Source organism: Microtus pennsylvanicus, chromosome 12 (assembly GCF_037038515.1).
Source record: "Microtus pennsylvanicus isolate mMicPen1 chromosome 12, mMicPen1.hap1, whole genome shotgun sequence".
Lineage (NCBI taxonomy): Eukaryota > Metazoa > Chordata > Mammalia > Rodentia > Cricetidae > Microtus > Microtus pennsylvanicus.
The window spans coordinates 22,712,957-22,785,045 of record NC_134590.1 but is presented as its reverse complement, the minus strand read 5'-3'; positions in this window follow the sequence as shown (position 1 = coordinate 22,785,045).

Below are 72,089 nucleotides of genomic sequence, written 5' to 3'. Positions count from 1 at the left end.
AATTAAATATATTCATTTATTTTACATCCCATCTACAGTTTCTCCTCTCCTATCCTTCCAGCCCATTCCTCATCTCCCTCTCAAATCCCCAAACCATTACACCTGTTTTTGTTCAGAAAGGTCAGGTCTCCTATGCGTGTCAACAAAGAATCCTATATCAAATTGAGGTAGGACTTGTGTTAAGGTTGAACAAGATAATTCCGTATTTGGAACAGGTTCCTGGAAGCCAGTCAAAGAGTTAGGGATAATACTGCTTCCAACACTAGGAGTCCCACATGTAGATCAAGCTACACAACTGTCACGCATGAGTAAAAGCCCAGATCTGTCCCAGGCAGGCTCCCTAGCTGTCAGTCCAGAGTCTGTTGTCTCCTATGAGCCCAGGTGACACGTTTCTGAGAGTTCCTTTTGGATGACCTTGACTCACCCTCCCCCTGCTTGTACAGCCCTTCCTCCCTTCATTCAACAGGATTCCTGGAGCTTGACCCAGTGCTTGGGTGTGAATATCTGCATTCGATTTCACCTGTCTCTGGATGAAGGCTTTCTAATGACAACTGGAGTAGTTACCAATCTGATTATAGGAGATGGAAAGTTCAGGCTACCTATCTACTGTTGCTAAGAGTCTTAGCTGCGGTGATCCTCATAGTAGGTTCATGTGAGTTTCCCATGCACCAGGTTTCTACCTAATCCCAAAATGTGCCTCAATTGAGACATTGCTTTTATTACCCTTTCTCTCCATTCACCACTACCCCAGCCCTATTCCCTTATGTTCCCATACTTACTGGCCCCAAGTCTACCCAGGAGATCTCTTCTATTTCCCCTTCCCAGGAAAATCCATGTGTCACTTTGGGCTCTCATTACTACCTAGATTTCTGGAGCTGTGGATTGTAGCATGGTTACCCTTTACTTTACAGCTAATATCCACTTTGAGTAAGTAAATACTATGTTTGTCTTAGCTTATTCAAGATATTTCTGATTCCATATATGTGCCTTCAAATTTTGTTTCTAACAGTTGGGTAATACTCCAATACACACACACACACACACACACACACACACACACACACACACACACACACACACACATGTATATACACATTTTCTTTATCTATTTTTCAGTTGAAGGGCATATACACTTTTTGCACATTCTGGACAAAAGGAATAAAGCTGCTATAAACATAGCTGAACAAATGTTTACCTTGTGGTGTGATTGAGCATCCTTTTGGCATATGCCCAAGAATCGTATAGCTATTTCTTGAGGTAGATTGATTCCTAATATTCTGAGAAACCTTGATATTGATTCCAATGTGACTGTACCAGCAGTGAATAGGTGTTCTCCTTGTTCCACATCCACTTCAGAATAAGCTGTCATTGGTGTTTTGATCTTATCGATTTTGACATGTGTAAGATGGTATCTCAGGGTCATTTTGATTTGCATCTTCCTAACTATGAATGTTGAACTATTCCTTAAGGGTTTCTAGGCCATTGGAGATTCTTCCGTTGAGAATTCTTTTTTGGTCTGTGATGTGAGATTCTCCTCTGTATGCTTTGAATATATTTTATTACCATTGGTTAATAAAGAAGCTTCTTTGTCCTGTGGAATAACAGAGTAGAGCTAGGCAGGAAAACAAAACTGAACGCTGGGAGAAAGAAGGTAGAGTCAGAAAGAAGCCATGTGGCTGCTTCAGAAGAGAGACGCCAGACACTGGATGCTGGATGGAACCTTACCAGTAGGCAGATTAACACAAATGGGTTAATTTAAGATATCAGAGCTAGCCAATAAGAAGCATGAGCTAAAAGGCCAAGCAGCACTGTAATAATACAGTTTCTATATAATTATTTTTGATCTGGATGGCTGGAAAAAGAACAAGAAGCCTTGGACTATTGGTCTGTACCCCATTGTTAATGGAATTATTTGGTTGTTTGATGTCTAGTTTCTTGAGTTCTTTATATATTTTGGAGATTAGCTCTCTGGCAGATGTAAATTGTTGAAAATCTTTTCCCATTCTGTAGGCTGGTTTGTCTTATTGATAGTGTCCTTTACCTTACAGAGCTTTTTCATTTTCATGAGGTCCCATTTACTAATTGTTTATCTCAGTGTCTGGGCTACTGGTTTTCTATTCAGGAAGTTTTCTTCTGTGCCAGTGTGTTCAAGGTGCTTTCCTACTTTTTGTGACATGCTCTTACAGCATGGTTCATGTTGGCTTTAAATTGGAGCTTCTACTGCATTCATCTCCCTCAAACTGGCTAGATAGGTTTAATTTTCTTTCTGTTAATTTTTAGTGATACTTTTGTTATCTACAATCCTATGTTCCTCCAAATTAACAAAATTGCAGAACTTGTGACAGGTAAAATTCCTTCCACTAGCAATCTGTTGAGTGGGTCAATTTTCATTTGTGACTCTACACAGTCATCTCCTGTGCAGCAAACTGAAAGCTCTTTGAATCTTCACATCTTCTCCACTGTTGACTAATCAACACCTACTAGAGCATAGACTGGATATTGGATATATTTGAGAATAACTCCACATTTTTTAAACCCTTATAGAAATAAGTTATAATTTCCTACTTGCCGCTGTTTAGTATCTCTTCGAGATTTTTAAGTGACTATTCATAGGTTTCTCAAAGCAAAATTTCCAAATGTGACAATATTTTCTTTCTTTCTCCCTTCCTTCTTTTCTTTATGTCTTTTTTCTATTTTTTTGTCTGTTTGAGACAGGATTTTTCTTTGTGTAGTTCTGTTTTCCTAGAACTCACTGTGTAGACCTGACTGGCCTCGAACTCACAAAAATCCACCTGCCACTGTCTAATGAGTGTTAGGATTAAAGATGTGTACCACTGCCTGAAGTGACAACTCTTTCTAATCATTTATTAATGAACAGACTGGATGCCATTGATATCAGCTATACCCACCCTTCTCCATCACTGTTTTATTCAATGTATGCCGTAGATTCTCCCTGAGACTCTTGGCATTGTATCTCTTCTGCTAGTCCTCTTGCCATTCCTCAAGAACTCATCCATTATCAAATGAATGAAAATATATAAAGTCCAAATTCTACTAAATTCCATTTTTTTACCAGAGTGATCATTCTAGAATTTATGTTTTATTGGTTTTCAATATTTTTATATACTTTAATATTACTATAATTTTTTGTAGGATAAATGTTATATATTTCTTTAAATTAGTCCTTCAATTATTTTTTACATGTAGACATATGATTTTACACAGAACTCATAGTCCCCAAAGAGTTTATAAAAACTACTAAATTTTCCAATAAAATTTGAAACACTTTCACATAAATACATCATGTTTTCTGGTAATATGAAATGAAAACATTTCTTTCATGATTTTCCTGTCTTAAAATATTCTCCTTGTAATCATTTACAAAAATAATAGGGGCTGGACCAGTAACTCAGATGACAGAGTACTTTCTTATAAATTTAGTGACCTAAACTTGACCCTAGAACCTGTGCTGAAAATATATAAAATGTAACAGCTATTAATGAGGAAAGAGAGCAAAGGGAGTGTATATGAGAAGGTTTGTAAGGAAAGAGGGAAAGGAATAAGTAGTGTATCTACATTATAATCTATAAAATGAAAGAAATAATTTTTAAAAGAGTCACCCTTTTGGGTGAGTGGTTGCTTCACCAGTGCTGTGAAGGGAGATACAAGTGGACACATGGAGATTACTGCCTAGCCACCTTAGACTGCTCATCACATACCAAGCCAATGAAAAATCCTGTCTCAAAAACACTTTTATAAAAGTGTGTATGGAGTGGGAAGAATGACAGTTGGGAATTTCAAATGTATACCGGCATATGCAGGATCATGTGCGTACGTGCATACAGTAGGAAATTTCACATGAATACCTGCACATACAGTTATATTCGAAAATATAGCTACATTCATCAAGAACAATCTTCACCATTCTCACTCCCAGTTTTTCTCCTCCCTACCACTCCTACCTAATTTTGAATCTGCAGTCATCCAGTTCTTGGAAAAAAATGCTGTGATATGTCCGCATGCCATACTATGCTACTAAGATGCATACATTGCTAAAGAATGGTTATTAATAATCTTCATTGTACTTTTCAAAAATTGCCATCTCTTTTCGTTCCTTAACTTTGAAAACATGCTCTTATGTCTCATTAGTTATTAGAGCCTCAGGGTAGTCAGTCACAGTATAACATGTCTCCTTCAGTTTCTCAGTTGTGTCCCCTATGGGACACCAATCTGTCATTTCTCTATGATGAATTCACCATGTACATTCTCTGTCTTAAACATTAAATAAATAAGAATAGTCATCTGATAACCATACTGTCAAAGAAGGGGACAAACTTACCTCCACAGCCACTTTGATTTCAGAATATCACAGTTATACTAAGCCTTCTTGCTTGAATCAAAGTATGGAATGTCCTATTGCTCTGTTCTCACATATCCAGATCATAAATTAGCTTAATATTCCGATACTACCAAGAATAGGTTTATTTTTCTTCATATGCTAAAATATTGCCAAAATATTTTCCTTGTTTTTTCCTATTAAATTTATTACCAAAATGTATCTAATGATGTTCAATTTAAGCTGAAATCCATTACATTTATTAAATTTCTTTCCATTTTAGTACTATGAACACTAATTATTTATTAATTAATGTATTAAAACATCCCTTCAAGTGCCTTATTTTCAATAGACCTAAAAGCTATATTTCTTTTGAACTTTTCTAGCATCACATTTTGCCCATTATGTACTTCTGCTCTACAGACTAAAACAGAGGAAAAGTCAACTATAATGACACAACTACAGACAATGCCCTTCATATCAAAGTTCTATTTAAAGCATGAATTATTAAGTCTAGACGAACCTATCAGAGCACAGGAAGATCCATAAAGTAAGCCAATCAGTACCAACTGAGGATCTCTAGACCAGCCCCCTGCTCCTTGCAGAACACAAGGCAGTGATTGTCATCAGAGCTCCTTCTGCATTCAAATCTCCCTGAGAAGGGAATAAGCCAAGCTTATACAGAGCAGGAATCACCCCGACTCTTGATCCTACAATTATGAGCATATAAAATAATTGTGGTTATAAGTTTTAGACAACCTTATTAAATAGCACTCAAAGATCAGTATTGTAGAAAATGATTTCTTCTCTTATGATGGACAGATAGAGAAGACAAGGGTGCTACAAACTATTATTCCGTGCCATAAAAATAATTTTTTTAATTAATAAAGTAGAGGCTGCATGATCTCTTTTATGTCCCATAATTTCACTAGCCCTGGGTACTTAGCTAGATTTCTAGTACCAAGCATGGTAATTGGCCTTATGTTTAATTAGTCAGCTGTTAAGTTTCTGTATATGGAATATTTCGTAGTTTATTCTTATGGTTGCTGTTTGATAATTTCAGGTCTATAGTGAAAAACTATTATTCTGTTAGTAATTGATCACTCCACATTTTTTTATTTGTCAATCTTGCTAACATTTTACCAATTTAATTTACTTTTCAGAGAAATGGCTTCACCATATTTATCAATGTTGCCTTGTAGCTTTGTTGAATTCTATTTTAAACTCTATCTCCTTTTCTATTTTCCTGTTTTTATTTTATTCTATGCTTTTATTTAGTATTGTTTCTCTTTGTGAAGAAAATGTTAGTGCTATAAAATTTCATTTTCATGCTAATTCACCAATGTCCTACAAAAAGTTGATATATTTTTATTGGATTAGTTCGACATATTGCATTATTCCCTTAATAGCTATTTGTTTATATCTGTAGGTCACGTAGAAGAATGTTGCTTTGTTTCACAGACTTGAAGATTTTCTTGGTATCTCTCTATCCTTTAAGTAAATTCCAATTGCTCAATGAATACACTCTTGAATTTTATTTTTGGCAATTTGTTCTCAGTTCCTTTATGTCTAAGGAATTGTCAGTATCAGTGATTATTCCACAGACATTCAAAAACAATGTATAACACTATAGTTGGGTGAACAGTAGTGATTTTCAATATAACTCAGTTATTTTATGCCAAGTTGTTCTCCTCTTTAGTAAGAAACGTAAAATTTCCAACTCCAGTTGTAGTTTTTTCTATTTGCTCTTTCAGTTGCCTTAGTTTTGATTCAGGTATTTTTTTAATTTCTTGACTCATTTTGATATATATATATATATATATATATATATATCACTATATTTGATATATGTATATCACTATATTTGATATATATGTTCTATTTGTTGAAATTTTGATCATTTAGTTAATTTGGTACTGTGTATATCATTTTGCTGCTCAGATATTACTTTGATATTGGACACTGATCTTTTTCATAGAGAAAAGTTTTGTATTGTACGCCTTTTCTTCCTTAAATCTTCTGACAAACTGCATCAGGATATTTTAAGTGAATTCATGAAGAAAGAATAGAAAGGCCTTATTAAATTCAATCTCCTAATCACTGTCTTTTATTCATGTATTTAGATTCTTTACATTTAATATAACTAATTTATATTATTTGACTTGTTCATATGTCAAAAGAGAACATTATTGGAAATACTGTAACTGAACTCATAGGTGACTGTGAACTGCCATATGAGTTCTGATTACTGAACCTGTGTCCTCTGTTAATGACAGTAGAACTCTTAATTTTTCCAGGCCTAGATTTTTATCATTAATTAATAAGATTAATTTTTAAGACCATTAAATACCATGAGGTGTTGCATTGAGTTTTCCAAACAAAAGAATCCAAATGTCTTCTGTGTGGTTCATTTAACAACTCAGTTATCAACTCTATTGTAGATATAAGGTGAACTTTTATACACATTAGTTCCAGGCAAAGTCTTGGTCTTATAGCTCTTCTTTCTTCAGTAAATGATTGACTTACATCATTGGTTACACTGTTTAAGCCTTGTTTTAGTTCTAGTTAGAGGACTATTAAACAGTAAATATTTAAGTATGTACTTATATCTCTATTCATGAGGATCTGTTTTGTTTTCTCTTGTTTCTTCCCCATGCCCATATTTATAATGTTATGAATTGGCCTACTTTAAACCAGATGATAGTATTAAGAAACAGGATATATACACAGGTGATAGTAGCATGCACCTTTAATCCCAGTAGTTGGGAGAAAGAAAGAAGTGGATCTTTGTGAGTTTAATGCCAGCCTGGTCTACAAAACAAGTTTCAGGACAACCAGAGCTGTTCTACAGAAAAACCCTGTATCAAAAAAAAAAAGGATGAAGTTAGTGGTAATGAAAGAAAATTGTTGTGTTTATTTGGACCTGTCCCAAGAGGAAAAGAGAGCAGTTTTGAGTTCACCTCTAACATGATAGATTTCTCCTTCTGCAAGGACTGCACTGAACAGTAAACCTAGAACAGGCCATGAAAGGAACTAGACAAACAGTGAAGCTGCCCAATGCTTGAATGTGTGTTTGCCTGTTTGGTGGCATACATAGTTCAGTGAAAGAGAACTCCACACAAGTATAAATTGTGCTCCTCCTGCGTGTTCTAAGATGTACTAATCATTCTAATTTACAAACTGCTTCCTGATGTGCTACTTCTAAAGAACTTTGCCACTTTCTTTATCATCTAGGTTTTGTGCTTGCTAGCATCTGTTCTGTACAGAACTTTGAACAAGACAAGCATATTAATAATATGTCTGCCTCTCAGACACAGTCCGATGCAGCTTTGAACTTCTCTTCTCATCCTTTTTCTAAAAACAATACTAATTTGAAACTCTTATGCAAGCCCACTCGTGCCTGTGCCTATGGAAATTAACTAAGACTGAAGTAGAATGTATTATTTATATTGTTCCTAGAATTTAAACCCTCTGGCTCCTTTGAGCATTGTAATTTATAAAATTATACTCTCCCGATATCATATGACAAATAGGTCACCACTATTCTTCTCCTAAATTTATTAATGTGAAAAATGAAGCATGACAATAAGAAACCCTAGCACATATGAAAAGCTCACTGTGATAAAAAACGTGAAAGTCTTTTGCTTGAAAAGTTGCTGTCTTTCAGGTTCCAGTTCTTTTCGTGTTGTTACTGTTGTTTATCAGATTAAAAACTGTGAAACATAAGAAAAAAGGAGTGCAATGACAGCAATTAACAACAGCATTTTCTTTGTTAAATAGTAGCTGTCTAAGACATATTGGAATATTTGCACATTATTATGGCAGTTCATATCTACAATAGGGACATGCAATATTTATTATAAATAATTATTACTGTAAATAAAAATCAATATGTAAAATATGCTAAGTGTAAATTTCATGGTTGAATAAATGGGAGCACTGAAGTGCAGGTTAAGGAGCAACACTCCTCTTTGTTGAAATCTGGTCAGTATCTTCTCAGTACTTCTCACTACATTAGCAAGGTGAAGGATGTTTTCAGACAGGATTTTGCAAAGAAATAATGTCATTCTTCATAATGCCATATCCTCTAGTAAGTCTGTTTACAACAGAATCCTTCTAGAAAGATCTAAAGCAATTGGATCTAGGTTGCCATTGCTATGAATTGTTCTTTCCTCAAATTTAATATACTGAAGCCTTAACCCCCATCGTAATAGTATTTAGAAATGAGTCTTGTAATGGTTAGATAGAGGACTCTTTGCCATTTAAAATCTCATGGAAAGAGAGTTTCAATTAGGCATTGTTTAGGTAAGGTTGGCTTGTTGGCCTGTCTCTGAGGATTATCTTGATTACATGAATAGAGGTGAGGGGGAAAAACACTCACAGAGAGTGGCATCATTCTCTAAGCAGGAAATTCTAAACTTTTCAAAAGCAGAGAGGAAAACTTTAGCACAGGTACATATGCATTGATTTGTTCCGTTTTGCTTCTGGACTATGCGTACAATATTTCCAACTATCTCAAGTTTCTGTCATTGTGATTTCCCTGTATTTATCATTTATAACTTGGAAATGAACTAAATCAACCCTTCCTCCTTAAGTTGCTACTATAATGACATTTTGTCACAGCAACACAGCAACATTTGAGAATTAATTAAGATCAGATAATGTTATAAGGGTGAGACCAATACAATTGGATTAGAACCCTTAAAAACAAAGAGGGATTTTACTTCACAAGCATACAAAGAAGAGATGTGAACAAACAGGAAGAAGGTATCTGAAGAAAAGGAGTCTTTGGAATCAATGGTAGCTTTTCTAACAACTAGCTCTTTAACTCCTAGCCTCAAAAATTGTAAGAAATACATTTCTTGATTAATCCGCCAAATTTATAGTACTTTGTTATAGAAACTTGAGCAGATTAATATACAGGGGTTTTAATTCATTGTGCTCTAACGGAATACAAAGGAAGTACTTAGGAAACCTACTCTCTAAGGAAAATAACACAGTTAGCCTGTTCTTTATGCTATCTCTTTCAGATACCAGATGTTTGCTAAGTGATTTTGGCAAGTGCCTAGTGACATATGACTCAAAGTTCAGTTTTATATTTCTATAAAAATTTCTCCTGTAAAGTAGTTGAAAGAGCAATACCTCACAGTTTTATGTCTATTTAAATCCCACAAACAACATTTGTTAAATATCATCTTATCTACTCTTACCAAAGTCCTGGGTCACAACATTTAAGACTTTTCCAAAAAAAAAAAAAAATCAAAGTTTTTAGAAAAACTGTGTTACCATGAGCTAGTTAACTTACTAGTTTTTTACTATACATTTGCAGTCTCCTTGTGGTTTTCATTCCAAGAATTGAACCTGAAGTGACATTGGCTAATGATGAAAGATAGAGATGCTGTCTAGGCTTTGTGCCCAAACCTCTCTTTTCTAATCCAGAAGATATAGCATCTACTCTGTAGGTTTAGTAAAATCCTCAGCTCTAGGGCAATCGAAATCCCTTATATAGAGATGAGGAAAAGCACCAAGTAACATTTACTAAAAGTTTGTTTTCTTTTTTTACCCACAGTATGGGAAATGTATTTTTAATTGACAAACAACAGCTTGTTTCCCATCTAAACTCTTCACATCATTGGGGTATAATCCAGACTTTTATTTGGAAGTCTGCTTTGACCAACACCCAACTATTCAAATCATGAGGATGTTACTTTCTTCACTCATAATTCAGTTCCTTCAATTATATACAACCATCATTAATATTACCTTTCTCAGAATATTTTGTCAGTACCACACTAAACATAAATTTAAAGCAAACTATGAGGTGCACAATAAACATTCATTAAAATTAACTACTTATCATTAAAGAGAAACAGCCATTGCCATAGCAATAACTATTCTTCTTACCATACATTGTAACTTAATTTTCTCCACTTCACATAAATATCTACCCCAAATCTTTTCTACCCAGATGGCTAAACATTTAATCTTATCTCTTACTTTGATGTCAGATAATGTTAATGTCCTGGAACCAAGATAAGAGGCTATGGACCAAAGATTCTCTATCAACATCAGCTTTGTCGTCTATACACTACAGTTAGGAATCATGGCCATCACTGTCACAAGGTCTCCCATTTGAAATGACTCTGCCATTGTCACTTGCAAGAGCCTCTGTCTCTATTCTAGTAATCATATGTGCCATAGACATACTCATATGCTTTTCCACTATCCTGTAGAATCTATTCTATAGCAAGAAAGATAATCCCCATTATATTACTATTTTTTCAAGATTTTATAATTATATTATTGCTCCCTTCCCTTTACTCCTCCAAAGCACTCCCGTAATCCTTCCTTGTTTTTGTGTCAAATCCATGGCCTTTTTTACACTTACTATTCTCACTATTGATGTTAAATGCAATATATATATAGTCCTAGATATAACCTGCTCTGTCTATATAATGTTACTTACATGTATGTTTTCAGGGCTGATTATTTGGTTGTGGATAACCCGTTGGTATGCTCTCTTCTAAAGAGGACAATTTCTCCCATTTCTTTCACTCTCTCACTCCTTATTAGTATGCAGTGATTTGGGCTGGGTTGAGGCTTCATGGGATCTCTCTCATCCACTTTGTCATGTCTTTTGTTGCAGTGCTTCTTCATTTCTCATATGAACAGTCATGTTGCTGAGATTTGATGGGTATAGCTTCTAACATTACCAGGGGAGACAGTCTCATAGAAAAAAAATCCTGATCCTCTGGCCTCTAGACAAATTCTATCCTCTATTCCACAATGTTTCCTGAACCTTAGCTGCTACAGATGTTTGGTAGATGAATCCTAAAGACTGGCCTACAGAACTCTGCATTTTTATTGTAATATACTCTCTCTATTGCAGAGAGAAGTTTCCATAATGAAGGGTGAGAACTAAACTAATTTATGGATATTAGGACTAATATTTAGACTGTAGTTAGGGATTATGCTGGTTTAGTTAAATAGTGATACGTTTTCCTCTAAGATCTATGATTTTACTAGCACCAGTTGATTAGGTTTCTGGTACCAGGGTAAATTTAGCTCTTGATGAGTGGGTTTTATAGCTAATAGAGAACTATTCGTTACCAGCAAGGCATGGGTGTCACTACTAGATCTGTAGGGTTATCATACCACTTAGGTCCTTGTGGTTCATAGGCATCGTACATGGGTAGGAAAGTTGCTTGTTCTCTCCTTTAGAATCTTGTATGGTACCTTCTGATTAGTTTTAGTCCTCTTTATGGGGACTTGTTAAAACTAAAAATATCATAGAAGTTACTGGAATTTCCTCTTCCTCAAGGCCCAGATTTCAAATAAATTGAAAGTGATAAAACAGTTAACACTTTTATCCAATGTTAACACTTAATTCCTTCATCCACCCCTTTTCTCTCTCTTTCTCCTTTCCTCACTTCTTCCTTTCCTCCCTTCCTCCCTCTACCTTCCTCTCTCTCTCCCCCTTTGTACTAATTTCTGCTCATTTTCTGCCTGTATTTAGAAGAAATAGTCCTCCATCTGTCTAGGATATGAATACACGCCCCCTTGCCTCTGAAACGTTTAACTAATTGTCAGAATCCTCTGTAGGAGTTTGAAGTCTGACTATGAACAATTACCTTAGTAGGCCAACCATCCTCCTTACACCAGGCTTGGGCCACAAGGTTTCTGGCGGCAGTTACTAGTGACTGCACTAAAGCTAAATTAAAGTTTGACAGTGTCCTGGACATGTATTTAAAGGACATTTATAATCAGAGTAAAATACATAAGTTTGTTAAAGAGAATCTCAGATGAAATAGTGTATAATATTTTTAATAATCTTACCAGGTTTTGACTGAAATGAAAGAAAGTGTGGTAAATTCTATCTAAAATGTGTATAACAACAATTATAATATGATAAAAATTGAAGATAAAGTAATTTCCATGAAAATATGATATTAATGAATACATCTCAAAAACTTAATGTAATACGTCCAAAAAAATCTCAGTATATTCATTTTCCAGTGTTGGGAGCAGTGAGACCCAAGATCCTGAATTTCTTGTAAACAACTTGTTTCCCCTGATCTGAGTGCCTACAGCTGCTCTGAGCACGAGACCTTCAGGAGTTCCTGATGGCAGGAGAGTGGTTTCTGGTGGGTTTGGCTGGGGTGTGGCTATCTCTATATAGTCTGCCCCTGAACACAATAAAGGGGCATTCTTGGAGAATTCAAGGATGACCTGTGTTGCTGTCTCTCAGTTTGTGTGTGTGTGTGTATTTAACCTCCAGCCCCCTTGCCTGAAGCTTGGGAACTGGGTGCCAGTGCACATTGCTCAGACACCAGGGCGCGGGGCACGGTACTCCAGTTCCTGAAAAAAATGAATTTTCTACAACTACCAGCACTATCTTATTTGCTTTTCTTCTCATTTTTAACTCTCTAACATGTTTATTATGAAATTCTTATATTTGCTCATCAAATTTAAGTTCAGCTTTGCTTTCCAAGTCTTCCTCGCAATTCTATAGTCAATGTCATATTAAATCTCTGTGTGTAAATCTACAGTGTTTCTTCAGTGAGCTAAGGTTAAGTACACTGTGATGTAGTCTATCCCTATGAAGAGTTGCATCTATGAGGGTATGAAGAGTGATGCTACCACACAATCAAATTAATTCAGTAATATTTGTTTACAAAGTGCTTCTGCAAACAGAATTCTCATATGTTCAGTGGTAGATGCCTGGAGAAATAAGAATATCCATGAAAATATTTACATGTGTCTGTGAAGATCTCAAGGCATTAGTTGATTTTATTATGATCCTATAGTTAATTTATTTACAAAACAATTACAGTATTAGGCAAATATTTTACAGTAAATATTTAAAATTGACTGCTACATTTTATTGGAATTAGAAAGAGTGTACTTTAAGACTATTGGGAAATTGAGAGTCATTAGAGGATTGAAGGAACAGACATGGAATGTGAACATTGGTACAAACCAGAGAACTGAAGCACAATTAATAAAAACTCAGAAAGAACAATTGGGGTTCAACCTGAAGACCCTAAAAGCAAAGCAGCCAGCCATTGGCTCTTACATAGACCTCAGTCTAAAATGGTGATCTTGTTTCCAAGAAAGTCAGAAAGAGACTGTGTCTGAGAGCTGTCTACCCCCATTTTATAATCTTCTCTAGTTCTGGGATTAAAGGCATGCACCACTACTGCCTGGTTTCTAGGGCAGGCAAGCGTGGCTACTGGAATTAAGGGTTTGTGTTATTGCTACCTGGTCTAAAAGGCTGGCCAGTCTGACTGTTTTACTTTTTTGTTCCACAGGCAAGTTTTATTTATTAAAATACATGTGATATGCCACTAGAGAGAACAAATTGGCTTCATATGCTTCTATCACAACCATGCTGCCTGGACTGAAACCCAACTTTTACTACTTAGCAGTTGACTAAATTGTGGAAAATTACTGAAATAACCACACAGAAACTGTATTAATTAAATCACTTTTAGGGTCGAATCAGAAGAGCTGGTGGACATTGTGAGTCAAATAGAAGACTTTTGGTAATGGGTGACAGCCAGTGAACAATGATTCAGGTATAATCAATGATTTAACTAGAAACCATTAACCAATTCAGGTTATATATTACTCTTGCCCAGTCTTGTCTCTTTATTACAAAATTCTTAGTCAAGCAAAAAGTTGGACATAAATGGATCTTAACAACATTATTTTTTTTCTCCATTTATCCCTGCTCCCAGTTCACAAATAAGTGTGCTCTCAACAGTCTCTTAATCCTTACCTTACTTTAATGATGTCATTTGTGTTTGATCATATCTGGGACCCATCATTCGGGAATCACTGTTTTCATCAGTTTATAGTACCCCCAAAAGACTTCTTTCCTCTAAAATACATTTGTGTGTTTTTAATGAAGCACCAATAATAATAATAGCATTCCTTTCAGATTTAGTTTAGAATATAAGTATAGGTTTAAAAAAGTCTAAACCATTTAACAAAAATTGGAAATAAACTCCCAAGCACATGTTTTGCAGCATAACTTTCTTCATGAAAGTATTTATTTGTTTGTTTGTTTATTGCATTAATATGATATATGGGAATTGTGCTTATGAAGAAGTGTCAAGTGTGTGAGAGAGCTCAGAGGGCACCTTTTAAGGTGCTTATTTTCTTCTTCTACCTTCTGTTAATTCTGGAGATTGAGCTTAGATCATCCATCTTAAAAGGTGCTTAACTGCTGAACCATCTCAGTATCTCTGTATAACTTTGTAAAAACCAATTTTATTTGATTAGTCCTTATTTAATGTTTATAATATTTATAATGTTCAAAATTAATCTATTACATTCACATATATAGACTCTGAAACTACTCTCTATATAAACCGTGTAAACATGTCTAATTAATTCTTTCAGTCCTAGTTAATGGTTTCTAGTTAAATTATAGTAAATATTTAACAACAAGAACAAAATTTACTCTTTGGAAATAGAGAAAAGTAAATGGAATAGAAGGAACAAATGATGTAGCTCAATAGTGTGTAAGCAGCTGTTTACCCCCAGAATCTCATCCCTCTTGGCTAGGTTTCGTTTTAGGAACATCTAAGGAGAAGATCTATTTCCTTGGAACTCTCGAAAAGCTTCAATTAAATTGTGTACATTCACAGAAGCTGAACCAAAGGTTACCTACCAAAGCAAGCAGTGAAAAAACCATGTAATTGTAAAACATTCAATAAATGTGCTCGAACAACTGCAGAATAGGCCAGGGTAACTTCCAAAGTTTGCAGTAAAGAGCTCATGCAGATTGTTAACTCAAATTTGTTTTTCTTCCTTCAGTCTTTTTCTAATACCATCTGCACTGTTTTTAATCATTAAGACATTCCTAAGATTGTTTAATTTATTTCTTTATGTTCCAATGAATTATGTCCATTAGCCTCATCCACATAAGCACATTAATGAAGACATCATTATTTTAATTGACTTTGAACTCCCGAAGCAAAAATGCTAAACTGATGAAATGGATCTTTAAGTACTGGGTGTTCTGTGCTGTATTCGTTCAGTAAAATACAATACAGTTTCAGAATAAAACAAAGCCCCATTTGAACAAGTTTAAACAGTCAAACTAAATGGATAGATAAAAAGCCAAACATCACCCACATCTTCAGAGCCATTGTTTCCATAATATTTGGAAGAGCAGTGAGCTGTCCCTTTTTCTAACTTTATTGCTGTATTTTCTATAACCCAGCCTATTTGGTCTACTTTATTTGCTGGCGAAGTATTTGTTTTTGCAAGGCCACAGCAATAAAAGCCAAATAAAATGTAACTTCAATGCATCACATGGCAGGCACTCTGCTTCATCATCTCACGAGTGTAACAGCAGAAACGGAGCTCACAGCTCAGGAAGCTAGATGGCTGGGGTGTGAAGCACAGATAATTTTATAAGCAGCTATTGTATCCTTCTCGCTGAACACTGGCAAGAAAAACTGTAAGAGGCAAGGTTTTGTAGAACACAGAAATTAAGCGCAGTTTTAAAAATAAAACTCATAGCCTAAATATATGCAAATATAGAATTACATTTTTAAAGCTGTCTTCAATTTTGAATGTGTTTCTTGAAGATTGTTAAAAACTTGCATAGCCTCCATTAGGAAGGAATAGGAGAGAGTACAAAATAATTATGGGATGCATTGCTTCCTTTCTTTTATGAACTAACTTGGGGGAAAATGAAGAAACAGATGTGCATTTGAACTCCATCCTTGCATTGAATGCACAAAGAAAGAAGGTCAGTGAAGTCTACTCAGATAAGGAGAGTAAGCAATGCAAGGTAGAGCTAGAAAACATGGTTACTAGTTATTTTTGCCTTTCTACAAAACAGCCCACAGCATATCATGCAGGATTGTTTCACCAGAGCAATAAGCAGCTGCAATGGTCTACATATCAATAAAGTTCATGGAGAGAATAAAAAAGAATTGAGAAAAAACACAGCATAATCCTTTCTTCCATGGCTCCCTGGTCACACTCCCAGACAAATAAACACTGGCTATCTAAAGCTATGTCTTTCCAATGGTTTATAATGGTACTTTGACCTGAGGAATTTCTTGGTATTCTGTGGATGTGAAAGCCACAAGCCTGGCACTCACAATGGTTGACTTCTCTCTAAACTCCTTGAGGCCAATATAGCCTCGTATGAGTGCTTTCCTTCACACAATCCAGACAGTATAAGTAATAGTTTTCTGTAGAGGAGCATGACATCACATGTAGAATTATGCATATGAGGCACTTGACTTAAACTTCAAGTAAATTCTTAGCAACCTATTGCTCAAATCAGAATTCTAGAGCAACACAAACATTTTAAGACAACGATACAAGAATAGTAGAGCATCTCTATCATTCAAGCCCTTGAAAAACAGTGTAAGAAGCTTTTAGTTTAGTTCAAGTTTAGGCTAAGCCTACATAGTGAGACCTTACCCGCCCTTCCAACACACACACTGGCTTGTAGTCCAGTGGTAGACTTTTTAAAACATGTACATGGTTCTTAGTTAAGTTCGCTAGACAAGAATAAAAAATTCCTTTTATACTACAAAATGAGGTGATCAGTGCAAATTAAATCACAGAAATGAGATGATACACTCTCAGCCCTTGCTTTCGTAGTAATGTGGAAATCTGCTGCTGAACAAATTAGTGAGGTCAGATCAGAAGCACACATTGCCCCAAAGGGAGCAGAAGGTGATAGAAGGGACACAGAGAAAAATATCTCAGAATCATACAAAAAGATCCAAAGAGGCAAAAAGAATAAAAAATATGAAATATGAAGACTCTCAACTTCAATAAATGGCAGAAAAAAGGAATAAGATGAAATATAAAATAACAAAAGACAAAAGAAAAATCCATATGCCTAGAAAACCAACAGGTACCTTCAAAAGCTTAAATATCAAATGAAAGCAGATGTCACTACATGTAGAGATGCACACGTCATAAAAAATGAATAAAACAATGTCAACTCTAAATTTAAATATCTATCTTAACAATAATTCAATTAAATAGCATAATAATAACAGCAAAAATCCCAGGTATCAAAGAACATGCAGTTCACATACTGACTTAGAAATATTTTTAGACAGAAAGTGAGGCTAAGGCTCAATCTGTATGGTGCCTGCTGCATAAACACAAGGACTTCAATTTAGATCTCCATTATCCTCATGGAAATCCAGCAGCTTCTTGTATCTTTAATCTCAGAGTGCATGTGGTAGAGACCGGAAGAACCCAGTGGCTTTCTTTTCAGCTGGTCTAGCTAATTTGGACAATTCCAGACTCAAAGACCCTCTTTCTGAAAATTAAACTCAAACACCATAGATAATGACACCTAATGTTGACCCCTGACCTTCAAACACACACACACACACACACACACACACACACACACACACACACATATGCACTTATGCACATGTACATAACACTCAGAAATACTTTTAGGAAGACTAAGAGAATAAAGGAATTCATAATTGAATCTTACTTTGCATTTTATGAAGTCTTACTCTTTCCACATCAAAATATTTTGCCTAAAATTAACATAAATACATGTTTTGATGGATTTTGAATTTATGTAAAACTGAAGCAGAAGCTCTATAATATTTTAAAATCCTTACTAAGTCTTTGTATGTATGTAACATACATGGCCTGAATGATGGGAACTTAATGGTATTTATAGGATAGCAATTAAAAAAAGTAAGATGAATTCAGAATAAACTTCTTAAGACTTTTTTCATTTTTTAGACCTTATTGTTTTATTTATTCACCAATGAATATATGCCCAAATACAGTCTCTCCTCACGCCTCCTTTGGCATCATCCTTTTCTCACTTACAAACTTCTTACCCTTTTCCACCATTTGTTTTTCTCTTTGTCCCTTCCTTGTATCTTTGCAATATCAGCGAGAATCATCATGTTAAGACTCCAGTCAAATAACAGCAATTTCAGTCTCTGTCCTCTCCTGCGGCTTTCAATGCATTCAAATAACTGTATGCTATGTTCATTAAAACTAACTCTCTGGTTCTTGAAGCATTAGTAAAGGCATTAAATATAAGCACATTTTTAAAATGGAAATTTAAAAAAAGAGAGTTCCAACTATGTATCCAGTAGGTGGCAGTCAACTTTGGAGTCTTTCTGCTTCCACAGTATTCAAACACTGAGGGATGAATCTGTGCTCTTCCAAGGTCTGCCTTCCAAGGAAACCTTATGCCTTCTTAGACTCACATCTTTAACCTGAAGCTTGGATGCACAACTGTGGAGCTAGCTCTAGCCATGCATTTAATTTACAGACAGCAAATACAAATAAGAATTGTACTTGGGAAGCTGAAGGCGAAATTTCTTACATGATTTAGAGGACATCTCCTTTCTCATTTCACTCTTAATTTCACAAGAAGAATGAAAGTAGATGTTTGAGCAGAACTGTTGAGATGTGTGTGATGGTGGAACCTTAGTCTCTGTATTAGACCTGTGCTTTTTACCTCCAGAATTTGTTGTTGTTGTATCATTTGTAGAACTGATGCCAAATGGTCAAACTAACTCTAAATGAAAAGTGTTCCAGTAGAAAGGTTGACTGTTTAGTTAAATGAAGGAGTTAAAAATTAATTCTGTTCATTTTTAGATTTGAGTTAAATGTAGAACTTGGAGATTGAAATGCATATTCACACTTCTCGAACACTGGAAGGGATAAATAGAAGTATGCATGTTTTCACCATCCCATTTCTTAGATAACTATGTCATAAATTCATGGGTGCGTAAGATATGGGATTAAAAATGATTGTACTATGTTCCACGGATCTGTTATAGTTTATAGCCCTGTTATACATTTATAGTTTTAAAGATAATAACTATAAAACACATTTGAAATGCCTACCATCTATTGAGTACTGTTGAACATCACTGAAAAAACTGACTAGTTTGTTCTTAGCACCATAGCAAAGTTTGTAACAATTTTATCTCCTTTTGATGGGCAGGAAATGGAAGCTTGGAGAGAAAAATAAACAAAGACAATCAAAACACTGTGAGCTGAACCCTTGAAGCTAGCATGGCATTCTAGGTGTGATAACTTGAACATTTATCTGTGATGTCTCTGGACAGAGTGTGTATAGCCCTGTTTTATCATGATTCCCTGTTTAGCATTTTTTTTTGCATTAGTTTGTGGTAATCATTAAGACAGGAAGCAATCCATATGCTCCTTTAACTCTATGGCCAGTGAAATGCCTTGTCTTCAAAATTCTCTAAGTAGAGTATTGCTTGAATTTTATCCCAATTCACATTAAAAAAATACACAAACCCCCTTCCTTTTAACACATTTAATAATACATTTCAAATATTAACATTATATTTTTTAAATTAAAGTAAATCGATTCTTTGCCATCAGTTAGTGATCTATCAAGAAACTTACATAGTATCTAATTTAACACAGTAAAAATGCATAGCAGGAAAGTCTGACTTCAGTTAAAATGGGCACAAAAGGAAAAAGTTTGCTTAGGATAACACTGTCAATAATGCTTCTCTGACATGTGTTACTTTAAAAATATGATAGCGACATGGTAGGTTCTGCGTTCGGCTTTTGTCTTGTAAAATTATGTGGTTCTGGCATTATTCCTCTCATGAATCTGTTTTTGTTCTGCTTCAGAGAGAGGCCCGTTACTGTAATTCAGCCAATATCGAGAGATGGTTGGATTTTTTTTTTCTCATTGTAACCCATTTTCTCAGCTTTCTAAGGACTTCCATGCTTACAGATATAGAGTCACACAGCTAGATTTTTGGAAATGTCGGTAAATTACCCAGTCCCACTCTGATAAACAAGAAACCACATACCACTCATTCTCCCCTCTCTGCTTCTGTCCATACAGTTGTCTATGTGGAAGCAGAGACAAGCAGTCTTTGTCAAAAAGTCAATTGCTTTCCAGCAGTTCCCCTGGCTCCATGCCTGCCTTTCAGCAGATGTATGAACGTTTTTCCAAACCTAAATTCAAATCAGAACCTGTATACTGCAAAACAGAGCCAGCAAATCCCAGAACCAAATTCCCGAAATTGAAGAGAGACTCATGCAATTGAATTACATCAAGGTATGATTCCCAGTGAACAGATCTAACCCCTTCCAAGGTTCACCTGATTCAATCCAGGTACCGACCTCACTAACAAGTGCCAGAAGCTGAACAAAACCCCCACAGAAAGAGAATGAGAGGGCCTCCCACGACATGTTCAGAAACCCCTAACAAAATCCTCATGGCTTCCATTTGTCAAAACAAGAGCCTGATGAATGAATGCGAGGCGTTTTCTACTGCTAGACTAAAATAGTTTCCAAGTACGAACACTGAGGACAAAATAGAAGCAAGGACTGCGTGGTAAGATTTCTACATATTCACTTCTTTAAAAAGTTATGAAGACCCTTAGATCTAAAGAGGAGAGATGATTTATTTCATTTAGTATTGCACAGTTTCAATCTGAACTGTGAATATACATCGGCAGCCCTAGAGTTGAACATCTCATGCACCCAACGAGATGCCTCTGGAAAGTTTTCTAGACAGAGCCGCACTTGTTCTGTAACAGCAACACTGCTGTTAACACCAGCTCTTTCCTGCTTCCATTATTCAGATGCATTACTCACCACAGTCCTGCGTTTCTTGCCAACATCAGAAAGATCAAAGGCCTGAAATACAGATGAAGTGATTCTGAGCCACTGGAAGTGAGTGCAGGTGACCTCTTGCAAAAGCAAGAACAAAGAAAGAGTCCTTACTAAGCACTTATAAGACATAAGCTCATTTCATGTGTGTGGGGTGTGCTTGGGGTGGATATGGATGTAGGGCTGTGTTTATTGTAGTATTTGTGCAGCCAGTGCATGCGGTGGTCATACGTCAACCTGTCTATCTTACTTTTGGACGTGAAAGCCTTTCCTTGGCTTGTTAGTCACTGAGTAGGCTAGCCTGGTTAGCCATCAACTCTCAAAGATTATCTGGTCTCCACCTCTCCAGTACCAAACTTAGAAGTACACGCCATCACATCTGCCTTTTTGAAGTGGGTGCTGGAGATTGAATTCATGTCTTCATATTTAAGTGTCAACCATTTTACTATACTTAGTTATCCCCCAGCACACACCAGCATATTTCTAAGATATTTATATGCATTAAGTATTTTGATTACAGTCTCAGTGTTATAAATACATTTTTCTTGTTCCATTATTTATTTACGTGTATAGGTATTTTGTCTAAATGTACATCTGTGCACCACAAGGATTCTTGGTGCTCACAGAAGCCATAAGAAGGTATAAGATTCCCTAGAAATAGAAATAGATGGTTGTGAGCCAGTATATGAGTGCTAGCAATCCAACCCCTGGTCCTCTGCGAGAACAACACTGAGCCCTCTCTCAAGCCATGTTCTTGATAATTTTGTTGAAATTTGGGGACATATATAAATATAGTAATGCCACCTAATCAGTCCGTCTCTTGTTGCTTGTATGTAACTTTCAGGGCTGACCACTTGGTATTAAATAACTACTTGGGCTCATCATTAAGGAATATTCACCACCACCGCAGCATCTTTGACAAGTAGTAGGTTCTCTGACAAGTAATAGGTTTCTCTGGGATTTCCCCCTTCCATGCCAGCAAGTCTATTGATGCTGTACTCCTTTGTGCCATTTAGGTTACACTCACCCTATTTGGTGATTTCTCGTAGAATACCCAGTATAATAGTTCAGTGCAAGGAGGAAGCACTTGGAATCACCTGGAACTTTCATCTCAGTGAAGTGTAATTCATGTTCACTGCATTTTTCTACTCAAACTATTCAAAGCTTGTTTGAATAATTGGTTTCAGAACTGTGATTCAAATATAACTGAAGCAAGAAAATGAATATGTAAAAGAAATCTATGTATAGCATGGGTGGAGCAAATATTTATTTTAAGAAAAAGATATTCACAAAGTCAAGTGTCGTAATCTGTTGGCAGAACATAGAATATTAGTAATATCCTGTTGAACATAGAATATTAGCAATCCTACTGAACAAAGAATACCAGAAACGTGAAAGGGCCTCTTGTTATACATGAGGATAAGGGAAAGGAGAGAAAGATGTAATTTCTGTATACAGTAATGCCATGGTAATGCGGAGGTTTGCAGCAGTATAGCAGACTGGGGGAAGCTGCAAAGGGTATCTAATAGAGAAAAGAACAAGGACATGAATTCTACATGGGACTTCTGTATTTTATCTCAGAGCAAATAAATGTTATTCAAGCAATAGGACAATTGACTTGGACACATCAGAAGATGATGAATTACTTGTAATTTTGTGTTATTAATGAAATTTTCTTTTCAGTTATGAAAACTGGATTTCTGAATTTCACAGAAGCTATTGGACACTTTTCATCAGGAATATACCTGTGTATCTTTATAGAAAAGAGCACATACTCTCAGTATTCAAAAAAAAAATTCTTCTCTTCTATGGACATACAGCATTTTGGAAATAAACAATTAAGTTTTAGTTGTGATATCAAAAATTTGTAACTGCCGGTAAGAATGCTGCATACTTTGTTTGTTGCTGTTAATCTCAAAATGACATTTTGACAAAAAAAAAAAGTTCTGGTAGCATGTTAGAAAGTTAAGCACACACTTACTTTATACCACAGCATTTCCACACTTAGGATTTACTCAAAAAATTGAAAATATGTATATTTACCCCAAGAATCATTCAAGGTGTTCATCTTAGCTTTTCTTTCTATTTTACTTTTTTTTCTTTTCTACATAAGGAGGAACTATAAAGATACAATACATAGGACATTTAAATTGAAACAACTGGTTGTCCCAACAAAAAAAATAAATCACAATTAGCAGAGCTTTTTTCAAATATGTGTGTGTGTGTTAGCTTAACATGATATATTTATATCATGTTTACCCAACAGAAATGAAATTGTAGACATTACATGCAACCAATGAAACAGTACGATTTAATTCATATGAAATTCTTGGTCACACAATGGTAACGCAAGGTGGAAAAATCGAAAAGGTGCTTTGTGGGGTGAGATAAGAGAATATCTTGTCAAAATTTGCCTCCGTTCTCTGTTCATAACAAAACCCAACTGACTGATTTTCAGTCATCCCCATCACCCACAATACCAGAGGAAGATGCTGGATTAACACTCTTTTTTTTTTTTTTTTCAAGACAGGGTTTCTCTGTAGCTTTGGAGCCTGTCCTGGCACTAGCTCTTGTAGACCAGGCTGGCCTCGAACTCACAGAGATCCACCTGCCTCTGCCTCCCGAGTGCTGGGATTAAAGGCGTGCGCCACCACCGCCCGGCTGGATTAACACTCTTATAGGACCAAACACACTCAGAGTAGAACACAAAGCACCTGTTTTCTCTCTTGCTATTCCACTGTTCATGAAAAATTTAGCAAAGTTATTTCTAGTAACCATTTTAAACATATAGTGGAGAGCAACTTTAAATTCCAATCCATAGTTAGTGTGAAAGAACGGAGAATTAAAATGATTGTACATCTCTTCTTGACCTCAGGTTCACTCTAGAAGTTTCTCTTCTCTGTGCAGTCAGAGTAGGAACCCTGCTGGCAACCAATGATGTGCCTCTGTTCTGCGTTTGAGATTCCTCTTCCAATTTTTCATAAAAGAGTTTCGACAATTTGGTTTGGAAGTTTCATGCTGCCCTTCACAGGATTTCCTTGAGTTCAAGGAACTCTTCATACCCTGAAGCTTTAGAGTACCGCCTGCCCCAGCCATGTCTAGACAGGAATAGCAGGAAGTCAATGTCTTAAGATCAAAACCAGCTTCTCTTGCAATTTTCCCTGTCCATGTAGATGGCATCTCTATACATCCAAGGGGTGCCTGTCAAAATTTTTGGAAACATCTTTGATTCTGACTTTTTCTTAGAATTCATAAACATTCATCTGACATCAAAATATTTTCCCTATTATTTTTGCATAGATTATTTTTCCTATCCTTATAAAGCATGAAACAATAACAATTCATAATTTTGTTTTTACAAACTACATTTAAATGCATTGAGAAAAATGTTAAATGTGTGTTTATATTCATATGTATTCTCAGAGAGAGATTTATATACATGTGCAGACAGTAATAGTTGTCAAATCTAATTAAAGGGGATGAATATGGTTATTTGCTAGTATTTAGGGACTCAGTAGGTTTAAAATAGTACAAGTTTGGGGAAAAATGCCAATTCTAAAACAGTTGCATTATTTCTCAGAATCTAGTCTCTTCCTAAGGTCTGCACTCAAGCCTACCCGCTTATAATAAAGCTTCTTATCTCTTTGTTCTTTGGCCTGAGTTGTTGGAAACACTTCAGAACTTTTCTCTGGACTCTGGTTCTGCTCATGTCCCTCTATAGTCAATCCATAATATCAACACAGTCCTCTTCAAACTCCATCCCCCTATTCCTACACTTCAAAGCTTTCCCCCGATTTCGGGTTCCACTTAGATAAAATCCAAAATTCTGACCATTATTAATTGTGTCTGAGGATTATCCCAGGTCATCTCTGATGTACCTGTTTGCAAGTTTTTCGTTTTCTCTTACTTTTGTTGGACAATTCTTTACTATTGAAACAAACAAAAACAGCCACATTCCTTCTCAGGAGAATTGTCATTTTATTTGCTACAGATTTCTTCCTCAAGTAGTCAGTAATAGGAAGTTTCCAATAACTGTGTTCTAAGTAATATATTCCAATCTGTTGGTCAATTGATTGTGGTTTCCTATAGGAGTAGGTTTTAAAGGATTGTGAATATACTTTGAAATGAAAATTAAATTTTCTGTGCTAGAAACACAAATTCTGTTCTAACTGTGAAAAGAAGTGTGTGCTATAGCCCTGGATAAGTAATCAAGATCTCTGTTCTATGAAGAGCACTGATGAATAGGTACTGAATGCCTGAAAGGATATGATGGAGCAGCTATGTAATCTTGCTGGTAATTCTTGAGATGTTTTGTCCATTCGTTCATTTAATTTTCTTTGGCTTTTTATTTTTCAGTCATTCTTTCGGCAAATGATGTTTGAGGAACTATTGTGCCTAATGGAAATGCAAAGGTAACCAAACAATGGAAGACTTGGGAGTACTCTAGTAATTGAATGAGTGAATGAATCAATAAATGAATACCAGGTAGAAATATTTAAGTACTGTCTAGGTAAGATTAGGTTCCTACTATGCCACCTAAATTTATGTTATAATGCCCAGCAGTAACTTCCCTTTTATTAGTTCAATAGTAAGTTCTTACTGCCCATCATATTGAACACATCACAGAGTTTTAGAGACCTTTTTACTGTGTGCTCTCTGTGACACGTTTTATCTGGTCTTTAATGTGTCCACAATCTTCTACCTTATTACTTTAACCTTCCATGTTTCCTTTACAAATTCACTCTTTCTTTGTCAAACTTTGAAGATAGCCATGCTCAGGCCTAGGTTTCAGACATTTTTCTTCTCCCAACATCATTCTTAGTGATCTCATCTGCTACTGTGCTATAAAAATGATTTATTTCCTGATGATTTCCAAATCCATATCCACAGTCTTGTCTCTCAAAATTCAGATATATCTATCTTGATATCTACAGTCATATATCTAATAGCATTGCAAACATAACAATTTCAAATTTTAGCTTCTGCCATTCTCTACCAATATCCATCAAAATAAGCTATGTGATGCGGCAATAGTAAATAGTCACTAAATCATTGTGGTCCAGCAGAAGGAAAGGTCATTTCTTGCTTTTCCACATAGATTGTTAGGAACTCTAGCAATTGCAGTTACTCACATACATGAAATAAATATCAAGAGAAACTTATACAGAGATAATACTGTGGTCCTAATGATCAAGTCTGAAAGATGTCACATGTTTTTAAGTAATTGGTTTGAGATTATAATTATAACATTTCCTTCTTCCCTTTACTTCCTTCAGAGCCTCCCGTTTATTCCTCCCTACTGTTGTTCAAATAGATGGATTTTTTTCACTAATTGTTATTGCATGCTTATATGCAAATACACATATATTCTTAAACATAACCTGTTCAGTCTGTATATTGTTAATCCCATGTATATTTTCAAGACTGACCATTTAGCATTGGACAATCAATTGATGTGCTCTTCCCTGTGGAAGACTACTATTAAAAGCTTCCATTTTAAATGGCATCATTTTAGCGACGTTTCTTGTTTCTACGATCAAATCATGATAAAATGGAAATACAGAGAGAAATGAGAGGATTTATTATGCATACAGTTCGAAGGGAAGTGGTTAGTCATGGCAGGGATGGTATCACAGCAGAGAAATCTGTGTGAAAATTCCACGGGAGCAGGAATGTTCCTGGGACTCTCACCTTACATCCTGACAAAAGAGGAAGCAGCGGGACGAAGGGAAGTAGGGACAGTACTACACAACTTCAATGTTTGTCCGGCAAGACTCACCTCTTTAGAGGTTCCATAAACTTCCAACGCATGAAGGGATCAAGTATTTACATACAGGAACCTATAAGGGAGACATTTTTATTATAATAACAACAATATGACCTTCACTTACACAGTTTTAGCTAAAAGAATCCTATGTTATAAGTAGGTAGATAAGTTCAATCCTATTTCTTTCTTATAAGGACATATGAAGTATTGGGTATAGCCCAACATGCTATAACCATACCACCTTCCACAACCTTTTCTTATTATAGCCTCAATAAGTAGCAGTTAACTTTCAATTGCCTGAAGCCACCTATTAGTCTCATATTTTCCTTAAGCTCTAGTCTATCATCAATCTCTTGTCTCTACCTCTCACATATATCTAGAAGTTTTAAAATAAGTCTTATCTTGCAAAATTTTTATACATCCTAATTTTTCATTAGTTGTAATCAGGCTTAACTCTAGTCTCTAAGTAACAGAATAATGTGACATCCAATTAAAACCTAGGTTCAGTCAAGTGAACTCTGTTCAAAATTCTTTCTCCTTGGAATAATAACAGTCATGCCTAGGGTGTTCTCTAGAACCTTATGTGATGCACACTAATTTTTCTTACTTTATCTATATTATTCCATCTATAATAGCTGAGTGTATGAAGACCTCTTCTGTCTGTCATTCTGGCTCACATTTACTGGATCCCCAATTCAGAGACCTTCCAATATACTCTCCCTTCTGCCACGCCACACTTGTCATACACTGGATGGCATATTCTCTCACATTCTTCAAGTCTTAGCTCAACTACAGTTTTTAAATAAGAGGGTTTTTTTACTACCCAATATTTAATAGCAATTATTCTCATTTACTTTTCCATGCTTATTTATTTTATGTAAAAATTATATATTTTTATTATTTTTATGGATTCTATTTCAGTACTGGAAATCAAACACTATGAAACAATGATTTTTATAATGTTTAGATTGTCTTCCTATGTATCTACATAGGGCTATTTTATATTATGTGCAAAAATAGTGCATATTCATCATAATATATTAAGAAATGAGAAACAAGTTGTGAGGAAATGTGTAGTAACTTACTGCTGTAGTCCCAGCACTTGAGAGGCTGATGCTGTAAGATTGTTGTTTCAAGTCAACCTGTGCTACATAATAAGGTCCAGGTCAGGAAACTGAAGAAATAGAAAGTAACTACACAACAAGACAGAAGAAGATAGAGAAGGAAGACAGAAGTAAGTCATGATACACATGAGAGATTTGCAGCCCGTGGTATAGCACACACTGTGAGCATCTAGAGATGAAGCTTCCACTTCTGTAAAGAGAAAAACAAGAGATTATTGTACCCTAACAGGCAAGCATGATGATTACTCTTCCAGGAAGAGCAGGAGATATAGTAGATATAGTCAGTTCTAGCTAGTGTAAAACCATATCATAACTGTGAGCCATGAAAGAGGATGTGAATTTTAATTCTAAATTAGTTTCAACATCAAAATGCCAGACAAATGGTATGAGATTATAAAGGCACAAAATATTTTAATTTTGATGGTTTAATTGAGAAAATGTTTGCCAGTTAAATCACATAAATAAATGTGTCCTGCAACTATGTTATTTCACAATCATAGCAGACTGAATATTCTGTGATGATTATCATGACAAAAAAATTTCTCATAAGTTCAAAGATAGAAACGTCTACTATAGTTTTCTAATTGACTGATCCTTAGACTTTAAAGGAGTTGATATACATCTTGACATCTCTCTGTGTGTCTATAGACTTCACAAAAACTTTATTTACAGTATTAAAACATGAAATAAAGTAAAGCATTCAGAAATCAAAGAAAATGCAGGAATCAAGAAACTGTTTTCATATTATACCAAGAGAAACAAAATAGAAAAGAAAGAATCAAAATCTAACTTATTGGTTCTTCTTTATATACATGAATTCATTCATCTATCCTTCTTCTGAGGATGTCATAATGTCCTTTCTAAATATCCTTCCAGGTTCAATTAGTTCAAATAGTATGCATGTATGTGTATGTGCAAATGAATAAGTGGTGTTCCTCTGGGAGTGTGTGTCCATATGTATACGTGTGTGGGAGGTAGAGGTTGATGTTGAGTATCTTCCTTTATCACCACTTGGGACCTAGTCTCTCACTGCCTCTGGTACTCACCCACTCTGTTTGATTAGCTGGTCAACGAGACCTGTAGAAATTCCTGTCTACTTCCCTAGTTCTGTAACTACAGCGGCATGTTTAGCTTTTTGTGCGACCACTGAAAATCTGAACTCAGGTCCTCATGCTTGAATAGTATGTACTCTACCTACCTATTTTTCATAAGAAGCTGCCTTTTGTTTTGAAGGAATATTATACTTAATGTACTATTCCCTAATTTTGAGAGAGTAAAAGCAATGTTTTATTAAAAGCTTATTTTAACATATAAAAATGAAAAATATGTAAATTTGGTTAATATTTATAAAAATGATATTTTATATAAGTAAAAATAAATTTGCATTATGGACCTTTGATTCAAAGCAGCAAACAATTAATAATAAGTTAAATTCGATAGTTACAGATATAACCAAACAGTAAAAGATTGTCTCTACCCCTGTGGGCATAAGCACAATGTTCAGCATTTTCATTTTCCTTTTGTTTTTCCTTCCATCAGTTATTTTATCAGAACATAAGGAAATTTATCTTTGCTTCCGTCTTTAATCTGATTACTTGAAGTCAAGGGGACAATGCCCTTGAACAACACCCACAACAGCGTAATCTGATTACCCTTAATTATCACTGTGTGTTTTGTATGTTTTAATAACTATATCTACAATTATTACATTAAACCAAACAGCTATTCACAATTATTCTTGTTTTACAGGATTTATTTATGAATGAAGAAAGTATGTTTCCAAGAATTTAAGGAAGCTATGATTAAACAGCTATGACAGGAAAGACTGTCTGTTTGGTTGACTTTTCAAACTTCAGCCTTGAGCCAAATTCCAGAGTTTTACTAAGTGACTTTTAATGAATAATCATTCAGAAATTCAGAGACACTCTTGTAGACATCAAAATTCCACTATCTCTTCCAGAACATGAGAAGGTATTTAAATTAAATCAACAAAAGTTGATCATGCGTGTGATGAGGAAGACTGGAGTTTCACATGTCCTGGTTTATTTGAATTTAGAACTGTACATTACTATTTCTAGTTCGGGTTTAAAGAAGGTATGCTATAGAGTGAGGCAAGGGAGCTGGCTGTGATAGTCTACAGCATTTCTCACCAGTGCAGTGACTGAAGAACATGCATTCTGTCGTCAGACAATGGAAATAAAGTCAGTGTAGCTGGGGTGCAGGAGACCATGAGTCTGGGAACCCCTGGCACGTTACCATCACTGCTGGTTTTCATCATGGTATTACTGGTGCATGTGCCAGCTTTTTGGGTCTCTATATCTGTAATTGCTCCTTTTGCTAATGAGGAAATAAAACCTGCCAAATATTACAAGAGTATTATGTTTGAAGCATTAGACCTAAACCCTCTTAGTTCATTCCAGACTTTCATGCCTAAATATTATCTATTTTCTCCTACTATCATTGCCAAGTACTAACTGCCAAGTATTTACCAACCACTTCCTTATCACAAAGGAAATGAAGGAAAAGCCCACGTCTCAGGACTTGAGTCATTCTTTTCCAAAGAATCGTAAAACACTAGAACTCATTGTTGCATCTCTTACTTGTATTCAATTTTCAGATCACAATGTAAATAGCTGTTATTGTCCATACGTACAGTTTAGAGTCATCTCACAAAATTTCAGAGAATGAGCTGTCAGTGTTAGTCTGTCTTGTATGAAACAGTCCCAAAATACCTGTTGAAATACTTCAATTCAGTCATGCATAATTTACTGGATAATCACTAGTGTCCTAATCAATACCTCTATCTACCTACTCACTGATCACTAATCCAGTCTGCAAACTCGGTGACTTCCTGAACTCTAGATTCAGGACAACTGCTTTCCCCTAAGCCAAGCTGAATTCTGACTTTGTTATCTTTGTTTCCAAACCACCCTTTTCTAAGCTAAAACTGCTGTCCTTAAAATTTTTCAAACCAAAAGGGCCCTAAAGGTATTTTTTTTCATCATCTGTTTTCTTGTATGGAAATTAAGATTTATGTAGAGGGTCTCTATATAAATTATGATTTATATAGAGGATCTACAGCTGTTAAATTAACTAATTAATGACAAAGCCCTAACTAACAGCTTTCATTTGGCTGTGTCAACTCTACACCCCCATTAATTTACCCGGTCTTTTTCTAAATACTTCTACAACATATCTCTGACCAAAGAACTACATGCTAATTACTTGAACCCTTTCTATCTGGGGGCTGAATTCCTAATCTTCATGTGAAATGTCAGGAGGTGGGTCCTTTGGGAAGTAACCGTGTCATGTGGGAGATCTCTCATGAATAGAAACACTGTCTACATTAAATCGTTCCTAGTAAGAACCTTCCGAAGGTTTTCCTGTCATGTGAAGGTACGAAAAGCCGTCAGCAGTTTATATCCTGAGACAGATCCTGACGAGCACCTGACTATACTGACTCTCCCTCTCAGACTCCCACTTTCAAAATCATTCCTGTCTGTGAAATAAATAATCCTACGTGAATGAGAGGCCAACACTGAATGAGGGTAATATATTTCTCTATCATGTAGAACACTGAAAAAGGCAGGTTCTGCAGCTGAAAGAACAGACACTGTTTCCATAATAGGGAATTCCAGGAGTGTTATGTTGGTGCTAAGAGCATGAAAGCTGAGGAAGTATTTTGAACTCATCCTCTGCTTATTTTCTAAGTTTTAAGTAATCTCAGTTTCCTTGGATATTCTCATCTGAGAAAGCTCTTTTTGCAGTAGAATATATCCCCTGAGTAGATGGAAATGTGAGTTCCACGATTAGTCAAGATACAGAGAAAAGACTTCAAGTTTCTGAGCTCTAAGTAGGACATTATCACAACTTCTCTTCCAAAGGCTGCTGGACCATTGTGAAAGAAGTAGAAAGATTGTCCAAGTCAGAAATAAACTACTACAAACAGACATTCTGAACACAATGGGGCAGTTGCAAGGATGAGTTCACAGCAGAAGAGACAGTATACACAAGACCTTGAAAAGCTAAGACAAATAAAGTTCCAGCTTGCAGAAAATTCCACCCTTAGCTAAAGAACTATTGCAATTGATAGTTGCTGGGATGGATGAGTGAGTTTTCTTTAAGTATGTAGCTAACTCCTAGTGGGTAACAACACTCCACTGAATGTTGTAGATGGGAAACACAAAACATACTTGATGTTTTGTTTTCTTTTGTACATAGATATATAATATATATGCAATACAACAATATATACTGTATTATATATGAACTATATATACATACACACACATATATATACATATATCAACAATTGATATTTAAAAAGTCCATGAATTTGAAAGAAAGAAATGATGAGGAGTAAATAAGAGGGTTTGGAGGGAAGAGAGAGGAAGGGAAACTGTTGTAATTATATTATAATCACAAAAATAAGAGAAATAATTTAAAGGAATTCAATAAAAAATAGGAAGATACAAGTTGGGTAGTCAATAAAGGGCATGGATTTCTGAAGAGCAGGAGGAGGGGTGAATATGATCAAAAAAGATTGTATGGAATTCTTAAAGAATGAATAAAATTTAGGGAAAAAGCAGGGGTAGAAGTTTAATGCCCATTTCAGTAAATGCTTATGAAATCTAAATGAGTGAATTCAGAGCAAAGGATTCAAATTTTTACTTAGAACTTTAATAGCATAAGAAATATTTGCTGTCATTATTCACAAAACAAGTATACAAAGAAGGAGAGCATGTGAATTTATCTTACAGACCCTCATCTGATATTCAAGTAGGTACAACAATCTTACAGAATCTGTTATCTTCTTTCTCTCAGTTTCCACCGTGCATATCTCTTTCTCTTCATGGAGCTAGGGATCAAGTTCCTAATACCTTACTCATGCATCTTCCCAAGTCCAGCATGGGTACATTATTCCCTATCAGGTTCTAGTTTATGTGTTCCTAGTTTATGTGTTCCTACTTTAGAAATCTGTGTTTATTTCACCAATACCAAATGAGCTACAAAAGCCCAGCCTGATGTCTTTGATTATATTATTCCAATTTAATTCTATGAATTTGCTGTGTTACCAATTCTATTTGCTCTCCCACAAGACTAGATCTCAATGACTTTGAGAGCCATGCCAATCTTCTTCATTACAGTGTGTGAAGAAAAAATACAGTACCAGGCACACAGGAAGAACTCTAGGGACTGAAAGGAGTTTGGTAATGCACAGGTAGAGCAAATGATAAGATGGTGAGTATCAGTTCAGGATTTGTAGCTTACTTACTTGCAGTTCTTTCTTCGCAAGGTATTATCATGCCTTGGTAGGGCAGGCTTGTCTGTACCTACAGATCATCTGATCCTTTGGAAAAGACTATGGAGCTATTTGGAACCATGCACTTTTAAAGCACATCAATTTCACTTAAACTGTAAAAAATTAAATGTTAATGAGAATATAATTCCTTCACTCTCCCCCTTCACTTTCCTCCCTCCAGGCCCTTTCAGCCTCGTCACCTCTCACATCTCAAGTTCCATCTTCTCAATTGATTATTATTGTTACCTCTCTCTTGCTCATATATAAGAGTGTATATATGTACATATATATTTAAATATATGAAGATAACCTTGCAAGTTTCTTTTTGTTTTTGTGTGTGTATGTGTGTGTGTGTGTGTGTGTGTGTGTGTGTGTGTATAATTTCAGAGTTGAAAATAATTTTTGGAAAGTCAAAAGGAGGACCTATGAAATATAATTTACAATCAAAATTGAAGTTTATGGTTTTTTTCAACTCAGAGAATATATGTTTTCTTTAAGTTTAGCCACTTTATTCCATAGGTCAATAATAAGTAAATAGTTGTAGACCAAAAGGAGCAATAATATAATATATGTATAAAGATGACTTGTGTTGGTATGGTTTGCACTACGTATGGCTAACTCATAACAGAAAATAAAGGATTGACAGGCAAAGGATTTACTAATAATTAAAAACAAAAAGAAATTATATGAGGCAGATATTTATCACAAATGCTCATGAATCCTTTTTTTCTAAATCATGTTTAAAGATTTTCCATCTTTAAAATAATATTGTAGGATATTTTAAATTTTATACTATCCAATTTAATTTAGATAAGATGAAAATCAAAAATCCAGCATAAATATTAAATTCATATTATTGTGGAGTTCTCATTAAAGGAGAGATCAAATAAAAGACTGCAATTCCACTAATTGTAAGCTGAAGTTAGTTTCACTCCTTTACTGTTTAGGAGGCAGCCTGCAACCTAGTTTCATGGTCTCCCAGGAATTGAGGTTCTTTAAATAAAGATTAAATTAGATACCACAGCTGATTCTAGTGTTTAAGAAAATTTATTTCTATGTTTTCCTAATTCTCCAAATCATATTCAGTTTAGAGGCTAGCATCTCAGATGCTGAACATTTTACAATTTAAATAGGTAATTGAATAAACTGCAACTAAGAATTAATTAAATCTCTAATCTGCTCTCGCTCCCTTCTGTTCTTCCTTGAATCATACAGGGGAGAAGCATCATCTACAGTATGGGGAGATGAGGAGAGAGTGTTTAGTCAGTTTTCACATTAACCTGCTGGCCACTGGAATGACTCTACAGACTTGAATTGGCCTGTAGCCAGAGGCTTGATATGGTTAATAGAGAAAACATCTGGTTACCTTAATGTGTTAGTTTACTTTGCTTTGAGACCATTCAGTGAGCTGTAGTGAAGAATTATTGCAAAAGGGGTAAATCACCTGATGTCGAATTTCCAGTTACATAGAGACTCTGCTTTATGATTCCCACACTAAATCGTCCTCAACATTTGAAGAAGAATTGCAGGCAGGCCAAGGACTGACAATGCTTCATTAATTCTGAATAAGTATTTCCTCTAGTATTGAGTGAAATCGGAAGATTTCACACTCTTATGAAATTGCCTGAAATGAAGCAATTAATAAGAAAAACATATACACTGCACACAGCTAATCAGCAAGTTCCACAAAATGACCTATTATGTAATTGTAACCCTTCTGAAATTGTCTCATCACATCCCTCCACAGTGGTTCTTGCCTCTGAAGAGATGCTTGACTTCTGTGTTTCACGAATGCCATGTCAAATTCAAGGATGGGACTAAAAACCATCTCAGGAAACAGTAAATCCCACAAATGTGTGAGTAAAGGATATGTTCTCAAGACAGGACAGCGCAATATCTTCAAAAACAAGGAGCTAGATGCTCTTATGAAGGTCGCAACATGACCAAACTTTTGCATGACCTTGGATAATTATGCAAACCTTCATAAATAATTATTGGTTATTGAAGTAAAAAGAAAACCAGTTTCAGATTATAGAGAGAAGGTCATTACTCAAATGTAGACTTTTCATCTCTTTGTGGGATAGACTAATGAAAAATGTACTTACTCACCACAGAAAGAATCAAGGCCTGAACTGAAGCCATAAAAGTTTTATGGATCTTCTCCACAGATACCGCATTTGTTTTTGCAGTAAACTTGATAAGAAAAGCTAAGTGTGATACCAACACAAAAAACCAACCAAACAACAAAAAGCATTGCTCAAACTTCCATTAGTTTACCTGAGGGCCCACAGAGTCCTTGATAGCTGTGCTCTCTTCAGGGTTGGCAGAGGTAGAGTGCGGGCAAAGGCTTGCTTCATGCAGTTTTACAAGTATGCAATATAAATCAGCTTTCATAAATATGCCTATTTGCTATACTCAATTGGCTATAAAATAATTATGCTCTGCTGTGTAATTCTTGGTCTGTAGAAAACAAGGACAACTTCCAAGTAAAAATGATTATTTGTCCTGAAGTAAGGAAGCATTTTCTCCTGCCATCTTCTTATTTTTACAGCCCATTTCATAAAAGCTTTAATGTAACCTGTGGGCTGAAGACTCCCTACTATAAGGATTTCTGTTGTTGTCTTTTTTCTTTTGTCATTTTCTTCACAGTTATTTTTCTTGATTAACTGTCTTCTTTCCCCAATATTTGAGACCGGAGGCATGAGGACAGCAAACATCAGTGAATTTTTCATGAATTTCTTATGGTCTAGTTATATTTTACTGAACAAAGAAAGGGTAAGGTATGAGGTTTGGGGAGAAAACACCAAATGACAGTTTTTAGAATTTGTTTCCTGCTCAATAAGATTTTTGAAGAAAATGTTGTAGCATATGTATTAAAGGGAACCCATCATGAACCTTTGAACTTGTTAACTTGACATTTTAGGCCTTCTTACAATGTGTCTAATGGTGGCTGTATCTATTTCAGAAGGACAACAGCATATCAGAAAAGTATTCAACATTTGTGAATGTTGTGAGCTCTGTCTGATGTTTTTACTGAGCCAAACACAAAAGCAAACACATCGTGAAAAAGTAAAGTTGTTATTTACAGTATTTTCAGTTCTACACACACTTCTGTTTGTGAAATCATTAAATGTTTTTTGTCTAAAATTTGAAAAATCCAAGCATATGGACAGGTTACTCATCATCATAGTTTTTTTTTTTTTTTGGTTTTTTGAGACAGGGTTTCTCTGTAGCTTTGGTGCCTGTCCCGGAACTAGGTCTTGTAGACAAGGCTGGCCTCGAACTCCCAGAGATCCACCTGCCTCTGCCTTCTGAGTGCTGGGATTAAAGGCATGCACCTCCGCCACCTGGCTCATCATCCTAGTTTTGACATTCAATTCACTAACTATACATTTTACATGACATATCTTTCTCACACACATTAACAGTATTTGGAATATGAGCACGCAAACGTGCTTCTTAATGCATCAAGAGGCAACCAGGGTTTCCAAGTCCTGAATTCTGCAGTATGTAAATCAAAATCCTTTAATAAACAATTCTTATTCATTCTCTAACATTACACATCTAAACTATGTATTTTGAAGTTTATGTCATGACTGAGAAAGAAAATTAATAACATTAATCTATGAATTGAATTTATCTTGATGAGGATTCATTTTAAAATGAAATTCTCTCTAGCTTGAATTCTTCAAAGCTACGTTGTGGTCTCTCTTACAATCATGTAATCTCATATATAAAAATCATAGCCTCTAAATTCAATTTTCTCATGTGTGAAAAACTTGACTTGCCCTCTTTTTCTGATCCACCTCAAATTTTGTAAGAGAAGAAGGACGTTGGAATATCTGAGTGATGCCATTGTTCAATGTCTAGGTTTCTTCAAAGAATACCACAGTCTGTGGATTGCTGCTTTGAAGTTTATCCTTTGCTTAGTTGCCATTTGAAACCCCAGGGAGAAAGCATTTAAACCTATATTTCTTTAATTCTGAGCCAAAATTACTTCCTGCTCTTTTGCTGGCCTCATTTACAGTGCTAGGAAACTATCTTCTCATAATTAAGGAAATCACACTGTTATCTTGAAGAAGAACAAAAAAGAAAGAAAGGAAACACTAAAATTAAAGGAAGTACAGTGTTTTGGTCTTTATTCTAGCCAATTATTTTTTAAACACTACTCAAATAATACTTTATTATAAAACAGAAAGTAGAAAATAAAGAGAAAACAAAAAAATTAAATAACAATACTTGGCATATCAAATTGAATTGTTTTTCAGGAGGAAGAAGATAACACTAGATTAACTTTGCTACAGTACGATTGATACTGTATAATTGCTCATCTAACTACCTTTAATCTATTTTACTTATAATCTATATTATATTCATCCATTCATTTTCATTTAGACCAGGTAAATACAGCATGTGTACTAAATGTTTAATCAATCAGTTTGTTTTATATATTATTCCCTAGAGCGAAATACATAACTTTGAAAGCTTCTTAATTCTGCTATATTCACAATCGCAGGTCTTTAGTGCCATTCTCTTAAGCATCATTTTATGGGTAACCCTATTGAAGGGAACATCAATGAATGACTGAATCCTGTTATCTGGATAGGAATATCCAAAGAGCTACATCCTCCAGTCCAGTAATTAATAGACACTGTGGCTAATGCACTCTTGAAATATAGCTAGTCCACCCAAAGTCCAGGGTGTTTATTTTTCTTGAACCTTAATTATCCTAAGTAAAATTAGTCACATGTCCATAGGAACTGATACATTAGGCATTGAAGAGTTAAAACCTCCCCCTACAATCCAAGGTAAGTTAATCACACATGATTATTTTAAATCATTTATATAACTTTTATTTTTAATGATAAGATTTTTTTCATGTTTAATATGTTCAAGTATCTACTGTTCAACATTGTATTTACTTATCCCTTTTATATTTTGCTATCTGCAATGATAAGGCATTATGACAGTATAAAATTCTCATCTATGCCTTGTCATACTGATACCCCCTTAGGAACTGAGCATTTTAGTGAAATTACTAGGTCAGCACACTTGTGAATAACATTTTAAATCAGAAATCAAGATACTTCATTAAGCTTGGGCAGATTTTAATAGCATAAAGATAGATTGGCCTGTGCCAAGATTTAAAATAAACATTTTATAGATGAATTATGCCTCAGAGTGTTTAAACATAGATGATCTACATACAGAGTCAATTCTTAATTATCCTTCTCAATCTTCCTTGACTAGAAGATCTCACCTCATGCTCTTTACTCAGGCTACCTCCTTGCTATACTGTGCCTCCAAAGACCTCCAGTCCTGACTACCTCACCTCCTTCAAAACTACGCCAATGAAAATCTTTTAGTGAAATCAGTACAAGCCACTCTATTCAATAAACACCCCACTTACCCTCCAGCACTATCCAGTCCCCATATATGACTCTATTTCCCATATACCGTTTATTAAAATCTACCATCCTATATAACTTATTCGACTTATTCATTTGCTATCTCTCGATATTAAATTCATTGGGTCATTTTTTTCTCACTGATATAACACCAACTGATGTTGATCCAGGCTGTTAGTAATCCTTAGTAAACATCAGATACAGTCCAAATGACTTAATGGTTATCTAAATCACAGACTTAAAGTACTAACGTGTTTCCTGTAGAAAACCAGAGTATGTATTTCATGCCTTACAGAAAGCATACGTTCTCTGTCACAAATCCTTTACAAGCTGTAACAGCTTTCTTAGCTGGCAGATAATACAAAAACAAACTATGGGCCAGCTTTAGCCCACAGGCTACAGTATGCCAACTCTTGGTTAAGTCTAATGGAGATACACAGCAATAGCACATCCAAAAAATAACTAGCCCTAGATTTGCTTGTATTTGACGCTGCTGTACTCCCCTTGTGTTAATCTCCCTCCTACTAAAGAGGAAACAAGCTTTGGTGGTCAGCTCAGTCACTTTGGAAAACCACATCCCTTTCATCACAAGTCTAGAGAAACTGTTATTCTCTATCTCTCATAAAACTTTAATACAAAATAATGCTTCATTTTTAGTTTTGGTAATAGATCATGAAGTCCATTTATGAAACCAAATAAAGAGTTATTGACTTTTATGTCCCAAAAATGTTCATATAACTGATTTTGAGGGCTTAGGAAATTGCTGAAACCTCTTAGGAATATTCTTTTCTTCAGATGGCTGTCTCTCTTATTTACATTTGTATATCTATTAGGATGAAAATATTTGCTCTAAATGGTTTTTCCATTTAACTTATTGTTACCCTATGTAGAGAACTAGAAGAAAATACAATATGTGGTAACTGCAGTGAACACTTAAAAGCATGTGTTGAGCACTAATTTCAGGAGCATCGTTTTCATATCATTTTAAATCTTATTATACAGAGAAAATAATTTCTGTTGCTTTCTTTTGCTTTTAGTGATCAATTTCGTGACATCCTTGGATTCTTCAAGGTTGATGAGGTCTGTATTCTTTCATTTTAGTCTTTGAAATCCTTAATATAATCAGAACAAAAGTGTAACTTTGCTATATCTATATGGTTGTCATCACTAAGTATAGAATTCACACACTTTTCTCTACATCTTCTTAGCTTAAGGTAATGCCAACTTTATAACTATGCTCTGTTTTAGAGTTATTAATGTAGCCATTTTGCTAATATTCAAATGGTATGTGAGAGTTCCTGGGAGGTCAAAACTTACCTCAGAAAAGTCACCAATGACAGGCTAAACTAATGATTTTACCAAAGTTCAAATTGGCAAAATAATGAGTTATTGAGATTAGTTAAAGAGTATAGGTAGCAGGTAACTTACAGGATCATAACAAATATCGCAAGGAAGCTGCCCCCAGTGGAAGCTATAACCCTAGAACACTAAGTAGGATTTGGAGGAGGCTCTCTAAGTGGCAAATGTACGTCCAGGCACTTTGGCCTCTTCTCTGTTCCAGAGAAAATGATTTATTTCTTCTGTAACTTTTGGTAGTGAGTACGAATCTTGCTAGTTTCGGCTTTCCCAGACATATGAGGTTTTTTGGCCTCAAGTCATATGAGCTTTCCCATTCCCCTTAGGGGCAATGTTTTAGTTCTGTGGAAAGGGCCACTCAAAACCTTCAGTGCTACAAGTTGATAAATAGAAAGAAAGTACCAAATATTTTGTTCATTCTTCTAGTAGCATTCGGTGAGCAGCCATTTAGATGGGCATTTGTGAATGACTGTGAACTAGGAAGCTCACAGAGGAATTTGCACATCTTCTTACCTCAGGATGTCAGGGAGCATGTTGTTTATAGAAGCACCATTTGTCAAGGTGTGTGTCTGCAGAACACAGTAAATAGTGACAACCACTGATCTAGAGAAATGATCTCTCCTGTATAAAAAACACATTATGTATCCTTACTAAGTAACTAAGGAATGGAGCTGCACATATTCAGAAGTGTAGCGTGCATCCTGTGCATTAATTCCCAGAGACATAAGAAGTAAATCGGCTGCCTAGGCTCAAGAATCAAGCTCAAATGGTTATTTTGTCTAGTTAATCACAGTCTACTTAGCCTGCTAAGAAGGAAACGAAGACAGACTCCTGGCAAACAGAGTCCAGATTAGCAATGTCAAGGTCAAATTCCCATATACTAATAGGAATTGTTGGAAGTTAAATTAAGAAGAAAAACTGTGACAGATAAAGGAGAATGACAGCATTTTGTATAGATACAGATTGTTGTCAAAATAAAATAAGACAGAACAAATCCTGATTTATCTGTCTGACGATTCATGAATTCCATTGCCCTTCAAGAGACATTTTCATCTTATTTTGTCACATTTTTTAGATAAAGAAAAAAAAGGACACATCCAATTACCCAAATACTAGATAATATTAATAGATCTGGATTTAGGATGAACAACAGTCATGTGAAGCCCAATAAATTATAGGAAAGGGAGATTTTGCAAGCTATCTCTTTTTTCTTCTGAATATAATACATTTTTAAGATCAGAGTGCATATCACATGAAGTTAATAAAGTAGAAAATAGCACTATTTACCTTCATCAAATAATGTGTCAAGAAATTTATAGCTCACCTCCTTGAAAATCTGTCATATTTTGCTTGTTTTGTGTAGTGTGTTTGATCCACAGCAAATGGAAACTGTAAAGCGAGTAAGCTAGTTTTTCAATTCTTTTAAATTATTTAGTGACCTGTTTTTTGGCTTTGCTATCATTAGTTATAGGATTTTTTTTTAATGGTGTGTCCATTAACTATACAGTAGAAACTGTTAGGCAGAACCTGCGATTTCTGGATCTCTTTCATCACTCCCTTTCTTTTACAGTGTTATATGTCACTGCCTGTTATATTCATATTCATCATTCTCTTCTTGCCTCTTTGCATGCATTCACCATTTCTGTATGATTACCTTGAAGACAAAAGTTGTTCTGTTTGCATTTCTATAACCTATCTTGTTGTCATTGATAATTTATAAAGGAAAGAGCCAATAGTGAAGAAAAGAATATTGGCAGTTTCACATCATTTTGTGAATCTAAGAACTCACTTTCTTAGATCAAATTCAAACACAAAAGTGAGCATCTAAGGACATCTTTTATACAGGTTTCTTTTTTTTTATTGAGAAATTTTCTGTTTCCTCCCGCCTCCCATTTCCCTCCCCCTCTTCTCACTCCTCCCACTCCTCTCCCCCTCCCCCCACTCCTTTCCCACTCCTTCTCCAGTCTAAAGAGCAGTCAGGGTTCCCTGCCCTGTGGTTTCTTTATTGAGGAAAAAACCCTGAAGCTTTCGTGTTCAGTTCACGAAGCCATGGAGTCTAATAACAGAGTAAAACAAAAAAGTAAGATTTAATAATTTAAATGACAAAAACTTTTGCTGATTTTCTTGCAAATTAAAACAATTGTTTCTTCTACAGTCTCATGACAAACTCCATAATCCTCTGGTTCCTACAATCTTTTCATGCCCCTTTAAAGCAGTGATCATTGAGTCTCAGAAGCAGAATTGTATTTTAGAAATAGTCTTCAGGGCTATGCTTCATGATTATGTATTTTGATTGGTTGTGGTTTTCTGCAGTGCTCTCCTCTAGTTGTAGAAAGACATTTCCTGAATGAAAGGTGAAGAATGCATGGCTGCCTAAACATAAGCAAAGCAAGCTCAACAGCAAGAGACATGCTAAAGTGGACAGAAAGAAAGATCATAAGGCTTTAACCCTCCAAAAGAACTACAAGTAACTAAGGAATGCCAGAGTGGGAGAGCCGGTCTTATTCAGGGAAGAGAACACCAATTGATAAGCAAATCCCAAATAATCATTCTTGAAAACATACAAACAAGAAAAAGTATAAATACAAGTACAATTTATTTATGCATCATGTAATATACATACACATATTGTATATATACACATATATATTCCAAGTGTACATAGATCAATGTCTTTTAAATTTTTAATTTATTTTTAACATTGTTTATCTTTTGAATTTTATTTCATATCAACCAGTTTCCCATCCCTTCTCTCCTACCATTCTCTCCCATGAATACCCTTCTACCCCAAATATACTCCTTAAAAAAAAAAAAAAGATGAGGCCACCTCCCATCAGGGTCAACAAAGGGCATATCAAAATGAGGCAGGGCCAAGCTCCTTCCCCTGCATCAATGCTGAACAAGGCATCCCACCATAGCAAATAGGTTCCAAAGACAGATCTTGGTCCCACTGCTAGGGGTGCCACAAACATACCAAGCTACAAACTGTCACACTCATGAATAGCGGCTATGTCAGTCCCAAGCAGGCTTTCTAGCTATTGATCTAGAGTTCGTGACATTTGTGACCATTTTAATCCAGTCATACAGCTAAGGAGTCTGCATTTTGTTGTTTTTTTTTTTTTTTTTGATTAGTGATGCCGTGCAATCAGGGTAATCATTCACCAATTACTAACTAAACAAGCTACTTAATGGTCCTCATCATACACAAATGTCAGAGTAGATATAAGCCACAGGATAAACCAGAAGACTTTAAAAAATATATAGGCTCAATTCTAAATATAACAGAACACTTGATCTTAATACTTAAGGAAAACTTGGTATACATGGTAAACTCAACATTTCAAAAATATTGCAATATCTGTACAATTTTCTACATTTCCTTCTACAATAGGTGTATATTAATGTGTGACAAACTAAGTGTACATTCTCATATGGCCCACTCTAATTTCAATTTCCTTTTTTTTTTGTATTTTTGTAGACAGTCATGTCCAAAAGTAATTAGTACTTGCTGGCATCAATGCAGTCCATAAGATCAATTTATACTATTTCTCCTTTGGTGTGCAATAGATTGAGCAGAAAGTGGATCGTCAATCATAAATGGGTTGGTGACTTTTTAAAAAAACTACTAATAGTGTATCTTTAGTTTCACTGTAGATGTGTAAATCAGACTTTGTGTTTGTTTCAGCTTTACTCCTATACTCCTCAGTCACCTGAGGGAACTTTAATTGGTTTATTACCTGAAGTCAATTTACCCACTCATTACTCAACATTCACAAGAAATATTTATTCACAAAAAGCAGTGATTAGTAAAATCACACACAAGAGTGCAATTGCCTATTTGGTGTTTCCAAACTTTTGACAGTTAGCAGAAAAAACATAAAACATAGAGTGAGGCATAAACACACATGATAACCACTTTCAGATAATAGATACGCACAAGATAAGTTTAGGTGTATTGTTTTAGCCCTTAAAATGTAAGCGTCAATAAGTCATGTGCTTCTTGCAATAGTCAAAAATGAGGTGATAAAATTCCCAGGACCTACTTTTTGTACTTATGAACTTATCTCAAAAGCCTCACTGGTATTCCTGGACCTTGGAAGATTTCGTTCAGATCTATACAGCTATTGGATTGGTCTTAAACTTACATAAAGATAGGGCAGGTCAGGACCTTTGTGAAATACTGTTAAGGCATACTTGTTTCATAGAGATGTGGTATTGATTTGTCATTGAAGCTTGAAGACTTACATGGCAATGGATTTCTACTTTTGTTTAGCTGTGACCATGGAGGCACTTTTTTTCTGAAAGAATAAATGTTAACAGTAATGAAAAGGCTAAAGGAAATTGTAAAAAGATTACTGTAATAGAAGGAAAGAGAAGCACAGTTTTTGTACATCTATGTACCTGCTTTTAGAAGAGTGTTTTATTTTGTTGTTGCTAGTTCCTTTTTTTCCCCTACAAACGGTTGCAATAGTAGTAAAATAAACCAAAAGCATTTTCTAGGGAGACTAAAAACATTGCTGAAATATCAGGAAATAGAAAAAAAAAGCTTTGAATTGTTTGATCATTTACGAATCTAGTCTCAGAACTTCTTTTCAGAAAAATTCTAATTGAGTATAGGATTGAGTAAGTTCACAGAAATTACTTCTGTAAAACAAATGCAAATAGCACTTCAATTGATGATGGAGTAATGTCAACTTTCCAGTGACTACAAAAACAGAAATACTTTATAATAACAATAAGAGGTTACTTGTTATATATATATGATATGTATATGAGTACTCTCCCTTCATATTATTGATGTAACTAATTATATCAACTGTAAGTTACTACTAAACAATTCTACATGGACTCAAGCTCCAGGAAACTCTACCTTTATTTATAAATTCAAAATAACCATATATATAGATATAGATATAGATATACCAACACATGACTATTGTGAGCAGCAATGAAAGATATTCCAAGACAACAGAATGTGTAAATTAATAAATTAACTGTGGTATGTTTCTACAGTACAATATTAAGTGCCAAGGCGATGAAAAGCTATTTACTATGACAAAAACTGTGGATGAGTGGATATGTACATTGCTGTATAAAATATGTATAAAATATGGATACATATGAGAGTCCATTATATAAATGTAACCACTTCCTAATATAAGTATGATATTGAGCATGAGGGGAGGTATTCCATTTTCATGAAAATGAAGTTTCTGACATATTAATACAGTGAAAATCTTGAAAGTAATGCTGAATATACGAATATGTCACTTTTTGAGAATGTATTAAGTGACAATACCTAGTTGCTATAAACACGTGTGTGTATGTGTGTGTGTATGTGTGTGTGAGACAGACAGAGAGAGAGAGAGATCAATACAATGTTTGCAGTTTTATGATAACTTTGAAAATGTAGAAATAGACAGGAACAGATCAAATCAAGATTTGTCAATACTCGATAACATAGAAGAGGATTAAAATACATAATAGTTCATCATACCAGGTGCTAACTTCTTTGCATTCTCAAATTTTGTGACTAAAAAGCAAGCTGTCAAATTTTTTCATAATATAAAAACATATAAAAGCATATCCTTTTTAGGTTTTATGAGGGTACATGAAGAATCAAGAACAATTAGTACAAAGAGACACCAAAATTGAGTCAATTATATGCCTAAATGAAGAATTGCTCAGATACTGATGAACAGATTAGCCTATACTACGGAGCCTATTCACTAACTTCATCTCAGCAATGATAATTCTGCTAGATTTGTTGATGAAATATAAAAATATTGCAATCATTTTAGAAAACATATTTGAAATACATTGAAATTCTAAATATATATACTGAGCTTCTGGAAAAGCCTTTCTAATTTTTGAAGTTTAAAAAGAAACATTCATATTTATTAATATGCAAAGAGTTCACGTAAATCTTCATAGTGGCTTTTCATGTAAAATCTAAAATGTGGAAGCAGCACAAATACCAACCAGTAGACAAGTGGATAAATGCTTTACAATGGGAAAACAGCACACACATAAAATGAATATCAAAACAATTGTTAGTTTTTTAGAAACACATAAAATGCATATCAGATTCCATTCGTGTAAAATTATATGTATGCTATCAGAGTAAAAGGGAAAATAAAGTATATGTGTGTTTAGGCATTGGGAGATGTGGGTAGGACTGTACATATGAGAGATATAATCAATAAGCATCAACAAACTTTGGAACTGATGCAACTGTATGGATTATTTTATGAGTAGATTCCCACATTAGAATTTTCATATTTTAAACTTTAAAAATTTAGTGTGATAGTTATGTCTAAATAAAGGTATTTATAAAAATTGTAAATGACATTGTTTACCTTTATAGAATGAAATTATTTAAATTCATGTTTTTAAAGTTTGAATATACTTAATTGCAACATAAAAGATATAAAGTTCATATTTAAACAGTACCATGTAATATTTTGATGTGGGAGTGTCATATGTCAATCTGTTGATTTCATTGGTTAAGCAATAAAGAAACTGCTTGGCCCTGATAGGTTAAAACATAGGTGGGCGGAGTAAACAGAACAGAATGCTGGGAGGAAGAGGAAGTGAGCTCAGAGAGCCGCCATGCTCCCTGCTCCCGGGCAGACACACACCATGAAGCTCCGACCCAGGATGGACACGTAGGCTAGAATCTTCCTGGTAAGCGCACCTAGCGGTGCTATGCAGATGATTAGAAATGGGCTAAATTAATATGTGAGAATTAGCCTAGAAGAGGCTAGATAGAAATGGGCCAAGCAGTGTTTAAATGAATACAGTTTGTGTGTTGTTATTTCGGGGCATAAGCTAGCCAGGTGGCCGGGGTGCTGGGGACGCAGCCCCGCTGCTCTTATTACAACAATATTTGATATGAATGCATGTAGTGTAATAATGACACAAGGTTAATCCTCAAATATTCATAATTTCTTTTTTTGTTGAAAGAATTTCAAAAGCCTTTTTCTGATGTTTTGAGACTGGAAACACATTGTTGCTTTCCATAGACCTAACACTGTGCAGCAGAAGATAAGAGCTTCATGCTCCTAAGAATCATTCATTTTCTTGGGAAAATTAGAATTAGGAGCCTACGAAGGTTAAATTTATTTGATTAAGGATAAAGGGAATCAACAAGATGAGTTGAATATCCCATATCAATAAGTTGCTTATCATCAGCCCTAGTTGATATCTTAAAAGCATATGGCTAAATTATTTTCATTTTAATTGTGGACAAATTAAACAAATGAAATTTTAAAAATAGGCAAATAGAATAACTCAATAAAATCTGAAACAGTTATAACAAATTTTGATGAGGAAGTCAGGCTCAGAGAGTCAAAACATATTCACTGAAATGCCACACTTGTTATGCTACTAAAGAAACAGAAATGCAAATCAAACAATTCTGAGACACAATCTACACCCATAAAAATGAATAAGATTAAAAACACTGATGATAACACATGCTGGAATGAATGGGGAACACTACTCCATTGCTGGTTGCAGTGCAAACCTGTACCATCACTTCAGAAATCTGTTTGGTGGTTTCTCAGAAAATTGGAATCAATCTATCTCAAGACCCACCATTACCACTCTTCAGCATATACCAAAAGATGCACAATTATACCACAGGACATTTGTTCAACTATGTATTCTAAATTCTATCCTTATCTCTACAAATAAGAGTAGTTATGACTTTAAATTCGTTGCCTTACCCTTGGTTTTCAAATGCACACATTCAGTCCTAGTGTCTTCTCTTGGTGACAGAGATTTCTCTCCAGCCCAGTCCCGCAGCCATTTGTCCCAAAGAAACACACAGAGGTTTACATTAGTTATAAACTGGTTATCCTATTAGCTCAGACTTCTTATTAACTTTTGCATCTTAACTTAGCCCATAATTTTTGTCTGTGTTAGCCATGTGGCTCAGTGTCTTTTATCAGTGAGGTGTTCTCATCTTGCTTCTTCTGTGTCTGACTTCCTCTGTGATGACTACAGACAGAGTCTTTGCTCTTCCCAGAATTCTCCTGTTCTCGTTGCCCCACCTCTACTTCCAGCTTGGCTGCCCTGCCTATTCTTCCTACCTGGGTAATGGCCAATCAGCATTTTATTAAAACAATACAAGTGACAGGGTACAAGGCCATTGTCCCACAACATTCTCTAATTTACAGACTCAAACTGGAATGATCACTTTGATACATCTATTTAATTTTCTAAAAGGAGTATTATAATTTAATGTTTCTAGAGAAAAATATGCCTTTGCCCTTATCCAAAACTAAATTCTAGCAGACTGAATTCACTTGAGGTTAAGGTCATGCCATCCATGTTCTTCCTTTCAAAGACGTCTTTGATCCAGATTGCTGCAAGTCTAATTGATCTCTTTCCTTCTACTTTTGCCCTATTGCAATCCATTTTAAACAGAAGAATCACTGCATCTGTAATAATAAAATTCAAATTTTTAGTATTCCCTTAATAAAACTAATTAAAGGCATCATCATTACACATAGAATACATATACATAATAAGATGCCCATATCGTCCTCAGCTGATATTGGATGGTATTTAACGCAGTTCTGCCTCTTGCTTAATTCAGTCCAGCAACAAATAATAATGTTGCTCAAATTTTATGAACCTACCCTAGGATATTTAAATGCCTAGATTCTCAAAATTTAGGAAACTTCTTCATATATTTTCCAAAAAAAAGCCTTTTACTCACTGCTTACTCCTAGTACATCATTTTTTCTTTTCTTTCTTTTTTTTATTAAAAATTTCCACCTCCTCCCTTTTCCCTTCCCCTTCCCCCACTCCCCACGCCCCATTCTGCTCCCCCTTCCTCTCTAGTCCAAAGAGCAGTTAGGGTTCCCTGTCCTGTGAGCAGTCCAAGGTCCTCCCCCCTCCATCCAGGTCTAGGAAGGTGAGCATCCAAACAGGCTAGGCTCCCACAAAGCCAGTACATGCAGTAGGATCAAAACCCAGTGCCATTGTCCTTGGCTTCTCAGGAGTCCTCATTGTCCACCATGTTCAGAGAGTCAGGTTTCATCATGCTTTTTCAGTCCCAGTCCAGCTGGCCTTGATGAGGTCCCAATACTGGTTGTCAACCTGTATAAGAATGAAAATAGATCCGTATCTATCACCACGCACAAAACTCAAGTCCAAATGGATTAAAGACCTCAATATCAATCTGAACACACTGAACCTGATAGAAGAGAAAGTGGGAAGTACTCTACAATATATGGACACAGGAGACCACTTCCTACATATAACCCCAGCAGCACAGACATTAAGGGCAACAATGAATAAATGGGACTTCCTAAAACTGAGAAGCTTCTGTAAAATCATTTTGTTTTTATATTAAATACATTGTAGTAAACATTTTCTATTCATCTGTTTGATCGTTATCCATCTTTCCCTGCAAAGTATAACCCTATGATAAAACTTCACCTGTCTAATTCAATTTTCGATTTCTAGAATTGAAAAAGATATTTGCCTCATGGAGAGTCTCTGTTCATCTTAATGAACCAAAATGCAGAGATATATTCCTACAGTATTAAATGGTCCCTTGAGGAAATTAATACAATGGTGGGTTGTCTGAAAGGGGAATGATATGATACAGTATCAAACAGAAAAAAAATTTAAAAAGATATAATCAGAAGTAAAGTAATAAATTTTATACTTTTGAAACGTGTACGTATTTTCTGGCAAGTGTATTATCTTTTGTATATCAACAAATTTCAGCAAATGGAGAACTATTTAAAGCAATAAGACAATTAGAGGAAAATGTAGGATTGAGTCCGTGGAGTATATTGTGCTAGCTTCAACCTAACAGAAAAAAAAAAAAATGAATATACTTAGTACACCTAATTCTACACAAATAACACTAAGCTTAGTTCAGAAATTTGTGCATACTGGTCTGAAGTTTGCATTACTTCAAGAACTAAACTCAACACAAATCTCAGACAATGAAATTAAAGTATTGGTCCAGAGTCCCCGAGCACTGATGAAGGCCTAAATCACAAACACTCCCACACCACTTAGGAATTATGATTAATAGGATGGTATTTATTTAAAGGAGAAGAAACTTACAGATCACCGTCCCAGACAACAGCCCTCTGCGCAATCAGGAAGGAGTCTAGTTGCTGGCAATGGAGGCAGAGGAGAGAGGGAATGAGGAGGGAAGTGGCCGGTTTCAAAGAGAGAGACCACGCCCCAATGGGCTGGTATCTCAGCGGCTATTGGCTGAAGGGGAAGAAGGACCTCCCGCAACAGAGCACCTGTGCTCAAGTCAGCTATCTCTGTGGGTTCCCCAGTCATGACCTTGACCCTTCTGACTCTCTCTCTTGTCAGGACTCCCAGAAGGAGCTCTGCCCAGTACATGACTGAATCTGTGCCTCTATTTCATTCAGTTACTAGATGAAGGCTCTCTGAAAACTATTAAGTTAGTCACCAATCTGATTACAGGAGATGGCCAGTTCAGGCAATATCTCCAGTATTGCTAGGAGTCTTAGCTGGAATCTCACAAGGATGATCACAACTAGAGTATGTTTCAAAAACCAATCATCAAATACTCTGTTTTTGAGATTTCTAGAAATAACTGTTTATACCACTAAACATTGCTAGAGATTATTGCTATGGTAATCACTTTTTCTTTAGTGAATAATGACAATAAATCTTATATACCACAAACTATATGAGATGAAACCTGTATGACATTATAAAACACAGACACATCACCCCTGCTGTGCCATACATAGCTACTCTTGGTAAAGGAAAACGGGAGTAAAACAAGGTTTTTTAGTGACTTTGAACTGCCAAGTACTTATCTGAGTGGCAGGGTGTAGACAGCGTGGCTCAGTGAGAACTCTAGATTTATTTTCTTATGAATTTCTATTCTTGAAGATGGCTCAGTGGTAGACCACCATTACAATAAGTGTAGTAGGGCATATATTAATTTTTAATTTTCTTGTAAAATTCTCTTCCTCTCCTTAAGTCTATTACAACCAGGGGGGAAAAATGAAACTGCTGATAATAAATAGTTTTTTAAGAAGTCTAACCTCATTTATCACTTTGTGTGTTCTCATTTGGTTTTGTTAATTATTCTCCATTTTGCTAATTGTGATTATCTAGAGTACCACAATTTATCATATTTCTTTGCTTCTTAAAAGACTCATTTACTGTTCTTGTTCTTTTAGAAGTTCTTAATAACATTTTTAATTGCAACTGCTTTAGAGAATCTTCTATACTTTCCTTTTCTTCTCCAAGTGTAGCAGCATTTATCTTTAATGTCTCCAATCTTTTTTTTCAATTGATCCCATTCTATGTTGTTTTTCTAAGTGTATTTCCTTAATCCAAGCATTTCTGAGGAGGAAATTAAAGTTTGTCACTGATTTTCAGTTTAGACAGTAATGGTATGAATGTCACCTTGTTGGAAAGTAAAAGCAGGTAGATTGAATATTTTATCTAATAACTAATAAAATGCAGTGGACACAATTCAATGAGTTGAATCTTAATAAGGCCCCCGAGTGAGTAAATAAACAACAACTAAGTCCTGCATGGAAAGCACAGATGCACAGAATTTTGTTCAGTTGCATGTATAAAAGTTCTCACTTACCGTTTTTGAAATTCACTCATAACTATGATCAAAAATATATAATCCATTCATCATACTCATGTTACTTTTCTACATGATGATGAATCCCTCAGTAAGTCCCTGTGTTACATATTTACTATTCTAGTTAAGCATATATAGGAAGATGTATATACAGTGCATATATAAAAATGTGCTGGGATATAAGAAGATGCAATGTGCCTTGAGACTTTCATTAGCAAAAATGAGAATGTTTTTAGGGAGAGTTGATATTTCAGCAAGGACTTTAACCGGTTATTGAATAAGAGATGTAGAGTCTAAAAAACCACCTCTAATAAACCCCAGAAATTGAGTAACCTGATATATATTCTGAACAATAATATAAGAGGAATAAAATAAATTTCATAAAGGAAGGGCATAGCAAAGGGCTTAAGTATTAGCTTCATTTTAATTACATTCAATGTGAAATGAAAATTTCATCTAGAAAGCTATAGAAAGCATGCATCATTTTACCTTGTAGAGGAATGTGACTGCATGTATAAGAGACATAGGGTTCTTATAATGGAACATATTCTAGTTATAAAATAATGACAATGGGCTAAATGGAGCTTGAACTCAGTTTTAGGAAAGGAAATGTAAATGAGCATAATTGAATGCTGAACTTAGGAGATTCAATTAATATATTCATAACTAATAAAATAAAAATAATTATGCTAAAAAGTTGATAATTTTGACCACTAGTAACTGGTAATGTAAAACACAATCTAAAACACTAAATGAAAAAATTGTAAATTTTAAGCACCAGAAGTATTTATTCAATAAATCTGAGACTATTCTTCTGTAACTTAAAACTAACTTGCCATTAATAAAAATTAGAAAAATGATGGCAGAATAGAGTTGGAAAGAATAATGAATTATCTTTGAAATTTGAGGTTTTAGACTTTTTAATGACTAATTATAATCAAGTTAATATCTTAGAATGGTAACTAAAATTTATACAAGAATAAATTTGATAATGGATGCTGCTACTGTGTGCTTGCTTGTGTGTGCAAGTGCACACTCATGTGTGTGTGTTTTATTTGTGTGTGACAAATATTAAGCCTAGGATTTCTAGCATGATTGGCAACAGCTCTACCACTGTATCACACTGGAAATAATAAGCCCTGCTTGAAAAATGCTATTATTTATATCTGAGGATCAAACCCAGTGAAGGGTCATCTTTCAGTCAGAATTTCTGCTGCTTCTACACACACAGCTCCAGGATGATGAAGGTCTTGCTCCTTTTTTTGTGACATTTAAAAATCTGGTGCTCTAGAATTCCATAGAAGGACAAACTGAATTAATAGTTTTGACTGCAGAAGCCTAGTTCTGAGTCACATCATCTCCATTCACAATCCTTTGAATAGTACTAATAATGCATTCTTAACAGAGTGGAAGACTTAGAACACAAGGGACTTGGAAGAGATCTCGGTTACAAGTATTACACTTTCCTTTACAGGACATGTCATTGTAATAAAACTTCATAAAGTATAGACTTGAAAGCTCATTTTATCATAATGCATCAAACTGTTTATTGGGTCCTATTATTTTTAACTCATATTTTTGTTTTCCATTGTATGATTCCAAGTACAGATATATCCTTTAATTTTTTGTCAACATAGTCAGTTCATTGTCATTCTTTAAAAAAAATCTATGATTGATATTTTGAAAAGATAGAGTTAGGGTAGTAGTTACATATATTTAAAAATACTTGAGTATGGTAATTCAGGAGACCACAAAAAGAAGAATAACTAACTATATAATTGAAAATATAATGTCATAAAATAAATTGAAAGACAAGAGGATATAGTGCAAAGATTATTTCTGAAAATATGGTCTTCCAAGCAAAGCTTTCAGTGGTCAAGTCCATGAAACTAATCAATATGCAATTACAAAAGCACTGGGGAAATTCCCAAAAACCCACAGAGATGACTCCAACTAAGTCAATGAAATAATCTTAAGAATAGTAACAATATTTTTTTCTTTCTTTTTTTATGATTTTATTTTTTTTATTGAAAAAAAAAATTCTGCCTCCTCCCAGCCTCCCATTTCTCTCCACCTCCTCCCACCCCTCTCCCCCTCCCTCCACTCCTCTCCCCCTTCCTTTCCAGTCTGAAGAGCAGTCAGGGTTCCCTGCCCTGTGGAAAGTCCAAAGACCTCCCCTCTCCATCCTGGTCTAGGAAGGTGAACATCCAAACTGGCTAGGCTCCCACAAAGCCAGAACATGAAGTAGGATCAAAACCCAGTGCCATTGTCCTTGGCTTCTCAGCAGCCCTCATTGTCCGCCATATTCAGAGAGTCCGGTTTTATCCCATGCTTTTTCAGTCACAGTCCAGCTGGGCTTGGTGAGCTCCCAATAGATCAGCCCCACTGTCTCCGTGGGTGGGTACAATAATTTTGAAAAGTTAAACATCCCCCACTTCATGAACCTTATATTATATTTGATATATTGGTTCCGATTGTCCCAGAGACATATCTTAAATTTGAATGTTAGCAACTTATTTAGAATATTACTTGAAAGTTATGGTGATGATCAACTGAAATAAGGATTTTAAAAAAAGCATCAATTTTTGAAGAATCAATAAATTATTTATTATGCTTGGCAATATTTGCTTATTTTGAATGTTGGTTTGTGGGAAAAAAGTAAAGTACAGACAAGGATTACCTGCCAGAAAGAGAGAACATTGTTGACAGACTAATTCATAAAAGTTGTTGATTTAGGACTGTACTTACAGACTCTTATCATATGCAGTCATTCAACTTGCCACAGAAAACCAATACATTTCCAAAGAAATGAACTCTAGAGATGCTAAAATGGGTATGAGTAGAAATCTTACCATTTTCAGGGTGTAAACAATGCCCTCAAATACATGTTATGCTAGTAATAGTCAAAGTAATCAAAGAACATAAATAATAATTGTTAGAAGCTGATGGAAAGTTATTGTCATAAAAATAAATTAATAAAAAAGAAATTAATGTTGTGTGATAAAATGCTAGTTTACAGTGTTAGAAAAACGCCATAAAAAAGAGAAGAAATGTGTAAAATTAAAGAAAAAAGTTGACTCGGCAAAGCAGACAACTGTTTAAGTTTTCTACAGGCAGAAAACATGAGCAAAGTGCATTCTGGGACTTCTTGGAATTTTGAGGAACAGGAAAAGCAATGCAGTTATTAAGACTGTATAAATAGCAAAGGTAAGGGGAGTGGTGCTGAGTTGCCTGAGGGAGGAAGACTTTTAAGAGGCATGGTGGTCATTTTATGTTATCAAGACAGGGACCTAGGAGAGTTTATAATAGAACCAAACTCAGAATTTAGAATGAAACTTGATATTCATGAAATTTACTCGGGAAGGCAGGAAAGGTGAGCAAAGGACATGAAAACTGGAGAACGGTACGACTCACCCAATGCAGTACACAATCTGCACTGCTTAGACACAACCACAACAGCTAAAATATGCAAGCATTTGAGAATAAATTAAAAATAGCTTCATCACCTTGAATAAGGCTAATATTTCCTTCAAAACATGTTGGTAATGAGACAAAAGAAAATGGCATATAAAATTTGGCCACTCGAATACTAAATAGCCCATTGAAGTATACACTGATTAAATATGGACTGCTTTGGAAATTGGTCAACATTCAACACATATCCCCATAATTCAACTGCTAAGCTATTTATAAAAAATAAATGAAAATATATACAAAAAGCAAGGAGAGAAGTGATTATTGCTGCTCTTTTCTTTAGAGCTACAAATTAGAAACACTCCGTAAGTCCAAGAGAATGGGAAATATATTCTATTATATTACAGATTGTAGTTTTACAAAGCAGTATTTACAATGAAGTTGTGATTAGTCAACATAGAAAAGTCTCTGAAATAATCTTAAATAAAATAAGGAATGAACAATCTCTGTAATTACTAAGTCACAATTACTTGTGACCTAAACCCCTATTATCAGAGCTTCATGGGTTGGAGAGCTTCATAAAGACACTTTAGATAGTTCTTAGCAAACTGGTTTTCACCTGTGTGCCTATCCTGTCATAGGGCATCCTGAAATGCCAAAGAGAACTGCAGAGGCCATATGTAGTTCAGTTGTATTCTCTCAGTGAAACACTTCAGCCTTGACAAAAATGAATCCTTCCTCCTCTCTGAGAGGGTGACCCAAAGGACACCTGTACTATTCCCTATCTCAATGTAAAATAAGCCTTGGGGGAAACCACGGGCAAGAAAAGAAAAGAGGGTCCTTGGAGAAATTATAAGCTTAAGTGCAGAGTTTGGAAATCTTATGTTTCTTGCCAGGATACAAGCTCCTGCCCAATTATTTTACTATTCCCCATGTTTGGTTTGGCATTTCTTCGAAGGCAGAGGGAGATGAAATCTGTTTTGGCTCAGAATCCCAAGATCCTTTGGCATAATTCTTACCACAAAACTGAATTCCAGATGGACAGTATGACATTTTTACAAGAAGAAATGACTGGTGACGTTGGGAATGAGTCTCTACCAAAATCTTTTACACAGTGCTCAACTTCTCCAATCTACATCTTGAGAGGCAGCCTGGTCAAAAAGAAAAGCTTTCTTCCCATTGCCTTCCTCATGCCTGATATGAGTGAAACCTCAGTTCGTGTAACTGATCTCAAGGTAGATTCTATCTAATGAAATTCTTAAACACTCCCAAGTCATTCAGATTGAGAGTGTACCACAATAAGATGAATATCGCCCCCATACCTGCTTGGATTCACTGCAGGGAGGAGGTGAAAGGAAGATGGAGAACAGTTACGGTTTTTCTTCAGATTCGTTTTCTGAGTGCTGAGGTCAAAAATCAGGGTCTAACTTACTTCTTATTACAACAACGTTGGCATACCCACTCTTCTCTCCTTTCTCCAATTAAAATCCTTTTCTTTACAGAGCCTCCAGATGTGACCCTGAATTTTTAAGCAAATATGATTAAGTTTTCAAAAAAATTAAAATTCTTAAGGGAAAAAGTCTCACATGGAAAGAAATAAAAACCATATATTGCAGCTGCTCGTAAAATCTAAGAAAGTGTGTGAGGGGTGACTTTGCAAGGAGCTATATGGAAACAAAATCCACTGATGTGAGATTTACTTTAGATTTCCACATAGTTTGTGCTGTTACTTTTCCAAGCTCACATGATGTCTGGCTTGTGTAAGGAAATCATTTGCAGAGGCCCTTCAAGATTGTACATGAGTTCATCACAATTAACTTCAAATACAACATAATATTCCCAAAGCCTCATTTCTCGGCTACCAACAGCTTTCCATGTATTTTCAGTATTCAGAAACATGTACATTCTCTTGCTAGCTTCAAAACTGCCTCAAAACTTCCTCTTCCTGCTGCTATTAATAAATTTCTGGCCTGGAGATGTAGTTCAGGTTGTAGAGTGCCTCACAAAGCCCTGGGTTTGGTACCAAATCCCAAATAAAACCCTGGCTGTTGTGGCTCATGCCTGTAATCAAAGTAGTTGGAGGAACGTGAAAATTCATGACCGTTTCTCCTCTTTTGCCACCTCCTCTCCCTCTTGTGCATAATAATACCCAATAGTGACAAAACTGTTCATAGCATCTAAAAATTTTTAGGACTGTACAATGATAACAATGATTAAAAATGCATGGTTCTAAATTCAAGATATATAACCTAGATTTCAGTATTATCCTTTCTACTATAAAGTTACTTATCTTTCTTAGTCCCCTAACGTGTATCATCAAACTCCCAATGGCATCGTTCTGGTTTTCTTCAAAAGGTGGCGGCAAACACAATGTTATCATCCCTTCCATTAACTACTCAGTACTGTGCTGGGTAAGAGGCACTGCACATGAGGAAGGGGAATAGGGACTGGTGCCTAGTCTTGGCCCTGGTAGATCCCATTACAGGGGATTAGGTTGACACTAATGGGTTGATTCTGCAGCCTGTTCATCTCCTGTCTGCCAATCGTCAGAGTTAGCAGCCAGAGAAAGGCATAGCTGTGTATTGGAGCCAAGGCAGCTGCAGTGACTGAGGCTTGCTGCTATCTGTGGCTCCTGAGAGTGGAGAAAGGAATTCAGATGACAAAGACAGTAGTTGCAGCAGCAGTAACAGCAACAGCAGCTGCTGCTGTGGGGTTGCTGATCTTCTGGCAGGGATGGATACTATAGTCAGTTACTCTTGTTTGAGACAATCTGTCTTACACCCAACAATATGCCTGATGCTATAAGAGGAGATTTGAAGGCAGGCTCAGAATTGTCAATAGTTCAATAAATCAAGTTCCTGTGAGAATTTTTATACGTTGTAAATAAGGATTTCATTCATAACTTTTTTTTCTGGCAAAAATAGTAAAATATAATTCCAAAATGAAATACTTCTAGATATTTCCCCAGGAGGCTTTTGCACTTCTTTCATAAACACTGACTTCCACTGCAGACACAACCCCAGATTCTTAGAAACATGAATGAGGTAAAATTCATGTTCAAAAGTCACTTCAAAAGAATCTGAGGATCTGGAGCGGTGTCCCTGTGGTTAAGAGCACTGGCTGCTGATGCAGAGGACACATGTTCAGTTCTCAGGATGCACGTGGAGGGCCATAACTGTCTGTAACTCCAGGTCCAGAGGATCAGATGGCTTCTTCTAGCCTCTTCCAGCATAAGGTATTCAGTTGGTACACATATATACATGACAGCAAAACATCCATTTAAATTTTGAAAAGTATTTGGCTTTCTATAATTCTTGTCCTACTTTTCTAAGGGGGTAAATAAGATGCTTTCCTCAAAATTAAGATGCAAAGTAAAACATTATGAAAAGCAGGAGTTGTGAGGCCTTTAAAATCAGTAATTTCTTCTCAAGTTTCTCCAAACATGATAGGAGAATAGGGACTACTACACTTAGATTAAAGAAAGAGAATATATATATATATATATCAGAATATATATAGTCTGATTGCATACATATTATATGTATATGATGTATATGTATATTTGTTTTTCAACGCGGGGTTTCTCTGTACAGTTCTGGCTGTCTGAGGACTCACTCTATAGACTTGGCTGGCCTCAAACTCACAGAGATCCACCTAACTCTTGTCTCACGAGTACTGGGATTAAAAGTGTGTACCATCACTGCCCATCTACAAAATAATATTTTAGTGATTTAATTAATGTTTCTTAAACATTTACTGTATATATTTACTCTACAAAATTTTAAAGTTTACTATTTTGGTTAAAATTCTGATCCAAATATTTATGCATTTATTCAGTCATTTACTGAAAATTATTTGCAAATTTGTTAACACCACTGAGTTTTGGTATTAATAATGTCATACTTACGATGTAATATTTATTTGATAATGCAGAGGTTATTGAGCAAGTATAACTAGAAGAAATGAAAGCAAAGACCCTGACTTTCAGAGACTAGATTTCAATAGAAATCATTGCTACAGGAGAATATTTATGTGAAAGTACACATGTCACTGCCTGTCTGAATAGCAGTAACTGTTCAAAGAGGGCATACATCTTGCAATTGTGGAAAGGAGAATACATACAATCAACAAAGGTTTAATACTGTGCCTTTATCCCCCCTTACACAAACTGTTCTTTTTAACACATTTTGTCAATGAAGAAACTCATACTTTAAGAAATATTTTAGCTTGATAATTCTCTGTGTCAATTCTTATAGCACATAACTGGGGCAAGAGTAGCTAGTGTTTTGGAAGAGGAAATGATCAAGAAGAAATTCAAGATTCACACCAATTCTTTGGAAATCATGTAATTTCACCACTGTTTCTCGCCTTCATTATAAAGTATACTGCACAGGTCTCTGAGAGGAAGAGCAAGGCAATTCAAGACCATGAGAATGTGAGGGAAGGATGAGATCACTACAGAGAAAAAGGTTTTTACCAAAGAGTTGAAATCTGTGCCTTTGGGACTGACATCAGAAACACTTAACTTATTCCTCCCATCACTCTCAAGGCCTCTTTAGAAGTTGAAATATAGCCTTGTCTTTATCAGAGGCACTTTAATTGACCAGTGATTCAGTTTTACTCTTGTAAGTTGGAATCCAGTAAGAAAATAGAAGCCACTTAAGTTATGCTCAACGGAGACTTTAATGTGACTAATGGTTAATATCTTATTAGAAAGCTAAAAGGGAAAGCAGAAATGCTGAGATCTCATGAGTTATTAAACTGCAGGAAGCAGATGATAACCCAAGGCTAGACAAGTAAAAACCCAAGGTTAGAATTATCATGTAGATTCTTGGAGAAAGAGTCTAATAGAACCAGGATTCTGATTTCTGGTGAGGCATAATCAGGATGTCACTAAGCAGAGAGTCTGCAGAAGTCAGATTTAAACTATGAGATTCAACAGTGCCTCTAGTGAGCCTGATTTGGGGATAAGTGGAGCATTCATAACCAAAAATCTTTTTCTACAATGGCAGCTTCCCAAGAGACCTGTAGAGCAATGGAAATTTCAAGCCAGCCTCCTACCCTCTGCTCTTCCTTCTACATTCTTACTGCCAGGACCAGTGCAAACAGAAACGAACTGTCAAAAGAGAAACCACCCTTCTCTTTCTCACCCCAGCATTACAAGTAGAATACGGAAGAGTGAGTGTGAGAACAGTTTCATAAGTGCCACGTGTAGGCGAGTTTGTAAAACATACAGTCCTTTTATCTGCAGAGGACGCATCCCATACGCCTAAGGATGCCTGAAACTGGTTAGTACTAAACCCAACACAGCCTACTTTTCTTTTTTATGTGGGTAGCAATAAGATATGCTCCATAAATTAGTTGTTCTCAGTAAGAGATGAACAACATGTGTGTGCGTGTTTGCATGTTGTGTGTGTGTGCATGTATGTGCATACACATGCTCACATTAATACTTAGACACTGTAGTACATACTGTAATTCTGGTACTTGATATAACAACCAAAGATAGAAACTGGTTAGACAGGGAATACAAAACAGCAATTCTAAGAATGTCTTTGCTCAAAAGCTATGAATGCCACAAGAGATTCCTGTTCTTATGTCTGTCAGTCCCTGAATTAACCTCTGACTAAAGACTATAGGGTACTACATGTCTCAAACTGAGTAGGGACACCAGGATATTTGGTTGAGATAGCAAAAATGATCGGATTTCCCTTCCCATCATGTCACCCCAGGTTCTGCCACGAGTCATCTAAAAATCTCCAGACAAAAAGTGATGACACTCTTTTTCCTGGGACCCCTCCTACTACATAGGAGCTCCTCTCTTTCTCCTTTTCTCCCTTCTACCTTCTCCTCTTTTTCTTTCTCTCCATCTCCTCCTCCTTTCATAATTCCCTCTCTCCTTCTCATGCTCCCACACATCATGAATCTATAATAAATGTCACTCTAAACCTCACCTTCTGTGGTCTGTGAATTTCATTCTTCACATCTACTAGAAGAGAACCGTAAAACAACTGACTCAGAGCAATTTGTGGTCCTTGAGTTTTCTGAGACCCTATAGACAAGAAAGGTACAGTCATTTTCAAAGACAGCTCAGTAGCACCTTCTACTTCTATATCATTTAAGCAGTGGAGGACGGGGAAGCAAGAGTGCAGGAAACCTAGTATGAACTGTTTAAGATCCTGTCTTAAAACAAACAAAAAAAATAATAATATTAATTTTTTTTAAAATTTTAGTTTCTTACTTCTTTTCACACCATGATTGGCAGGTAATTGAAACCATGGGAACTGGAAAATATGGTAGAATTCTGGGGAGACTCCTCTGGCTAAAACCTGATTAGATATGCATAGGGAAAAACACAAAGTCAGATTTCCTAGGTCAATTAGTGTAATGCCTGGAAACTTATGATAATGAGTTCTATCTTTAAACTATAGTCTAGATTCACAGCGAAGTGTGACCTGGAATGATGTGAAGGGACAAAGCAACAAGAAGCATGAACTTAGATGGCCCAATGACACATGACATTAGAGTTATTTAGTTATCAATGTAAAAGTAAGTGTTTAATGCAAAACACACGTAAGGTTTAAATAATAAGTGATTTAAAGGAAATAATACCTATGGTTTGATGAAATTATATAGAGACAATTACTGTTTACTGAGATATTAATACATGTAGAACTTTGAAAAAAGTATCACAAAATGTTTACTATAGTCTTTATGTTTTAAAGCATATGACAATATGATTGCTACATTCAAAAGACTATCAATAGAGAGAGAGGGGAGAAAAATTACATATTTGAGGGTTCTTAGCAGAAAATGATAATAAGAGAGGTTGACAGGTGTATTATAAGAGCATTCATTGCATCAGCATTTTTATAATGAAAAGCTGTGAAATTAATATAATAAGGATTAGTAAAGGAATGCAATGCAGGATGAATTGAATTGATTTCTCTTTACAGCCATAAAATCATTTCCTCTACTTATATAATGCCACAGTGTGCTGATAATAACTACTGCAGTGTCTTTCCTGATTGTGACTTAAACATTTCTAAAACTATTAAAAATTAAACATTTTCTTCGTGATTAATGGTTTAGAAATGGTTCAACAATTCTCAAGTAAACTATGTGTAAATATGAAAATTAGAGGGAACCACGGTTCATAGAAGGCTTCAGTAAATACAAAACTGAGCCCCGTGCACTGATGCATCAGGGATGAAGGCACTTTCACTCCTCCTGTCATATCTTAATCAAGGTTATGACCAAAAAAGAAGTAACATAAAAAATAATAATAGTGTCTCTTTACTTGTTCACATTTGTGTCTAGTTTTTCAATTATAAACTCATCTGTTACTTTTGTATATTTATTTTGAATTAAGCAACAGTTCTTAGATGAGCTATATACCTAGGTTATATAACTAACATATACCAATTTATTATTAACCTTTGCCAACTCATGTTAGTGACACATAGCATAAGATTATGGAGTTCTTACAAACAACGTAATTCCCTGGGTGGTGGTAGCACACACCTTTAATGCTACCACTCGGGAGGCAGAGGCAGGCAGATCTCTGAGTTCAAAGCCAGCCTGGTCAACAACACCTAGTTCCAGGATAGGTCCCAAAGTTACATAGAAAACTAAAAAAAAAAAAAAAAATTCAATTTTTTTTTTTACTTTAATGCTCACATTTAAAAGGAAACTATTAAATAATTTGACATAATTCTAATGGAAATACATTTAATTTTGCAATTATATATATTAATATCTTTTCTTCAACTATATATAAGTGGATGCCTACTTGCATAATAAGTCACCTATAACTTATATAAAGCCATTATGAAAATGATTTAAACTTAGTAGTCACAATAAAACAACTTATAAATTCCCAGTTCTTATTAGTGTGTCATCTAATGGTTCAATGCCTTGGTCCTTGAACTTTGAGATTCTGTTGGTTATTTTGGCCTCATTTCATTACTACAAATACATAACCAATAAGCATAGGATGTAAAGGCCCAGACAAATCTTTGGCTAATAAAAGATAATATTAAGTGAACAAAATTTTCATTAACTTTCCTTGCATCAATTCTTAGATATAGACAATGAGGCTCCCTGAGGAAGGGCTTTTAGCATAGTTGGTTATAGCTGTTGCCAAATAGATGCTGTTGTCTCTTCTCTGCTTTAATTCTTCTTCTGGTCCTACTATTGTTTGTCCTTCATAAAAGCAGTCACTGGAAAACTTGACTTCTACTATAACAATGTAGAAGAGTAGAGAGCGGGTCTGAGAGCTAACAGAATGACTGACTGAACATGAACTTGGGACTGACTGTAGACAGTAGCCTAACAGACCTTTTGAGAGAAGAGTTTGTGTGGGTAGCTAGACAACAGTGTCATTTAATAAAGTAATAAAGAGAGACAAAGAAATTTATTTTGGAATGTTAACATGTGGGTTAGTTCCAGAACACACCACACACACACATACACACACACCATAACACATTTCAAAATCTGTATTCTTAAATATGGTACATGAATGACATTGTATTTAATATCCTACATATGTTAATTTCTATTCATTACATTTTTATTATCTATAGGATCTAATAAAATATAATTGTTACATAAATATTTGTTGTAATACATTTTCAGGCAAAATGATGAGGCAATGTTTCCTATACATTATTATTATAGAAGCAATATTTTTTCCTAAATATTGGGTTACATTTCTGATGTGAGAGACCAGTTACCAAGTAGAGACTACCAAAAAAGCTGATGGAAATATATGGAGCAACAAAGAGAAGTTTAGTCCAGGACCTGGAATGCAATGTTGGAACTACCAGTTTCACTTTTGCTAGGTGAACTCCCAGGAAAGATGATCAAGAACATCATTACTGAAATGGTTGTGAAATCATAGAAGAAATGAAGCCAAAAGGGCTGAAGTGAGGTTCCCCCATGATGACAGAACAGAATAGGGTGGGAAGCCAAAGAAGCAATGAATTTCAGGAATAGAGGCTAAACGTAACAAAGATGAAATATAATTACTGGAGGCAGAAATGTGATGCTTAACGATGCTATCATTACTGACTTAATGAGAGTATTTGCTGAAGTACAAAGGAGTAGAGGAAAGACATCCATAGACTAAAAACAGTATCTGGGAATATAAAATGAGATGGGAGAATTATAAAAAATGGGAAAGTGTATATATATGCAACATTTACTCTGCTGCCTCTTTCTCCCTTTTATATCCCCCTATTACACATTCCATCTGTGATTTGTAGACACAGAAAATAAAACAGGATTTGTTGCCAAATACCCACTAAAGCCAGTTTTGGGTATTGACTTTTAGATAGCTATTCTTGCTCTCCAAACACATTACTCCTATAGGATTTATGTAAATCCCCTTTCTGAGATTGTAAGATTGAGAAGATTGTCTGTCATTGTGCTTTGTGAGAATAAACTATTATTCATTATGATATTTACCTGTAACCTTTATTTATCCATTTGTCCATGGGAAATACATTCAGGAAACACTGGGAAATGTTTGGTCCATAGTGGAGAAGTTTGATAATAATGGCAGAGTCATATCTCATAGCATCAAGAAGAACACATCTCAGAATATAGGTAACAATTTAAAGAACATATTTCTGTCATTACTTCCCTCATCTACTATCCACCATCCTTAGAACAACAACAACAAAAGTTGATGAAAAGTTAATGAAATCAACATAATGTTCCTCTTCTCCTGTCTGCTTTTATAATACTATGTTTCTTTTTTGGTCCTAACTTAAATAGTCCTGTAGCATCTTTTGGCTGAGTACACAAGTTACAAGAGAATAAAACAATAAGAAGAGGTGGATGTGTTTGTAGTATGATTACTCTTTGTTGAGTTTTCCTTTTCAATACAAAGGGACTTCTATATCTACATGGTGCAGAATGATTAGATAATATCTTTATGATTATAAGGTTCTTTATGTCTCTATGGTATAAAAGTTATTATTTCATTAAAATAGGACATCATTTTACCTTTTTATTGAACACATTTGGATTTCTCCCAAGAAATTGGTGTGAATTTCATAAATCAGAAGAGAATTTTAAATTTTCTTTCTAGATTTACTCTCAAAACACACCAGAGAAGCAAAAGATGTGTTTTGAACATTCAGAAGTTTGGAATTATTTGAAAATATTATTCCAAATATATAAAACAACACTGTTCCTTTCATAGGAAAATATTATAAGTGGAAGAAAATGAGACAGTTCAAAGTACAGGCAACAGAAGCAGAGAAAAGTAAGTAGCAAACATGATAAAAAGGTTTAAGCAGCTCAGATGTGACAACCAGAATCTTAATAGCTATGAATCACACTAAAATGCTTCAAGTCTATCTGCTTCTGAAAGAAAACTATCCTTGCTTAGCAAGGGACAGGGGAGCTCTGTTTAAATTTGTGCTCTGAGGATATGGATCTCATTTGCCAACTACACTACAATGTTTTTTTTTCCAAGGAGGGTGTGTTTTTTAAATGCAAGTGTTGATGAGTTGCCTCAGGGAGTCCATCAAAGGCCTCTTGTGATTATGGTTGCAAAGATATTTTTTAAAAATCCATGAAACATTAAAAAGGATACTATATCATAACCAAATGAGGATAAACTCCAGCTAAGAAAGGTTTGTTTACTAAACAAGTTCAGTACTCATATTGTACCCTATGACTGGACTATTTTTTTTAAAGAGCTGTGATCCATCTTGTACTCACTCATAAGTGAATACTGGTCATAAACAAAGGAAATTGAGTTTATAGTTCATAATCCTAGAGAAGCTAAGTAATAAGATGAACCCCCCCAAAAAACATATATAGACCCACCTGGAAATTGGAAACAGACAAAAATTTGGGGGTATGGGGGCAGAGGGTAGAAGGAAGGGGATAAGGGGGGTTAAGGAGATCTTGAGGAAATGGAATAGTTCAGATGGAGGAAGGACAGATATGAGAGCAAGGAAAGAGATATCTTAATTGAGGGAGCTATTATGGGGTTAGCAAGAAACCTGGCTCTAGAAAAATGCCCAGGAATCCACAAGGATAACCCTAGCAGTGACCCTAAGCAATAGAGGAGAAGGTGTCTGAGCTAGCCTTACCCTGTAGTCAACCTGATGATTATCTTAAATATCATCATAGCACCTTTATCCAACAACAGATGGAAGCAGAGGCAATAACCCACATCGGAGCACTGGACTGAGCTCTCAAGATCCAGTTGAAGAGTGGAAGGAGTGTGAGTATGAGCGATGAATTCAGGATCACCATGAGGAGTTCATCCGCGGAGACAGTTTACCTGAGCTAATGGTAGTTCACCAACTCCAACTGGACTGGGAGTGAATGAGCATGGGAATGAACAAGTCCCTCTGAATGTGTTTGACAGTTGGAGCAGACTGAGGGGCCACTGATAGTAACAATGGATTTTGTCTCTACTGCATGTACTGGCTTCTTGGGATCCTATTCTCTTTGGACATATACCTTGCTCAACCTAGGTGTAGTAGGGAGGGCCTTTGTCTTTCCACAGGGCAGGGTGCATTGCCTCTAATAGAATTGGAGGAGGGTGGGGTAGGAGAGACTGTGGAGGGAGTGGGAGGGGAGTAGGAGGAGGGGAAGGAGTGGGAATTTGGATTGTTTTTTTAAGTAATAATAATAAAAAGAGGTATGATCATTCAAGTAAAATGAAGAAAAAAAGAAATTTGAAGAAAGCCAACTACCTTTTCCAAGGAAAAACAACAAATAGTCACATGTAGGAACATTTTTTTTCACCTGACTGATTAAAAAGAATTTACAGAAAACTCATAGTGAGCATCATATTTTGTGGAAAGACACGTGACATTTTCTCTGTCCAATCAGAGACATGACTATGAGGCCTGATGTTACTACTTCTATTTAACATTGCATTGTGGATTCTTGCCAGGGAAACTTTGGAGGGGTAGAAGATTTTTAATATTGGAACCATAAAGTATCAGCATCTCTGTCCACATATAAAACCATACACAATCAGTAATAAAAGAAAAAAAATCTCCTGATCAGTTCTAAACACACAAACACACAAATAACAATAAATGTGCTAGTGGGTTGTGCCTATTAGTGTGTGTGTGTGTGTGTGTGTGCGTGGTGAGTAATTAGAGAAGCTAAGTTCATGGGGAAGTTGGAGAGGGAAGAGAGAGGGGTAGTAATGATGTAAATACAGTACTTAAGTAAGAAATTCTTTCAATTTCTTTAAAATTTAATCAAAAATATTAAAACAACATATTTTAACAGCAGACCTGTATAAAAAGTCAGTTGAAATTCAATGTTAGCAATGAGAATCCTTAAAATTAAATATGTAAAACATTATAATAGCATCAGAAATCGTTAAAAAATAAAAATAAAATTAATGAAAGAAGTATAACACTTATATACTTACAGTGATTTGAGTAGGTATGTCACTCATAGCCTCATGTGTTGGTCTACAGGAAGTGGCACTATCAGGAGGTGTGACCTTATTGGAGTAGGTATCACCTTGTTGAAGGAAGTGTGTCACTGAAATGGCAAGCTTTGAGGTGTCATATTCTCAAGTTACTCTCAGTTTGGTATACAATCATCTTCTGCTTTTTACAGATCAAGATGTAGAACTCTCAGCAATTTTTCTTGCACCATATCTGCTTGTGGACTACTGTGTTTCCCACCATGATAGTAATGGAATAAACCTCGGAAATGTAAACCAGCCCCAATTAAATGTTTTCCTTTACCAGAGTTGCCATGGCCATGGTGTTTCTTCGCAGCAACAGAAATCTTAACTACATAATTGAAAAGCATCTACATATAAATAATAGAAAAATAAACCTAATCAAGGAGATTTGATGGCTTGAATATTGTACCTCAAAATTATGTAGCTAAAGCTCTAACCCTCACACCTTTTATATAGAAATAAAAATATTTTAGCAATAAGTTAAGATGATATTGTAGCATCAATTAAGATGGTGAGTACCTACTCCAGTATCTAGTGCCTTTAAATTAGGAATAATGGGTGAAGATAAAGAAGCAGGTATGGAGGGAATGCAGTGAAGACCCAGGGCCAACTCCAACTGTAACAAATTTCAAAGTTGGTGTTAAAATCAAAACAAAATAAACATAAGTGTGGGAGAGGGTAAGCATATTTCTCCTCCTCTCCCAGAGAAGAAGCCAGTCTTGTCAACACCTGATCTCATGCTTCTAGACCCAAAAGTGGTTTAAAAAATAAATGTCTATGCTTTAGACCACCTCAATTTGTTACTTTGTAGGCATCCCATGAAACTAATATAGTCATTAGTGTTCCTCATTTTTATCTACTTAATTCAGTGAAATGCCATCATCTCAGCCAGATTTTTGCTGACATTGAAAAGCTAGCTTCCCAGCACTTGTACTGCTATTTAAAGGAGTCAATATATTACAAACAATCTCAAGAGTCTGAGGAAAGAAGTTGGAAGGTTCATATTTTCTTATTTTAAAACATGTTGCAGAGCCATAACAATTAAGATAGTGTGTTAAGGTAAAGTAACACACAGTGACATCAGTGGAATAGATTGCAAATATAGGTGAATCTTAAAATTTAAGCAAATGTTTGATAATAATCAAAATGGGAAAGACTAACATTTAAAAAAAAACAATGTTTTAGCTGGACAGTGGTGGCACAAACCTTTAATCAAAGTACTTGGGAGACAGAGTGAGAAAGATTGCTGTGAGTTTGAGGCCAGCCTGATCTACAGAGCCTACAGAGTGAGTTCCAGGAGAGCCAGGACTGTTAAGAGAAACCCTGTCTCCAAAATAAGCAAACAAACAACAAAAAATAAAAATTAAAAAAAAACAGAGCTCTAAAGACTGAGTACTATGCAAAAAAGAAAAAAAAACTTAACCTTTTCTTTGTAGCTAATATAAATAAAATGACCTCAGCTTGGTTGTGGAATAAATACAAACAACACTACTACAAAACTATTAGATGGAAATCTAAGCCTACATGCAATACTTCGTGACACTGAATTTGCTCATTGTCTTTGGATTTAAACACAAAATCACAAAAGGAAAAGTGGGTACGTAGGAATCCATACTGAATCCAGTCTTCTCTCATAAGTTCACACCTCTCCGATTCTAATTATCCAACTCTAATTTCCAAATGAATAGACATGCTCATCTCCTTTTTATCCACCACCATAACACAATTATATTCATTTTGACATCCCCTTCCAATACTTATGCTTATCCATAGAGGTAAAATTACAAACCAAAACAATTTTACATTTTATTCTTATAATTAAAATAATAATGGGAAGCAAGTGGTTAAAATAAAAACCAAATGAAATATAATGCAATAGTAGATGTGATGAGGGACTTGCCCTTGTAGTTGATAAGGACCTTCTGTAATTAAAAAAAAATGGACAACTTAAAAATTATCATTGAATTTTTATATATCATCAAAGAAAATATACAAATTCCCAAGAAACTCATGGAAATTACTCACAGCAGTGATCACTAAGGAAATTAAAAGAAATCCACAACAAAATAACAATTCACACCCCTAGGATGCCTACATTCCAAGGAACAAACGGATAACTAGTGCTGGCAAATACGCTGGTATCTTCCTCTGTTGCCGATGGGAATGCTGGAAAAGACTCATGCTATGGGTTTTTGCAAGTTTAGCAGTGTGTCAAACAAGTAAATATGGGATTGTCATGTGATCAAGCAACTCCAGTGCCAAGTGTAGGAACTAAATATTTATAATCCAAATGCTCCTCTTATTGGTTAATAGACTGAATATTTTCAACCCCAAATATTCAAAATTTCAGCGAGTTTAAGTGCTGGCACAATGCTTATGAAGCTTCTGAGTCTAAGCATTTCAGGCAATGATCAACTAACGAAGTCTAAATGGATTTTTGAAAATCCACAATATTAAGAAATCCCAAACATGCCAGATATGGCATACCAACTACATAACTAAGGTAATCAAAAATGTAAGCCTAAAATGCAGACATAAATTTCCTAACAGAATCATTCATAGTATTCAAAAGCAGAAATAATGCCAATATACACCAATTAATGAACAGGCCAATTAAATGCGGTATAACTACGTAGTGGAATCATTAAACATTAAAAAGAAATGAAGATATGAATCTTTCAGGAACGCATATGAAACCTGAACTGATGGGGTTACATATTATTTTATTCCATTTATGGCTATATTATCTATAGACAAGTTTGGGGATAAGAACTGTATTAGAAATTATATTAGTTAGAAGCTCAGAACTGAAAATGGCTGTTATCTTGCACATGGTTTTCATTTTGAACTATGAAAAATATACTGAAATTAATCAGTGGTTGTGGCTATACACTCCATTTATTCAAAAAAAAAAGTCTGGATTAACATTTAAAAACCAATTGAACAGAGATGCTTGTGGTAGCACTGCCTCTAATCCCAGGACCGAGGCAGCTAAGACAAGTATGTGATTTTGAAACCAGCTTGAGCTGTATAGTGAAACCCTGTCTCAAAGAACAAAAATCGAAACAAAACAGTGCCAACAACAACACTCTACGTAAGACACAGAGCCCTACTCTAGATTCAAAATCATAGTTATTAAAAATCAAGTAACTGTTAATTTTCAAACACCTCCTGTAATTGAAATTATAGAGGACAAGTAGTCCATTTCTCACAAAGATACATGTTGTTGTAAGCAACCTGGCTGTAGGTAAATCTTATAACAAGATTAGTTTCCACTTCAAGAGAATGGTTATAAATGTGTAACAACATTCAATCATTCACTATTACACTATCATTGCAACATCATTTTCATTTTAATACCTACCTTAATATTTATTTTTCTGCATAAGTTCTATCGTAGCACATACAAATCTGCATATACTATTACAATTGTGTGATTCAGTAATACACCAAGAGCTCTCCATTATATATGTAGTCAGTGTATTATTTTACTAAGACCGATAATAGTAAAATTGAAATCACAACACACAGATTTTGTACATATTAAAATCACTGTTCCTCCCAAAAGTAGAGCTATATGCTGTACAAACTATAGGAAAGGTTTTTACGGCAAAAGCATCATTAACGCATAAGACACTGGTGTTTAACTGTTTGGTCACCTCTCACAAGTTTGCTCATCATGCCAATCATTTTCATGGTGGGGGAGTGGCGGTTAAAAGGTTAACGTTGTTCACAGGTCGATGCCCCACCGTTTCTTTCATTGCTGTCTAAACAGGGTAGCTTATCCAGTAACAGACGAAAATATACAGCTGCAATTTAAATGGGCAGTGTCTCGGACTGATTTAGGACCATCTTTTTAGAGCAATTTTTCCCAAAAGAACTTTTAGCCCTATGTGTTGCACTCAAAATGTCAACCTAAACAGGTCACATGAAGTCCATTTGATAGCTACATTGTGGCCTTCACACCATAGCTCTTTGTAAAATTCTGAAGACTTTAGATATTGGCTTTCACCATAAAAGATTCCCTTTTTCTTTATGCCCATCACTTGTCTTACCTCTCCTCACTTTACATTTCCATCCACATTGCCAAGCAATGTATATTTACTGTAAAAAATTCTAAAATTCACTTATGATTTCCTGTATTATGTTAATAATTTTCAACAGTTTACTCCAAAGGAGTTTATAAAATTTCTAATTCATTCAAAAGTCTTCCAATAAAGAAGATAATTTTCGCCTGCATGTAAATGAATTACTAATCAATTAGATACTATCTCCCCTCTACCCCCATTTTTTTTTTCATTTTTAATTGGTATCAAAACTTTAAATTGGAAATTAAATTCTAGGAACAAAATCACAGAATTGGTTAGTTGGTAGAAGAGGGTCATAGGTAATTGGAGTAGGAGAAAAGCAAAAGAAACATTCAGGAACCTCCAGCACCTCTGAATTCCCGTCTTGTTTCATGTATCAAGCAGGATTTGAGCAATCCGTTTTCGTGAAGGAGAAGTGATGTGGAAGGTTTCATTGCACAGGAAGATGCTGGCATAAACTTAGTCACATATGCACCTATAAATAAATACGCACTGAGTTACTCTTTCATCCATCTGCAATGTACACTAGTCCTTGCACGTTCTTAAAGAACAGCCCTTGTTCAG